The sequence below is a fragment of the Dermacentor silvarum genome, chromosome 9, assembly GCF_013339745.2.
Source record: "Dermacentor silvarum isolate Dsil-2018 chromosome 9, BIME_Dsil_1.4, whole genome shotgun sequence".
In the NCBI taxonomy this organism is placed as follows: Eukaryota; Metazoa; Arthropoda; class Arachnida; order Ixodida; family Ixodidae; genus Dermacentor; species Dermacentor silvarum.
In genome coordinates, this window is record NC_051162.1 from 155454376 (window position 1) to 155526464 (window position 72089).

At 47.7% G+C, this 72089-nt stretch overlaps 1 protein-coding gene and 1 long non-coding RNA gene across 5 annotated transcripts in view; both read right to left on the reverse strand.

Annotated features, from left to right (window-relative positions):
- The window catches only part of LOC125940137 (uncharacterized), a 22399-nt gene extending 22333 nt beyond the window's left edge, over positions 1-66 (reverse strand). Inside the window, exon 1 of the long non-coding RNA XR_007463367.1 lies at positions 1-66. This exon is cut by the window's left edge and continues 15 nt beyond it. This is a non-coding gene — a long non-coding RNA (uncharacterized LOC125940137).
- An 8842-nt stretch (positions 67-8908) lies between these two features.
- LOC125940092 (uncharacterized) lies at positions 8909-38160 on the reverse strand. 4 transcript variants are annotated; one of them, XR_007463331.1, is made up of 5 exons: positions 37843-38160; positions 31269-31366; positions 27439-27558; positions 11516-11593; positions 8909-8996 (listed from the first exon to the last, which is right to left on the reverse strand). XR_007463331.1 is itself a non-coding variant. In XM_049655765.1 (3 exons), exons 1-3 carry the CDS (start codon positions 38088-38090, stop codon positions 11566-11568), a joined length of 396 nt encoding a protein of 131 aa, XP_049511722.1. In that variant the 5' UTR covers positions 38091-38160; the 3' UTR covers positions 11357-11565. The 4 variants fall into 4 exon arrangements, 2 of the variants coding, with proteins under 2 accessions (XP_049511722.1, XP_049511721.1); XR_007463332.1 differs by lacking the exons at positions 8909-8996; positions 11516-11593 and adding an exon at positions 22017-22291; XM_049655765.1 differs by lacking the exons at positions 8909-8996; positions 31269-31366 and having other exon boundaries at positions 11357-11593.
- Positions 38161-72089: the final 33929 nt, after the last annotated feature.

Sequence of the window (72089 nt, forward strand, 5' to 3'; positions counted from 1 at the left end):
GCTGTGGTTTTGCCAGCACCTCCAGCTCGAGTTCCTCGGTGAACGTCACGAAGCAGGGCCAAGCTGGAAAGGACGCAGTGTAGATGGAATTTGATATCACCAGATAAAAAGACAGGTAAATATCTCATACACTGTATTCTTATGTGCAGTGTTAGTGCAAGAGCTTAACGGCGCAGCATGATATGGCGGTCCGGTCGAAAAATTTCATGTGAAGCAAGAAAACCTCATTCTCAATGGAGGGTGAGCGCTCAGTTTAAGCCCACCGCGTGCACTGGTCTGATGTGCACGTAGTGGCAAACAAAGCATTATCCGCGATAGCAATAGGCCCACCACTCAATACATTCTACGAGCCCGTCCGCTTTCGCCGTTCCTCATACTGCCATACGTAGAAAGAAAACATCAAGCATAGGACGAAAATGCCTACGTCTATACTAAAAGGGGGTTAGCAAGCAGCATATCGTTGCGGCTACTGTGTCGGATACTGCAAAGAAACTCAGTTCACTTGCTCATAATACGGTCCCACTATAACTGACATATCTCCAGCTGTCGCTTGCACAGCTGCGCCTGCCGCGACGCCTGTTCCACTACAGCCGAAACTAAACAAAGTCGAGTGCGCCATAAAATAACTTAAACAGTAATGCTGGTTTGATGCACTTCTGTGACGGCAGTGGCTGTGGAAACGTTAAGATAGTATAACACAAACAGCTCTTATGTATGCTCATCTTATGGGCAATGTTGTGGCCTTTTAGCAGTGACAATGCTCCACAACTGATTCCATATTTAGGTACATTGATGGAGCACAAGACGTTGTCTTTAAGAAGACCCAATGAAGCACAGTGCATTAAGTACAAAGGGATACAGCTTTAAGTAAACAGTGTCAGTGTAGCTAGGAAAGTACAGCTTCAATGCATGGGAAAGCCTACACAAAAATTATGAGGTTTGCCTTTGTTAATGATGCTTTTAAAAATTCGGATAATTTCCTTCCAAGCTTAATCTCTGCAATTGGAGTGTATTACAACAGGATCGCTTTGCGCTATGCACTCCTTATACTGCTGGCTGAGTACATCAGTACATACTAGCCTGAAAAACATCCCACGTGCAAATTTTGCGCAGCATTATTTTGTTAAATACAAAGCGGATTGCAAAAGCAATATGTTGCATATGCTTATACTTATTACAAACATTCTGGAGCTCCACGCCCTGCATAAAGCGTGAAAAAATGGTATATATACTTGGCTCTTCCTGGTGAGATTTCTCTTCCAAGTCACTGAGACTTGGTACTCATGTGCGTTCGATGTAGTATTTTTCGAAGGATATAAACATGAAGGTGTATATAGACCGAATCGTAAGGGTGGTGGAGTGTCATTATATATCAAAGAAGATGTCTTATATGAGGTGCTTCCCGAATTTTGTTCCGTTTGCGCACATTATGAGTCTATTGCTGTTAAATGTGTAACATCTCTGATCGTCTCAGTTTATCGCCCCCCATCAGGGGATACGCAAGAATTTTTTGGATTTATAACTACGGTTTTTGAATATGCGTCCTTAAGGAGTTTGCCTATTGTTCTTGTTGGTGATTTTAATATTGATCTGCTATTGCTCAGCCCACAAAGTCGACAATTTCTAGATGTAATCGAGTCATTCTCATGCACAAACTTAATAGGACTGCCCACTAGAATAACAACAGCAACTGAAATACTGCTAGACTTATGCATAACTAACCATGATAAAAGTGACGTCAACGCTGGTGTGCTAACAACTGATCTGAGCGATCACTTATCAGTATTTAGTTTTTTCCCTGCAGCAAAGAAAGAAAAAAATGGTAACGATGCTACTGTTGCATATCGCTCCTTCAATGCCAATACCTTGTCTATATTTCATGCTAGTGTTGAGAGTATTGACTGGAGGGACGTGTACAGTGAGCAAAACCCTAGTTTATCATATGAACTGTTCCTGCAACATGTAAAGAGTTCCTATGATGCTGCCTTCCCACTCCAATACTATAAGAAGCACAGCAAGTCTAGGAAACCATGGATTAACAGAGATTTTACAAGAGAATTAGAGAAAGAGATAAACTATACCATAACTTCATTAGACATATCTCTACTACATGAATACAAAAAGGTTCGCAACAAATTAAACTCGGATTTGAAGAGAGCCCGTATTCAGTATTATCAGGCTAGATTTGCTGAGGTCTGCTGTAATCCCAGGAAAGCCTGGAAGTCGGCACGTCTACTCATAGGTAAATCAAAAGGTAGCCTTCCTACAACACTAACCATTGACGGCGTTGAGTTCACTGAAGCCAGTCTAGCGTATAAATTCAATGATCATTTCCTTACTTCAGGTGCAGCAGGTCAGACAGGTGACACAACAAACGACTGTGAACAATATATTTCTTCTCTCTGCGCAAAATCTATTTTTTGACTCCATGTAGTAAACAAGAAATAGTCAAATACCTGAAATCGTTAAATAAAAATACTGCTGCTGGTTATGATAACATTAAGGCTGATCCAATTAAACATATTGCCGAATTACTATGTGGCCCACTGCAGCATATCTGCAATCAAGCTTTCGCCACGGGCACCTTTCCTGAAGGCATGAAGATAGCTAAAGTATTAGTCATCCACAAAGGTGGCTCTCACAATGACTTAACTACCGGCCTATATCTGTGCTACCTCTGTTCTCGAAAGTCTTAAAATATGCCCTAAAATCACGATTAATGAAGTTCCTTGGCGACCACCAAATGCTTGCCCGGCAACAATTTGGCTTCCGTGAAAAGAAATCAACCGAAATGGCACTCCTGGATATTAAAGAAAAGTTAGTTACTAATATTGATAATAAGCAATACATTCTTGGAATATTTCTAGACATTAAAAAGGCGTTTGATATCATTAAGCATCCCATTTTGTTTCGTAAGCTCCCTCTCTACAGTGTTAGAGGTTTGGTATTAAATCTGATACGCAGTTATCTATTCGACAGGGTGCAGTTTACTAGTGTAAATGGTTACCGTTCCCAATCACAACGGATAAGATATGGCGTACGGCAAGGCTCCATCCTTGGACCATTATTCTTTATTCTTTATATAAACGATATTGTCAATATACCGCGAACTCCTGACATAATTCTCTATGCAGACGACACTAGCGTCTTTTTCACAGGCAAACACTTACTTGAACTTGAAATAGCCGCTAATAGTTGGTTAACAGAACTATCACACTGGTTGAATTTAAATCAGCTTCAACTAAATGTAGGAAAAACTAAGTATATTGTCTTTAAAAGCCGTAATAAACCTGATGACTATAGTACTTGTATTAGCTTTAAAGGCTCTTCTATCGAACGGGTTCCTACTTATAAATTCCTAGGTGTTGTTTTCGAATGAGAACTTGAGCTGGACACCTCATGTAAACAAGCTCCATGCAAATATGTGCAAGTCAATTTCAATATTATATAACATCAGAAGCTTGGTACCGAAATGGTTAAAACTTCAATTATAGTATGCCCTTGTTCATTCATATCTACACTACTGCCTACAAATCTGGGGTACAACTACTAAGACAAATTTAGATAGCTTGACAATCCTACAAAAAAAGAGCTGTTCGTTGCATAGAGAACCTTAAATGATTTGACCACACAGCGCCATTTTTTTCCAAACTAAACATACTCAAAGTAGATCAGTTATTCCAATTAAGGCTTGCTATGTATACACATAAGGAAATTTTGCATGACCCAAATACCCTGTCCACATCTTCGCCATCTGACAACTCACAATATCACCTTAGGCATAAACGACTTAGAACACCTATGTTTAGAACCAATTATGGTACTCGGACACTCGCCTACCTAGTACCTCATTTCCTAAATAATAATCGAGAAATCGCTAATATGATTCAGGAATGCAGGTCAGCTTACAGTCTCAAGAAAAAGGTTAGAAATTATCTTTTGCTTAGCTCTTAAAACTTCTGTACGGTGCTTAGCTCTCCTATTTAGTCTCGATAGTTCTTTCTCATTTTCTTGTATCTCCTCTTTATTTTTTTTCTCGTATTTGTTGTATAATGTTTTGTAACACTGATTAGTATTATTTGTTTGTTTAAATATTTCCTTGTTCTCTCGCATTAACCGATGCAATACTATGTATACAGTGTAAGATTCTTGATCTTTTTGCGTTTGATTGCCGGCCACATACACTTTGTACATTTTTTTTCTACATTGTTGCACTATCCTTCATAAGGTCCCACCCGCTGAGTAATGTATGGGTAGGGGGGCCTCTGTCAGGCAGTTGCATCTGCCTTTATCCCCTTCATCCCAGACAATGAATTGTCTAAATAAAGCATTACCAAAAAAAATGTGGTTGATCCCTCTTATATAGGAATCGGTATAGAACACGAAAGTGAAACGTGTCTTCACAGAAGTAGTGTAATGTTTATTGCACATTGATCTATTGGTGTTTTGTGGCTAAAGCGCCCTTAGGCTTGATGCACCCACGCTGACGCTGGTGGCACGTCTCCTCCATCACGACTACCAACGAAAACTGCACTACGCTGCAAAGCACAACGCGAAAGACGAAGCACGTAGACACACTAATACAACGCGCAAGACAAAGCACGTAGGAGCTTATAATTGCAGCATCAAACATTTTCAGAGCTAATTGCGGAGGCCACGCTCCGCCGTGTGAATACATAGAATGGAAAAGGTAATAAATGCAGTACTTCTCTTTTCTGCTCTCCACAAAAAAGGAAGCAGGTGCGTTTGTGGCGCAATGGGTTAAACGCTCGGCGAATCGTCGCGGAAGAGGTCGTGGGTTCGATCAATTTTGATCAGAATACACAATTAAAATGTGGTAACGCTTCTCAATGTAAAAAGTAGGAGCTTTCACATAGAATGGAAAAGGTAATAATCTCACAAAAAGGAAGCAGGTCAAAATCAATGCAGAATACACAATTTATTTGTTTTCACTCAGCTGATCCAGACTCAGTTTTTATACATTTCTTGGATGTTGCCCGAAAAGTTAATTTGGTTCTTTATAACACACTCGTCTTCAAATAGAAATTCGTTCTTTAGAAGCGCACGTAATTTCAGGATTTAGAGATGCTGCAACTGACAGACCGTACATTGACCATTAGGATAAAAATTATTGCTGCATAAAATGGGATGAAGCTAACTTTAAACTCGCTGCATTGCAGTAACCCTGATAGGAAATTATCTACCAGGCACACCAGAAGTAATACGCAGGAAACACTGGCAGGAATTCCCAATTATGTTTAATGAGAATGTGGCGATTCTGCTCGCAAGAGAACCGGGCGACACCAAAAACCCCGCGAGAACCAAAGCAAGCTGAGATAAAAAAACAGTGATGTTTAAACGTCAGCTTTTGCATAAAAACTTTTCGCCGTCTGTCATTGCTCGAGACCACCCGAACTGCCGTTATATCGCCTTACCATTTGCTGTAGTTTTTCTTTCCGTCTTATTTACCGTAATTTTGTTTATTTTCTGCTCCTGTGCCTTGTAAAGTTCCATGTAGGCCACCTGACAAATGCCCTGCATTTGGCCTGTATAAAATAAATAAAATAAAGTGATACATGACTTGATTCTCCTGCTAACGTCCCTCCGTGAACCGCAAGAGCTATGTGCGCTACAGGCGTCAGGGCGTGCGCGGAGCAGACGACAAAACGGATAGGCAAGCAGGCGCTGCGAGAGAGTCCCCGCGCCTTTGCTCCTTAGGTTTGTTGGGCCCGCCTCTCCGCTGCAGATTTTTTCATCATTCGTAGCGCCGTCTGGCGAACACGCTGTGAAGCAGGAACCGGCGTTTCAGAATGTCCCTTCCAGACGAGCGGAGTCGGCGTTCCTGTCTTATCTTACTCCGTGCGCAAGGTGTTAGTGAAGGAAAAAAAAAACCACCCCCGACTGCTCAGGCCCTCCGCGTGGCGCAAGGTTTTAGTGAACAAAAATTGAATTTCTCGCAGTGAAATCCCAGCAATGCATTTCTGTTTAAAAGCGAAGCCGACATTGTAAGCTTCGTCTTTGTAAGCTAAGCTGGCGTTCCCATGTTCTGTGTTGACTTCTGAAAGAAAAATGCGATGCGAACGGGGCCCGATAACGCTATCGCGTTCCACTCTTTTTTTTCAATTTATAGGCACAAAATCCTCGTATGCCGCCCCTGAAAGGCGAGGCGCGTTCGATTCGTAGCGAGCAGCTTGTGCTGCTTTTTCCAGTAGCCCACGAAGACTTTCCCGATGCTGGAATGCCTTTCGGCGACACCATTCTCATTTCCCCCTGCATTCTCTATGGGCTGCGACTTGAAATCGCCGCCTACACGGCATTTTAAAGCTTTTCAGAGGGCCAGAAATTTTGGCGCATCCACTTATGTCACGTCTGTGTTATGACCCGCGTATCATTATAACAACGTCCGGGAATTTCGCTAAATCATGCTAACGCATTCGGTGCTTTGCCCTTCAGGCAAAACTGCAAAACTTTAAAAGCAATTTATAGCTAGGTCGCACATAATTATCAAGTTCTGGCAGACCTCTGCGACTACTTTTTTTCACAGTTGTCAGATGCTCTTTGTCCACCCACTGGTCAGCGGTATCCTGCACGCTATATATATATACCGAAATCCGGCCGAGTGACGAACCGCAGGCGATCGGCATATATTTTGCCTGCCAGCGTATCGATCACGTTACTCGCGATTGTAATAACCGCACTGTATCCTCGCTTCGACGACCGCCATTCGCCAGCTATTATCACCCCGAACAGAGCCAGCGTCGTTACCAGCCTCCATTTACAGCCAGTTACAGCCGCAGCGCTGTCGCTTTTCCCGTAATGGCGCCAAGCCGACCGCAGCCGTTGAGCAGTGCTAGGATTACCGGCAGTGTTTTAGTGTGAATAATCAACACCAGGTCGTTACTAGGACATCCTCACGCATCAGATGCGAGGAGATGCTACGTATTTTTTTTATTATTATTATTGAACGGCCGAGGCAGTTCTATAGTGTAAAGGTGACCAAAAGCGGCTCGGACTGCTAATAGCCTTTTTTTTTTGGAAACTGGTGGTTGATCGATTCGCCATGTACTGGGCGTATTTACTTTCTGCTAATGCACACATTCCTATTATTGGCGCCTACAAAAAGGAACACACCTCTCTTCTGCGGTGAGCTGTATACAGAGGTTGCCGCACTATTGCCGTCCTTTTCTGCACGTTGTCAAGCGAGCCAAGAAAAAGCTGTCAAAAACCCAACGCGACTTCCAGTTTTAAACGCATTAGAATATCGATGACATAGAAACTGATATAGAAACACGGATGTATACGTTCACTAGTACGTATGCGCTGGGCACACTAACGCAGCTAATTAAAGCAAGCAAATGATAAATATAATGGTAACAAAGAAGGCTTTGTTTAAATGAAACATTTCACAAAGAATGATGTGCCTGTATGTTGTTTTAGCAGTGCACCCTACCTGGTGACATCCGCCGTCTCTTGAAAACTTACAGCGACATTTTTGACCTTGACGGCCACCCTTTAGCCCAGATATCGGTGATCACCCATCGTATTTACACCGGAGACGCCAATCCGATACGCCGCCGGCCTTGCCGTGCTTCACATGCTGAACGATAAGTGATACAACGAGAAGTCGATAAGATCTTGACTGAAGGCGTTATCGAGTCCATGGGCGCCCCCTGTTATCCTTGTCAAGAAGGACGGCAGTTGGCGCCTTTGTGTCGATTACCGACACCTCAACAATATCAGGTGCGAGGCTGTCTACACCTTGCCGCATATTGCCGCATATATATGCATCAATATGCATATTGATGCATATTGAGACTATTGGCAAATCTCGGTAGATGTATAGGTTCTCGTATGAGGTCGAGGTGGATAAACTAGGTCACCATGAGCGTTAAGCGTAACGGGAATGCATACGCCGCACCTTTGCAAAGCGGCTTTCTCGAAAGTGGCGCGTCAGTTTTGCATAACACGTGCTCCCAGAATTCCTGCTTACAAAGCGAATTAGTGAATTTTAATAAATTGCTTGCTTGATTGGTGGAATAACACTTACTTTACGAGCCATTAGCGTTGCCTACTAGATATAGAAGAAATCATGTTGAAACACGTATCAATCACGTCGATTTTGCATGTCTCTGAAACCTACCCCGCAATTGGGATCAGTCCGCGGGTTTTTCCAGGTGTCAAAAAAGTCGCAGTTTTGCCAGAAAGTCAAAGCATCAATTGCGATATCCAATTAGTAGAGAGCTATACAGAGTAAGGATAGTTTTATAAGCAATATGAACTTGGACACATTCGCTCACTAACTGAATTAACAAGCATGACCTCAGCGCGCACAAGCAAACATGAATAGATCCTACTCGATGACCGCAGACTACCGTTGTCAAAACGCTGGCGTGAGCATGCGCAGCAGCAGCACCGAGCGAATGTTCGTGCGGTCTTTCGCTTCAACGGAAACTTAGCGGCGAACGCACAGCGCATACAAAGCCATGAGCAGTCTGCAGATCGCTTTCAAGATACAGTGCGGGCGACCGCCGTAGCCGGGCAAAGTACCAGTACGCAGTTGCGGGCAGAGTAGAAGCCGCCCCCCCCCCCCCCTCTCCATGCTTCTTTCCCGCTTTCCTCCGTTCAGCGTGCGCGACTGAGTCGCCAGTTCCCATTGCGCCGTTGGTGCCGCAGCACAATGGCGCCCATTGTTGCTCGTACCATCCCAATTGCATGTTTGCCTCCATAGTAACGTTTTCAAGCACTTAAATTTTAGCCAAAGCCGTACTTCGCCATATCTGACTTCACATGCTTCTCAGCTATAATGTACCCCCATATGTATTACACGAGACTAATTTTATTCTCCACACAGAAGGAGGGCCTCGCCGTTTGTAAGCTCAACACAAAGGTCAAAGGAACCAACCTTTCCGAGAATGTCGACTGCCCACCGAAGTCGCCGTCACCATCATTAAAGCGTACCAGCATCTGCACGTTGTAGAGGGGCCGACACAAAAGTCCTGTGGAGATCATCATCAGGACCAACCATCAATTCCATCAATTCCATCAACCATCAACCATCAATTCCATCAGGACCAACCGCACTGGATAGCCAGAAACAAATGTCGGATATAGCAAGTCCACAGAGCAACTGCTACTACAAATACAAAACGATGTCAGCGCACAAAAATCCAACAAGTTACTCTACATGAGTTTCACGCGCTGCTGTGCCAGGATGCATCACAAGTATGCTTCGGCAGCATGCAACGACACGCAATGGAACGAGGACGCCCATAACGGCTGCTTTTTCTGCTCAAACAAGACAATGGCCCGACATTCGCCGTGTAGCAATGCGGGAGTTTACGTGGTGTTGCCGTCAAGCCTATCGTATTTCGGTGGGACCGACTGACCCCATGTCGACACACCATAGGTTGCTCTCCGGATCATGCTGCCCGAAGATAGTGCAGTTTAAAATGCAGCCGATCTCGAGGCTAGTGTAGTTTAATAAAGTGAGCCGATCCCAAAGAGCACTCGATAAGTGCTGCTTTTCGATTGGCCTCCACCTCTACATCAGGCAGGCAGGTACACGTATCACGTTACACTGAGAGAACTGAGTGACATCTCGCTGCGCGGCACTCTGCAAATTTCTGAATAACGGCGCAAAAGCATTTCTAGTTTTCTGCAGAACATAAATTATTCATAGTTATAATTTTCAACGAATCTATGAATATCGCTATAGGTTTGATGTTATAGTTCAGCGGAAATCCGCTAGGTGGAGATAAGTAATTAAGGGAAAACTGAGACATCCACCTAAATGTAGCAATTTGCTACCATGGAAACCCAACCGGGTTCTTCGAAAGAAAGCCTCGCAGTTGGAAGAAAAATTTGTCCCGGACGAGGACGATTTTTTCTTCAACTGCGAGGCTTTCTTTCGAGGAACCCGGTTGGGTTTTCATTGTAGCAAATTGCTACATTTGGGTGGATGTCTCAGTTTCCCCTTAATTATCGCTATAGGTACACGTGATTCAGAGTGTTGTAGTTTGCTTAAGTACACTCCGAAAACATTGCAGCGCCTTGTACGCCTAATTGCGCCTTGTAGGCGTAGTTAACGTTTATAATGTATATTTTTTTAGAATAAAGAGCTTCCCCCGCACTAGCACTGATTGCCGGCGAAGTGTGCTACGTGACTTCGTGTTTGCGCAAGATGGCGAATTTCACATTTGATGGCAGGAAGGAATGCGTGTATGATAAGCAGCTGCACGGTTTAGGGTTTGTTTCTTGCGATGGTGAAAGGTCATAAATAATGTACTGCACATACTTCCGTGTGCGGCGGCTGTAACCCGCGTTAAAACTCCAAACAGTAAGTTTGCAATAATGCCAGGCCGCTTATTAGCGCCCTATTTGGCCCGTACTGAGCACAGATTTGTACACACAGGTGGACGATGGGCCTCACGAGATTAAATATTTTGCAATAAACAGTATTTCAATGCGTTCCGTAGACGTGCAGTTAATGGGAATCAAAAATATCCGGTAATCGCCTCCACGGTACTTGCGCTCTTACATGGCTTGCACTGCAGAGGGTACGGCGGGGAGGGGTCGTGCCCCCCCCCCCCCCCCCCCCGCTAAACTCCCTGAACCATCATGCTGCCATATCAGCACTCGACAGTCGAATTTCCACGTCATATAATTCTCTCGCATTACAAAGGGACTATTATTGAGATCAAAGCGAAGCATCACGCAGGAGGAAAGAAGGTAAAAACAGTTATTGTAATTTCGCTAGGTGCTAGGCTGAATTCAAAATCAAGCAACAAATCAAACCTAGTCTTTGCGGCCATCGATCTCAAATTGAGAGATCTCCCTTGCGATAAATCTCATTTCATGGTGGGTACCGTAACTGGCATTTTACCTGATTAAGGAAAAGATATGAATGGAAAGTAAGCAAACTCCAATTATTACAGCGCAACGGCTCAAGCATGCAAGCAGTACTCGCTAAGAGCCTTCCATATGGCATTCCCTGCGCAACGTATCCTCGTCAATCATTAGGACTGCCGCCAGTAGCCAATGCATTCATGCATGACCTACGACATCCCCGACAATTAATTGTGTGGGTGCACTAATACCAATGCCTTGCGTCAAGTCCTGGCACTCCTCACTCTGTGCACCACGTATTCATGTAGGCCCACAGTGATGTCACGCAGCGCGCAGTTGAAACGACCCAGGCATACGTACGGACCCCTGCCCGCCACAAGAGTCGGATGATTGACAAAATGCTTCAACGTGTACAGGACAATCATGCACTGAGCTCTAAGGTATTAGAAGAAACCTCACTATAGCACCATCGGTCGCAGTAGCAAGAAAGGCAGCATTGCTGCAGATAACAGATAGCACACTACACGTGCAAACCATGCAGAAACTGCGAGACCAGGCACTTATGTAAACAGAAATGGTGCTCACCAGCATGCAACGCAATGCTGCGACAATTCAGCACAATCGTACCCATGAGAACGAGAAATTCACTTCTCACGGTGACGTAGCATACCTCTTGGAGATCAGCACAGAAGCTTCAGCTCCCGCTCACTCTCGAGGTCCTCAGAAAACGTCACGAGGCGGGCTCAAGCTGGAAATGAAGCAGCAGATTGAATTCGAACTGACCAGACAACATAGGGGATGTACACTTCACAAACTGTACTTTCATCGCGCAATGTCATTTAATGTGATGTCGCAATGACATCTCATGTCACACAATTTCCATGTCATTTCAGCTGCTTCACAATTGTGATTAATTACTAAACCAGAATTCATAAGAGTCGGCGCAACTTGTGCAAGGATTTGAAAATTTTGCTACTGACACAGATTGCTGCTGCATTCTAAGGACAGTGATACAAGGCTTAGGCAACCAGACAATAAACAGCATGTTCGGACACAAATCGTGAAAAGCGCATTAAACGATTGAGATTGCAAAAGCACACGTTGTAAGGCGTTCGAGCAGACACAGTATGGGGAAGGGCACAACGTCCGCTGTTAAACATGCACTAACACACAGGTGTTTTAGCGAAGATGTGGGGTAGTGGTTGTGGTGCATATTGCCGGGTGCATATGTTGCCCCCCCCCCTCCCCCCTGCTTACCACGCCTAAAAAGTATTTCGGTGCCCATTTAACGAACCTTATTCGATACAAGATATTGTTCCGACAGAGCACTGAATCGTAGCGATCTTATTGCACAAATATATGGCACACCAGATTTGCATACTTGTACAAGCTTTAGTGCACAACTCTACAAAAGCTGGTGCCAATTCGCCTGGTTAACAAGCGCACCATTTACCAATCTTACTAATGACAGAAAATTGCGTACACCAAAAAAATTACTTTACTGCTTGATAAAGAAAGTCACGGAGTACTAATATATCGTTCAGAGCAGGGCGTCACAATGCTACGGTCAATTAGCGATGCACATTGTACATGTGCCACCATTATTGCTCAAATTAATTCTCTGCCTTTTGTCGATTTCTCCAAATAGTCGCGTAAAATTGTGAGCTCGGGTATCTAGATTGTTACAGCAAATAAAAGGGAGTAGTCTTGACATCAAAAAAAATCATCGCACATGCTGAAAGAAGGTAAAAAAACATGGCAATTTCGCTAGATGCGAAGCAGAGTAGCGACAGTGAATACGAATGACAAGTATTGCAAGTAGCAATTATATGGACACTCCAAGCGAATTGCTGCCGTCGCGGTCGCCGTCGTCATGAGGTTATGTATAAGGTCCAACGGCGATAAAATCGTCACCGCGCGCCGTACGCTGTGTGCGTATATATGGAAGCGTGCGAAGGTGAGCCGGCACCCGCAGCTTAATCTCGCGCACGCGAGATCTGTTCTGCTCTTGCGGCTGCTGATGATGGAGCTGCCGCGCAGGCACCGTATCCTGAAAGCGATCTACTATGTGGCCGAAGGGTGTGCCGGCGAGGGCCTCATCTTCAAAGCGATCTGCGATGGGTACAAAGTGCCTCCGCCGAGTGCCGGTAGCTTCGTATGCGCTGTGCTTTCGACGTTCGCGTTGAAGCGAGACGAAAGACAGCGCGAAGGACAATTTGCCCGCTGCTGCTGGCGCGCTTTCTCACTCCAGCGTTTTGAGGAGTTTCCGCGGTCATCGAGCGAGATGTGTCCATGTTTACCTTTGCGCGCGTGACACCGTGCTTGTTATTTAGTTATAGCTAACCTTTTTCAACTTCATAATCAAGAATTACTGTCGATTTCTCACCTATTAAGTCATGTCGCGCGCCACGTAACGCTCCACAGCGAGTATTCGGATTCAACATATAAAAGGTCCTGCAACATATCGGCTATCTGACAAAACACCTAAATGACACAAGTGCCGAGCTCTCAGTCAAGCTTGCACTGTACGGCTGCTGTCACGCCACCACACTGCAAACAGCGGAGAACATATCGAGGAACACGGTAGAACGGTGCTTCTGCACAAGCTGTGCCGTCTAACCGCAATCGAAAAAAAAACTGCTCATCCGCTCTTTCAGTGGGGATGGCTTCACACAGAAGGGCCTTGCAGTTTGCAAGCTCACCACAAATGTCAAAGGAACCAACCTTTCCCAGAATGTCCACGGCCCACCGGAGTCGCCTTCACGGCGATCACAGCTGACGGCTGCCTGCACGTTGTAGAGTGGCACCACAAAGGTCCTGTGGAGATAAATTCCATTAAAACCAAACACACTGGACCGCCAGAAACGAATGTCGGATACTGCAATGAAACTGTTCACTTGCTCATAATACGGTCCCACTATAACTGACATCTGTTGAGCTGTCGCTTGCACATAACGCACTCTACACTTTTTCGGCTTTTCCAAAGCTGCACCTGCCACGACGCCTGTTCCAGTGACAGTGACACAGAACGACAAAAATGACAACCTTGTGCTTATTAACCCACGTTTGTATTGTAGAAAACAGTAATGCTGGATTGGTGCACTTCTGTGATGGCACCGACACAGTGGTTGTGCAAACGTGCAGATAGTATAACACCTACAATAACAGAACGAATGCCGGGCACATGTATGCTCACTACATTGTCCAGCCTGCGTCATTTGGTGAGACCGTCAACTTGCTGTGCGTTTCACTCGTTTCAGCCAGTTGTCAAGAGGCGTAGTAAAGGTTATGTAGAAATGTTTTTTTCATTACACACCCGCAAGCTCTCATACGCACACTTTGATACACACCTACAAGCTGTTAAGTATGTTCATCTTCGAAGTATGGGCAATGTTGTGGCCCTTCAGCAGTGACAATGCTCCACAACTGATTCCATATTTAGGTACATTAATGGAGAACTTTAAGAAGACACAATGATGTGTTTACGAAGCACAGTGCATTTAGTACAAAGGGATACAGCTTTAAGTAAACAGTGTCAGTTGTTTAGTGTAGCTAGGAAAGTACAGCTTCCATGCATAAGAAAGCCTACACAAAGATTATGAGCTTTGCTTTTGTTAATTTCTTTCATAACTAAATACCAAGCTTATTCTATCCGCAATTAGAGTGTATTACAACAGGATCGCTTTGAGCTGTGCACTCTTTATACTGCTGGCTGAGCACATCAGTACATACTAGCCTGAAAAACATCCCACGAGCAAATTTTGCGCAACATTTTGTTGAATACAAAGCGGATTGCAAAAGCAATGTGTTGTATATGCTGATACTTATTACAAACATTCTAAAGCTCCATTCCCTGCACAAAGAGTGACAAAAATTCTACATATGCTGGGCTCTTCCTGGCGTATGTATGTTACCGAAACAAATATAAAATGTGGTAACACTTCTCATTTAGTAAAGGACTAAAAAAGTAGGTTATTCTATAAACACTGAGTGAATAGAATGGAAAAGGTTATAATCTCCAGAAAAGAGGAAGCAGGTCAAAATCAATTATCAGAATACACAATAATTTATTTGTTTTCACTCAGCTGACCCAAACTCGGTTTTTGTACTTTTCTTGGATGTTGCACGCAAAATAAATTGATACTTTATAACACTCGCCTTCAAATATAGAAATTCGCTTTTTAGAAGCTGCGCACGTCATTTCAGGATTTTAGAAACGCTGCAACAGACAGACCGCAGATTCACCATTAGGATATAAATTATTGCTGCATAAAATGGGATGAAGCTAATTTCAATAAACTCACTGCATTGTAGTAACCCAGAGAGGGAAATTATCTACCAGGCACACATCAGCTTGTTCCGTAGGATAGACTAATGTCATTTCATCGAATACCTGGAATACACAGATACACGCTAAGTCATGCCTGTGGCCGCTCCCAAGTCGGCAAAAGAAACAGGAGGGCTTTCACGAACGTCAAATGGAGGACTCAGGCAACCCGTTAGAGAATGAGCGAGGGCAGCTGGTTTATGAGCCTGGAAAAAGTCCACAGGTCCAAGCAAGCTTATTGCCCGCTGCTGAATGTTTGCGCACGATGGGCGAATGAAATACTTTTTCAAAGCATACGCACAAGTTCAAAAGTTGGTTCAGATCGTTATGAGAGTAAAGTTGGCTTAGGCACACACAACCCGGAGGCAGAAAAGGGTAAAGGCGAAATTCTGGAAAAGGCTATCCAGTAGCTGCTGCTGCTGCAGGAGAAAGCCGATTGTTTTAGTGCGAGCAAGTGAATCAGCAACCTGGCACACGTGGCAGGGGCGATCGGATATCTAAATAGATGAGATGACAATGAATTATCCCGTCTAAGCATAGAATGATTATAGCTAGAAGCACAAAATGACAATGCATGTTTTCTACGAAAAGACGGAGGCAATATAGCACATCCCAATCCTGTCTCGATATCCGTGCCTGAATTAGCGACAAAGCGCACAACCCTCAGAAGTCTAAGAGGCTTTGACTTTTGTTTGCCTCATAGGAGAACAGATTTAACGAAATAATTCAACGAACCTCTCCCGAGAACGCTGTTGCGAGTACTGCGAGTAACATGTGTTTTAATATGTACAAAAGCAAGTTAATTTAAACATATGATATGCATAAAACATATACATTATATCTGACATTACAATAACTAACTAAATATAATATACCGCGATTACGTCACTTACTACACACTGTCTAGCGCGCGGAGGGAGTAGGGCCTCTGGGTTTCTCCTTTTTCTTGATACGAACCACAAATTACGGCGGGCTTGAACTCCTTCCTTATTAAAATACCGCGATTACGTTACTTACTCTACACTTTCTCTAGAAAGCTTGGAGGAAGTAGGGCCTCTCCTCGGCTTTTTCCTGCCTCCATGCTACAAACAAACCTTTTTAAACGAAGTCAAAAGGTCCCCCAAATTATCTGCTATATGTGATCTTCATATTAATTATAAATGCATATTTTATTCCCGCATCTTCAGCACACTACAGGATAGAATAAACATCTATAATCGGGCGCCCCCTAAAGCTCCACTTGCGCTTAACAATCAAGGCTTCATAACGCGAAATGTAATAAATTATGTAATATACTACGATGTGAATAACTTTTTAGAATGGTGGGAACGGTCAGGTCATTATTCAAGTATTCTAAATGTGTTCAATAACCTATTCCTATTCCAGTATTCTATTCGAAATATTCTATTCCATCTTCAATGACACTATTAGCAAAAACCACAGTTCTTTGGTTTTACGCATCAATAGCCTTCGAGGGCTACTTTGCCATATTACGATAATTTGTGCTTCAAATATCCCTGGTAAAACTTCCAGGGGTTTGTCATTTTGTCTAAACAACAAAGTGTCCAAATTGAATTTGAAGATTCGCTTTGTACAGCATATTTGACATTTCGGAGCCTACCATCCGTGAACACGAATAGTGGTGGTGCGATGCATATTGTAAGAAACTATCTGCTACTGCGTCTGCTACAGCGTCTGCTACAGCGTCTGCTACAGCGTCTGCTACAGCGTCTGCTACAGTGGATTTCTTGCATGAAATATCTCTGTACTGCCGAATTATAGTCAAGCTACCTTCACATAGCCTTCACGTCATGATGTGTCGGGGATAGACAAAAAATATGCGACAATTCAACGGTAAGGATAGAGTACGAGACCTTTCACACTATATTCGGCTTCGCATGAGAATGCTTCCTGCTGCATACAAGCATCCGGAAAGACTTCGGTTCTGTGTCATTTTAACGACCCCATGTCGCAGAAAATCCGGCGCCAGCGCCGGCGTCGGTGTGGATGTCGGCATGCGTGGCTGCGAAAATCATCCCCAATCACCGCGACCCTCGACCGCGCAGGCTTTCACCGTGGCTCAAGGTAGTGAACAAAAATTGAATTTCTCAGTGAAATGCGTCAGAAAAATGGTTAAAGTACGACATAACTACAACCTACAGACATGGCGGCGTCGGTTTGTATTCTGAATATACGAGAAAACCACTCGAGGAAACAAGCACAAACCCCTTTTCCAGAATTTCTACCATACCAAAAGCGGCGCGCACGGATAGGTTAGTTGCGAAATTCATATCCAGATGGCGCTCGCACCCTCGGCAGGTCAAATTGGGACTTCGCCTGCCTAATGCGTTTCGGACACGCGCGCGTGTCGGGGCAATAGCAAATAATTAATAAAATAATGAAAAGGTGCTAGGGCCTTCACGTTTTAATATAAGACGACTTATATTGCCCCTAGAAAAACATAATAGCCTTCAATATTAGACTTCAGATGCTTATCAGCTATAATGTACGCCCACATATATTACACCAGACTAATTTCACTCTCCACACAGAAGGAGGGCCTCGGCGTTTGTAAGCTCAACACAAAGTTCAAAGGAACCAACCTTTCCGAGAATGTCGACTGCCCACCGGAGTCGCCGTCACATCATTACAGCGTACCAGCGTCTGCACGTTGTAGAGGGGCCCACAAAAGTCCTGTGGAGATAAATTCCATCAGGACCAAACGCACTGGGTAGCTAGAAACAAATGTCAGATACTGCAACGAAACTCAGTTAACTGACATCTCTCGAGCTGTCGCTTGCACATCACTTTTTCGGGTTTTCCAAAGCTGCGCGACGACTCCTGTTCAAAATAGCATGTCTCATTTCATTATGATATCCCAGTGATACAGAACACGCGAAATGACAACCTTGTGCATATAGTTTGTTTTGTAGACAACTAATCCTGGCTTCATGCACGTCCGTGACGGCATAGACACAGTGGTTGTACAAATGCACAGATAGTACGACACAAACAGTAAAAGAAGGAACTTCGTGGAAATGTGTGCTCAGTTAACGTCCAGTCTACGTGCTCTGGCGGAACACCCACTTGCCGAGCGTGTCGCTCAGCACATCCACTGCACTGCCGAGTGCCAGTGTGGTGGGTGTGTATGCGTATATGAAGAATATGATTTATTTATAAGGCTCAGGCAAATGTTGGACTTGTGACAGCAAAGGTGCATTAATGGCATCGGCGATGGAGAAATGCCTAACGAGATGGCGAAAGTCTGTTACCACAAAGATTGCATACTGAACATTCACTAACCATACGTTTAATTGGCAAAGTTCAATCGACATATTTTTCACGTATGGTGTGCTGAAAATGTATCAGTAATGTGCTTCACACTTATCCAAAGGAAGTGGTAAGGCAGAATACCTTTAAAACATTCCTTGGTTTATGAAGTCGAGAGTATGACGGAAGCCCGTGTGGTCAGGATGATGCATACTTAAAAGGAGGAGCTCGAGACACCGAGCGAATCGTTAATGTATTTTTAAATATATTTTTAAAACATTTTTTGGTCGGTGTCTTTATCTCCTCCTTTTGAGTATTCCTTGGTTTATCTTGTAACATCATTAAGGCTTGCACTCGCATGTCAGGTAGAGATAAATGTTCTGTTGCTTTCATGTCAGCCCCTTTCACTGAGTAGCCCTCACATCGCGATGGCCAAAAACAACGCAATTGGCGCCAAATTGCCTCCTTCCGAAACTAGTGGCTGATCCGTGCCCAAACTATTGGGTGGCTTTGACTGCACTTTTTCACATAAGGATTCACTTTTCTTTACCCTGGATTACAGCAAAAAGGGACGACCTAACCTAACCTAACCTAACATAACCTAACTAACCTAGACTGCCAGCCGATGGCTGCGCCAACGCAGCAGCGTGGCTTTCCCTGCACGTTGTAGAGCGGACCACAAGGACACTGCGGAGTTACATTTGTTCAACAGCTTAGCCAGCCGGCAGCACACCGTTACACACGATGAAGAAAACAGTTCATTTCCCAAAAATGCAGTCACACTACCCGGCATGTCGTTGAGCTGTCATGTGCATATTATCGGGAATTTCTGTCGTGCTACAGCCGAAATTTATAATAGCAAAGTCGCATCCGAAACAAAAATACGTATGATTGGTAAGTTGAATATTCTAGATCGTTAAACCGAGATTTTCTTGAAGCCTCAAAATTTTCAAAATAGCAGCCCACAAACAAATGTCATGAACCATTTCTCAAGGAAGACCTCAAGGAGGTCTTCCTTTAGGTTTATTACACTTCCATTTAAATTTAATAAATCAAGCTTCAATTTCGCAGTTCGCTCTTCAATATACCCCGCCCCTCGCTCACTATTGTCCGGAATTGGCGCATGAGGCGCCGGATTGAAGAACAACCACCAAGAATACCAGAACATGGATGCAAACTGAGAATGTCACGTGACCGCCAGGGGCCATAGTGCAAAAACGCCCACGTACAAAACGCTTTCCATAAGAAAACTCTACGGTCAACTTGGCAGATGTCATGTAAGGACGATGCAGATGCTAATCTGCAGATGCTAATCAGAGTGATTAGCATCTTCAGATTGGCTAGGAGGGACCCAGTATGCCAATATAACACCAGCAAGCCCTATAAAAAATTCTAAGAGCACTAATACCAATTAATTGTGCCATTAGTCCCAATATAGTAATCCTATTGTTTTTATAGGCAACTTATTGTCGCTCGACAGGTTCTATTTTCAACTCTGGGTACAACTATTTGTCGCTTACGGAATAAACATGGTTGTATTAGTACCAGTAGGGCGTAATACACTTTCACGCATAGCACGAGTAGTATGTGTACATTTCTACCAATAAAGGCGTAATAAGGCAGCTATTCCCTTCCGATTCCTTCTTGTAAGAGTGGTCCTAAATGCAGAAAGTCATTTCACGAAAGTCTCTTCTCCCGGCCAAACAAGCGTATCGCTCGTCCGCCTGCATATCTGTCGCTTACAGGGCAAACATTTGTATCAATACCAGTAAAGTCCCACACATGACAGCTCTTTGTTGCCTATAGCACTAATTGTTTGCATCAATTTCTACCAATAAAGGTCCTGTGAGGGAGCTATTGACTGCCGATTTGTTCTGTTGTAGGAATGGTCCTAAATAATGGTGCAGGCAACTATTCACGAATCTCTCTTCTGCGCGCCGAACAAGAGTATTAGTCGCCCGTCTGCATTTCGGTGGAATTATTTGCGTACAGTAATAAATATTCAGAGCCCTTCCACTACAATGAAGGCGGAAGCCAGCGAAGCTGTGACTATGGTGGGTCTTTTATAGCGAGTATTGCTGTAGTGTCATAATTGACTATATTAAGAGTCTTCGGCATGTTTGTCAAAGAGCAAGGACACCGGCGTCTTTGTTTTCGCCCGGCGCGATGGCCAAGTAGTGCGTTTGCTGCGCTAAGTCCGCCCCAGTCGTCATAGACTATAGCATATGAGCCACAGCGTTCATATGCCGCGGCACACTGCATGGCATCGTCAGGATCCTGACATCAGGATCCTGCAAGATGTGGTTAAACAAGCGTCTGTCCCATAGCGAGGCCAAAGAGCAACTGCTACAAGTACAAAACGAAGTCAGCACACAAGAATCCACAAGTTACTCGACGTAAGTTCCACGTGCTGCTGAGCCAGGATGCATCACAAACATGCTTCGTCGGCAGCATGCAACGACACGCAATAGAACGAAGTAACAAGGGCGCCCATAACTGCTGCTTTTTCTGCTCAAACACGGCATTGGCCCGGCATTCGCCGTGTGGCATTGCGGGAGTTACGCGGTGTTGCCGTCAAGCATATTGTATTTCGACGGGAACGACTGATGTTATGTCGACACACCATAGGTTGCTCTCCGGTTCATGCTGCCCGTATATAGTGCAGTTTAAAATGCATCCGATCTCGAGGATAATGCAGTTTATTAAACTGCACTATCCAATGCCAAGCCGATCCCAAAGAGCACTGGATATGTGCTGCGTTTCGATGGGCCTCTTTGACACCTCTACATAAGGAAGGCAGGTACATGTGCACGTTGCACTGAGCAGAGCAGAGATGATTCATAGTTATAATTCTCGACTAAGCTATGAATATATCGCTATAGGTACACGTGAACTAGAGTGTTGTAGTTTGCTTAAGTAGACTCCAAAAACTCTTAATTTGCAGCGCCTTGTAGGCGTAATTAACGCCTATAATGTATTTTCTGGAATAGTGAGGTTCCACCGCACTAGCACCGATTGCCGGCGTGACTTCTCGTTCGTGCAAGATCGCGAATTCACATTTGATGGCGGGAAGGAATGCGTGTATGATAAGCAGCTGCACGCCTTAGTGTTTGTTTCTTGCGATGGTGAAAGCTCTCGAATAATGTACTGCACATACTTCCGTGGGCGGCGGCTGTAACCCGCGTTAAAGCTCCAATCCGTAAACTTGCAATGATGTCAGGCCGCTTATAGCTCTCTATTTGGCCCATACTGAGCAGATAGCGGCACAGATTTGTACACACAGGTGGACGATGGGCCTCACGAGATTAAATATTTTGCAATAAACAGTATTTCAATGCGTTCCGTAGACGTGCAGTTAATGGCAATCGAAAATATCCGGTAATCGCCTCCACGGTACTTGCGCTCTTACCATGGCTTGCACTGCAGAGGGTACGGCGGGGACAAAATGCTTCAACGAGTACAGCATTTTGTGTAAAGCATTTTGTCAAATGATTGACAAAATGCTTCAACGTGTACAGGACAATCATGCACTGAACTCTAAGGTATTAGAAGAAACCTCGCTATACCACCATCGGTCGCAGTAGCAAGAAATGCAGCATTGCTGCAGATAACAGATAGCACACTACACGTCCAAACCATGCAGCAACTGCGAGACCAGGTACTTATGTAAACAGAAATGGTTCTCACCAGCATGCAACGCAATGCTGTGACAATTCAGCACAATCGTACCCATGAGAACGAGAAATTCACTTCTCACGGTGACGTAGCATACCTCTCGAGATCAGCACAGAAGCTTCAGCTCCCCCTCGCTCTCGATGTCCCCTGAAAGCGTCACGAGGCGGGCTCAAGCTGGAAATGAAGCAGCAGATTGAATTCGAACTGACCAGACAACATAGGGATGTACACTTCACAAAATGTACTTTCATCGCGCAATGCAAGAACTCTTTATCGGTGAATGAAATTGAAGTCATGCAAAGTGAAATTCAAGTCATGCAAATTTAGATTCGCAATGTCTTTCGTCCAGAACCAAAAAAATTACTCGACTGAAAGGACAGTTCAGCCATCTACTGAACTGTTTGCATTTCCCTCAATTCCATGCGTTTTAAATATGCTCTCATTAATGACCTTTGTGGTATTTACTCATCATGCTCCCATATCAGCACTCGACAGTATCATTTCCGTCATTTCTTCTGCTTCACGATTGGGATAAATTACTGAACTAGAATTCATAAGAGTCAGCGCAACTTGTTCAAGGATTTGAAAATATTGCTACTGACACAGACTGCTGCTTTCAAAGGACAGAGGAAATATAAGGCTCAGGCAACCAACCAGTCAGTCGGTAAACAGCATGTTCGGACACAAATCGTGAAAAGCGTATTAAACGATTGAGGTTGGAGAGGCACACGTTGGAAGGCGTTCGAGCAGACACCGTATGGGTAAGGGCACAATCTCCACAGCTAAACATACAACAACACACAGGTCTTTTCGCGAAGGTGTGGGGTAGTGGTGTGGTGCATATTGCCGGGAATGTTTTTAAAATTGTTATTGCTGACTATCTCACACCAAACATTCATACTGGGACTGCTGGAGAAATGCCCAAGTTACTATAAATTAAGCTTCACCCATTCATTGTATTCAAGGTAGTTCAATGAAATCGCGTAGAGTTTTTTCGTGGCCCAATTGACCAGCGCGCCAGACCAGTGACCATGCGGGCTCGGTCGTGTGGTTTAAGAACGATGGACCCCCCTTCGCAGCTGTTGCTGCAATGCTCGGCACCTTCCATGGGATTCGACCCATACGCCAGCGCACCACTGCGTAAACGCAAGCAACGTGAAAGTCCAAAGCTTGCACTCAGCCGCGCAAGGCTTAAGACACCGCGAAGCTGGCCGATTTGGTGGCGTTTTCTTTACCCCGTTTCCGTCACAGCCCGATCGGCAGAAGATGTCGACGAGCTGTCGATGCTCACCTGCAGCTCGCTCTACAAGCGCTTTTGCCCGAAGGCCATGACCCCCTCAATCCTAGGCTTCCACGCCGGGAACGCGTGGCACTCCGCCATCTACGCTACGGCACGGCAGTCCGCTTGCGTTCAAAGCCCAATACATTGACAAGTCGCTTGACCCCACCTGTGGAACTTGCACCACGGGTGCGCCAGCCACAGCACACAATTTGCTATGGACATGTTCTGGCGTATCTATCCTCACTGCGAAGAATCTGCCTTGCTGGGCTGCAGAGCTCAGTCGTCACGCTCAATGACTGGATCCTTCCAAGAGGGACCCCTCAACACCACAAAGCTATATATGACATCTTTATCATCTTATAAGAAGCAAAACCATTGACCTAATCGGGAAAGACCACTGGAGTTGCCTTTTCGTACATGTACAATTTTCTATTTTTTATTATGATTTAATAAACGTCTTCGTCATATAATTCTCTCGCATTACAAAGGGACTATTATTGATATCAAAGCGAAGCATCACGCAGGCGGAAAGAAGGTACAAACAGTTTTTAATTTCGCTAGGTGCTAGGCTGAATTCAAAATCAAGCAACAAATCAAACCTAGTCTTTGCGGCCATTTCTCTCTCTTGGCTTGGTGGCAGTATTATCGCCAGGATCTTGTCGCCGCTGCCTCTTGCCCTTTCCCTGGCCGCGTATTCTGGATCTGCTCGTCGCTGCCGTTACCGCTCTCGTACAACGGCAAGCCTCGCATGGCTGCATCTTATCGAGCGCCGCCGCGCACCGGTAGCCGTTGCTCGCTGTCGGCGCATGCGCATGCGCAGACCAGGCGCAGGTTGCGCCTGGTCTTCTAGCAGCTGCGGCGTCGCTGGCTGCCATGGCTACGGCGCGGCTAGCGTCCTGTGAAACACCATACTTTTTACGGCTAGCTTAAGCAGCTTCGCTGTCAAAACGACGCTTCCCAGCAAGCGCCACTAGAGCTTGCACCGTACTTTTCGGTGGAAGGGCGCCTTTCAGATTTATGTCCTTTCACTCAGACCATGCCTGTCCAACCGCTAGCATCCTGTGAAACACCATACTTTTTTACGGCTAGCTTAAGCAGCTTCGCTGTCAAAACGATGCTTCCCAGCAAGCGCCACTAGAGCTTGCACCGTACTTTGGTTTTGTGCGTAATCGGTGGAAGGGCGCCTTTCCGATTTATAAATGTCCTTTCACTCAGACCATGCCTGTCCAACTTCTGAGTCTTGCGGTAACCGGTGCAGCCCATTTTATTGCGATAGCAATTATATGGACACTTCAACCGGATTTCTTCCGTCGGCGTCGCCGTCGCCGTGAGGTTCCGTATAGATTTCAATGGCGATAAAATCATCGCCGCGCGCCGTATGCGCGCTCGAAAGCGCGCGGGGGACCCGCGCTATCACGGAGGGCGAATTCCCCCGCGCGCTATCACGGACAGCGAACGCACGGCGGAAAACAAACGCGACTATCGCACGAAAGGCCGTGGGGGTATGGGAGGGAGGGAGGGAGGCGCGGCGACACTGTGCTCCGGCACCAAAGGCGTATCTTGCAACCAAGGCAGCGCGGGAGGGAGCGGGGGGGGGGGGGGGCAGCTTCTACTCTGCCAACAACCGTGCTCGTACGTTAGCTGCGCCGATCGCCCGCAACGTCTCTTATCTCCACACGGCTCTGACCTTTGTATGCGCTGTGCATTCGCCGCTCAGTTTCCTTTGAAGCGATAGACCGCGCGAACCTGCGCTTGCTGCCAGCGTTTTGACAGTCGTTGTCTGCGGTCATTCAGTGTGCTTCAGTCTGTGGTCATTCATGCCTGCTTGTGCGCGCTGACACCACGCTTGTTAATTCAGTTATTAATAGTCGAGCCTATCTCACATGCTCATTTTCCAACGCGCGCTACACATGCAATGCTGCCCGGATCGGCAGTGCAGCGCTACAGGTGTGTATATATCCCTTCGCACCCGCACGCGCTGCCCACGGAATGCGCTTCTCATCAACACCACCGTTTCACACGCGGCTTCTCGTGGTCATCGAGTCTCTCTTCATGTCTGTCTACTTACGCCGCAGCACACCTGCTTACTTAATCAGCTCATGTTTACTACAATTCATATTGCTACCAAAGCCGCTCACCTTACTTCGTATGACATTGCTGTGTTGCTATCGCATTCATTGCTTCGCCCTTAGGGCGAAACTGACATATTTTATTGCGTTCGCTGTACTGCTGTTCATTTTGAGCCAAGGGCTTGTGAAGCGAGTTTCACACAACTTCCATAACTGCGAAGTCTGCGATCACGACAAGTATACGCGTCTACTGGCATTTTGCTTACGTTCGCGTGAATCATGTGCGCAGATATTTTACAGACAAAGACACGCAGGAGCACGCAAACGCGTACTTCGGTAGCATCAGCAAAATTTTAGCGCGGCCGTAATCTCGCGCTGCGGAGGAGCTGGCCCAACCCGAGCAAGCCAGAGTCATTGAATACAGGAAGGACAAAATTTGTTCAAGCCATTAAAACAGCGGTAGTTCGTGATTTTTTAATTACGCAAAATGTCATGAACATTGCTACCATTTCGGACACCACTCCTGAAGTTAATATTGATTGTGACATTCCCACACAACTAGACAATAGTATGACGGCACGCTTGTGTCATGTTCAGTTAGATGGCGGGGGTATGACGAAGCCGCTGGAAACCTATGACCTGCATTTACAACAGCATACCCGGTTGCCCGCTGCATCTAAGTCTGGAATATTCGGCTCAAGCTTTCACCGAAGCAAAGTCTCCAGTCTATATAGTTTCATCTGGGGCGTATTCTGTAAGAGTCCACCTAGTTTACTGTCCATTTCGGCTGTCCGATGGGGAGCGAGAAGGAGACTGGCTGGCTCCTTCCCGCTCGTGCAGCTGGACGCAATCGCGACAGCCGAAATGGACAGTCCACTAGGTGGACTCTTACAGAATAACACCCCCCCCCCCCCCCCCACCTGCTTACCACGCCGAACAAGTGTTTCAGTGCTGATTTAAGGAACCTTATTCGATACTACGATATTGTTCCGACAAATTACTGAATCATAGCGATCTTGTTGCACAAATATATGGTACACCATATTTGCATACTTGTGTAAGCTTTAGTGCGCAACTCTACAAAAGCTGGTGCCGAATTTACCTGGTTAACACGCGCACCGTCTTATCACAGAAAATTGTGTACACCACACAAATTACTTTACCGCTTCAAAAAGAAAGCCATCGAGTACTAATATATCGTTCAGAGCAGAGCGTCACAATGTTACGGTCAATTAGCGATGCACATAGTCCATGTGCCAGCATTATTGCTCAAATTAGTTGCCTACTTTTTATCGATTCACCCAAATAGTCGCATAAAATTGTGAGCTCATTTATCCAGACACCAAAGAAAATCATCTCGCAGGCGGAAAGAAGCTAAAAAAAACAGATGGTAATTTCGCTAGATGCGAAGCAGAGTGGCGACAGTGAATACGAATCAGAAGTATGCAACATCCCCCAAATTATTACCGCACAACTATCAAGCATGGAAGCAGTACTGGCAGAGAGTCATGCATATGGCATTCGCTCTGCAGCGTGTCCTTGCCAGTCTTTCTCGGGAATGTGGCAAGTATCCAATGCGATCCTTGGTGATCAGCGCTGGCACCCCACGTTCTTCAACGCCCATAGTGATGCCACACACCATGCTCTCGTGAAAGAAATCAGGCGCATGCCCATGGTCCCCTGCCTGCCAAAAGATCCCCATGATGGACAAACGTTTGCAACGTGCACAGCACCTCTTTAAGGCCAGGACCTTTAAGGTATACGATTAAACCTCGTTACACCAATACTGAAGGGAGAGCCTACGGTCGCAGAGTCGAGAAATGCAGCACAGCCGCAGAAAAAAAAAAAAAGGACGCTACATGTCCGCACCATCCAGCATCTGCGAGACCAGGCACAACATGGGTTCACAGAAACTGTGCCGACCAGCATGCAACTCAAGGCCCCGACAAATGGGAACGGCACAATCGTACCTGTAAGACCGAGGAAATCGTTCCTCACGGCGACGTGGCATGCATCTCGAGCGACAGGGTGCAGCAGTGGAAACCCACGTGCTGTCGTTGTCCTCTTCAACGTCAGGAGGCGGGCTCAAGCTGGAAAAGAATCCGTGTAGGGGTTTATTTAAACCTCAGCAAGACAACGTAGGGATGCACATTTCTTACTTTCATTGCGCAATGCAAGGACCTTTTATCAGCGCACAGGCGCAGTACATTCATCGCACTCGATTCATTTCAGGTATTGTGCCACGGCACACGTGCGTACGAAAAATGCTTTCATTCGTGACCTTCGTGGTATTTGTGCATCACGTCGCCATATCAGCCGACGACAGTCGGCTGATATAGCGACGATAGTCGGCTGGTTTCAAAGCAGTCTTTTCTGCTTCACAATTGTGATAGTTTACTCAACCAGACCTCCAAGGAGTCCGCGGCACTTCCTGAAGGATTTGAAATTATGGGTACTGACAGAGGGATTGCTACTGCTTGCTAAACATATACATATAAGGCTCGGACAACCAGTCCAATCACGGCATGTTCTCACACACATCGTGTAAACTCATTACACGATTAAAATTAGAGAGGTACACATTGGCAGGTGTTAGAGCGGATACATTATGTGGAAGGGCAGAAGAACGAAAACCACGATGTTAGCAATTACCAACATACTAACTCAGGTACTTTAACAAAGGCGTAGGGTCGTGGTGTGCCACATATTGTCGGCAATCTTGGTAAATGTATTACTGCCACACATCTCGCACGCCAAACATTCACACTGCAACTGCAGGATAAGTACCCACGTTATTAGACATACGCTTCATGTAATGGCGTGCTGCAGGGGCATCACAAATTCTTCTGATGATTGATGCACAGGAAGAGAAAAGGCGGAAGGAAGACCTTTCACTGCAAACAAAAAGAACCCATCGTTCTCGCAACTGCAGAAAATTTATTTGGCATAGAAGCCTTCGTTTATACAGAAAATCTGGTCCCCAAATCACGAAATAAAATATAAAAGAGCCACAATTCATCGCTAATAAACCATCTGTAGTTCTGTGAACTTGTTACCACTAAAGTAAAATAAAAAAAGAACATTTACAAGGCTATACATCTCAGGGGTTATCAACACAACGTAAGACGAAAAGGTTGCTCTTAACTACACACTAAGAGCAACTTTAAAATAATTTTCCCAGCTTAATGCATCGCCCAATTACACATTGGTCACCGTACTGGTGAACGTGGGACCTTCATGGTTTGTTGAGTAACTAGATAAGCATTGTTAAACGTTTTATTGCGATTGCAATTATATGGACACTCCAAGCGAATTTCTACCGTCGCCGTCGTCGTCATCGTGAGGTTCCGGAAGTCCAACAGGCGATAAAACAGTCACCGCGCGCCGTACGCTGTGCGTGCGTATGGAAGCGGGCGAAGGTGAGCCGGCAACCGCAGCTTAATCGCGCGCACGCGAGAAAGGAAGGCGGCCGGAAGCGCCCGGTCTTCGTTCGCTCGCGGGGCGCGGAGAGGAGGCGACGGAGACTGTGGCAGTGTGTGTGTGTGTGGGGGGGGGGGGAGGGGGGGAGGGGGGCTCATTCTCTTGCGGCTGCTGCTGACGGAGCTGCGGCGCAGGCATCGTTATCTTGAAAGCGATCTGCTATGTGGCCGAAGTGTGTGCCCGCGGGGGCCTCATCTTCAATGCGATCTACCATGGGTACGAAGTGCCCGCGCCGAGTGCCGGTAGCTTCGTATGCGCTGTGCTTTCGACGTTCGAGTTGAAGCGAGACGAAAGATAGCGCCAAGGACAATTTGCCCGCTGCTGCTGGCGCGCTTTCTCACTCCAGCGTTTTGACGAGTTTCCGCGGACATCGCGCAAGATGTGTCCATGTTTACCTCTGCGCGCGTGACACCGTGCTTGTTATTTAGTTAGAGAATATTTACAACTTTATACGGCTGATAAAATTACTATCCTTGCTTTTTAAGCTGTCCACCAATTTATAGCAATTGATGCTTCGCCTTTCGGGCAAAACTGCGACTTTTCAAACATGACAGTACACGCACTACTAGCAGTGTTGGCCGAGGTATTCTTAACAGACCGCCAATGTGCCTTCAACTTACATTGAAGTTTCATTCCTTCTGATTATTGTACACTTTTGCAGCTTCGCAATGGATTACAATAAACAAAGCACGTTACAATTCGCACAAATCTATTCGCATGTTAATGCCGCAAGCACTTAATAGATCCCTGAAACAGATTTCGTCTTCGTATCAAAGGCCGAACAAATAATTGCTGCAAATAACTACAGTCTGCGTCACATTTTCTAGAGCGCGGAAACTCCGCGCTCCGAAGGCAGCCAGCGACGTCTAACGCTAGCTACTGGGACCGACGTCTAACGGTAGGTGCTGGGTACACTTGGGTCCAGCAAATACCGTTAGACGTCGCTGGCTATAGCTCCGGAGCGACCGGGCAACTATCGTTCCCACGCTGTAGACAAGGGTGACGCCGACTGTAAACCGTATCACCCTGCAACACTTTTCAGCCCAAGTAATAGCTTATGCACATATGAGATAATGGGCATTTTTATCCAAGCGATAATGGTTCACTCCGCACACACTGCTGTATCCTAACAATTTGAACACAGCTGCACAGCGGGAACGCAAATGTGTGTGAGCACGACGCTAAGACAGTCAGCGGAACGTTGAACGCTGCTGACGTTTTTCAATGAAGCCTACTCGGTGGAGGGTCAGCTTGCATCTACTTGATTTTCCAACGCGCAGTAATACATGGCGAGTCGGTCGAAAAAATGCATGCGAGGCCAGAAAACCCATTGCCCAATACAGATCGAGAATGTGCAGCGTTAACCCCTTACGTGCGCGACAGATAACTGCCATTCCGAGTACAATGACAAACCACTCATTGTCAGGGATAGCATTCTGCTGTAATACACCCTAATTGCAGATAGAATACTTAAACTGCTTGTAGGTGTGTATGAAAATGTGTGTATGAGAGCGCTTGCTGGTGTGTAATGAAAATACACTCCTGCACACGCACAGGCACACGCACAGGCACACGCACAGGCACCGACTGTAAAGAATGCACTGCCGTAGATATAAACATGCTGAGGTGAAGCTACCGTGCAGCCCACTTGGGGAGTGGAACGATTTGTTGCCGGCCATAATAGGTGATTAAAACTGACGCAAGCCACTTGGTATAACATTTGCAAGTGCGGGCTGTATGCGAGTAAATACTTCAACTTGTGAACTTCTGTCCATTGCGCCCCAGATCAATGCAAAATACCGCAACTATTCGAACTATTCGCTTCTAATACTTTGCACACTAACTACAATTCATTTGAAATTCCCTTTGAGCGAAAATATTTATTCACACAAGTTTATTGATAAATTAACTGCAATTCGGGTGTATTATAGCAGCATTGTAGACAATTTCTAGCTTAAGCATTTCAATAAATGACCTGCAATTGCTGCTCAGCCTTGCACTATATTCCACTTAAACGTTTCCAACAATCACCACCATTTTAATGGCAAACCTCTACTAAGCAATGTCACCCTTTTCTACCGTCTCATTTTTAATGTTGGCGAAAAATGTCCGAGGCCAAAATTAAACAGACAAAAAAGTGGCTTGAACACGTTCGAAAAGCTACACTTTCTCTTACACGCTTTCTACCATGCCCGTCCTATGTTTCATATTTTCAGTACGGATCAGTAATTTTTTAATATGAAAAAAAGCTAAATAAAAAGCTCGATCACATAACAAAATTTGTATGCAGGCCACAGAAAGGCTTGGTTCGAATGCTTACCACTACGTTTAACCATCTCGTTTGCCGAGAACATCACCTCGCCGAGGGGGCGTGGTCCGAACTTTTTCCACACCTTGTCAAGAGGCCGTACAAAGATCCTGCACAAATGTATAGCCGTGAATTATAGCATGCCGACAAGCCGAGCCATGTACAGTGTGTCGGTTATTACCATAGCTTATAAACAGTTTGACTGTGAGGCACCCAATTTGTATAGTCAATTCTTTAGTAATACAGTAGACAGTTTGCACTACAGTTGAAAGACTCGCAGCTCTGTTAAGGTTAATATAGTACAAGTACTCAATATTGAATAGAATAGCTGTGTTGAATGATTTCGAACCTAAAATGAATTTCGCACAAGCCCATATAGCTAACCTCTTTCTAGTTCATCTAGATATATTGATTTCTCATGGCACGCAACACTGCGCAGTAAGCGGCAAGCTTCATCAATTTGTCAGCTACTGCAACCTCTCGACTTATGGCGAAGTACCTAGGGCACCAGTACCGAGCTCGCCGCCACGCTCGTACCGCACCAGCAGTGGAGAGGTGCGCTGGGGAAGGAGGCTGACCAATCAGAGGCCGCGCTGGGCGCGAGGAGGAAAGGCATTCTGTGCGCTCCAAATGACGTCGAAGGCTATCGTCTTTCGACGTCATTTGCAGCGAAGCAAGCAGATATGCGGCCAATTTCGTTTTTTTTTTCTTCTCTGTAGTCGCCAATGGACCTCTTTGATTAGATGATGATGTGTGGTGTTTTATGGCGCAAGGGCCAGGTATGGCCAAAGAGCGCCATGACAAATGGTAATGCTATCGATGAATTGGGGATGGCGTGGAAACTAAATTCCTCATAGTAGATGTGACATGGCTGTAGAAGGGCCTAAAAACTGTCGCTGTAAATGGAGTAAAACATGTAAGTGGTAAAATAATGACACTAACTAGTTAGTGATGTGGGCTATGGCAAATGGCAATCTTTGATTAGATATTTGTTTTTATATTTGTTTGATTCCTTTGCGACCATTTGCCACTTTTGAGATCTGTCTATCTATCTAGCCGCCTACGTCTTTGTGCCCTCATGGTCGTTTCGTTCACTTGGTAGGTACCAAAATCGGTATAGTATGACAAGAGTTTGACGAGCATAAATGATAGGTCATGACATGAATGTCATGACACTCATGTTCATGTAGGTCATGAAACAACCGTTTATGTCTTGGTGCTCTCATGGGTCAATAAAACCCAAAGTGGCAAGGAATCGAGAATTAATTATGGTAATGGGTGCAAGTATGGTTAGTATAGTAACGATAATGATAGCAGGATACAATAATGATCAATAATGACCATGACTCGGCAAAAAAGTGACTGACAGCGCAAAAATATTCACTCAAAAACAACTTGAATGGGTTCGGACGTGGGCACTAAGTGAAGGAAACACTAAAGGATGATGCTAGAAGTCAGTCATGAGCATGACTCACTGAAAAAAGATTACCACTGAAAAACCACTGGAATGGGTTCGGACGTGGGTACTAAGTGAAGGAAACACTAAAGCGAACTCGCATCCTTACATCTTTTCTTGGGTGTAAGGATAAAGTTACCGACTACCTTTAGACCCTTACTCAGTTTCAAATTATTTTGCAGTGTACCACGTCACCGTCCACCAACCCCCGCCCTGCCACTCACTTCCATCGCGCTGAGTTACGTTCAACGGAGCGCGTGTCAATTTTCACCGATTGCGCAGGTTGAGGTCTTTGTCTATCATTATTAGAAGAGTTAAGTGTCAAAGGCGTCCCGTAGTGCTGCTGCAAATGAGTTCATGGGAAAACGAAATTCTGTAGACACAGCCTCAATATCTATTGAATTTCAGCTTTTTACGAACAAGGATTGTTGGCAAGATAGGCATAATCGGGGAAATTTTTTTGTTTTAGAAAGACTGAAAATGCTGCCTTTTGTTTACATATCCGATGCAGAAATACGGGAATAATGCTGCAGCATAATTGAAGACCGACAACTTGTCCTGTGATCGACCACATAAAAAGATTATTCCAGCATCTTTTCAATACTAATTTTCGATACAAAAAAAGAGGACTTGCAGCCTAAAGTATTTTTTTACTGCTTATACGTGTATGATGCGGGTTTTTTGTTCTTTTCAGCGACAATGCTTGCGTGGTTGACGAAGAGTAGGCGTACGCACTTGTCAGCAATCAAATGAGCTAATCGCCTGCCGTTGCAGTTGTGCAGGCTATCTGGGCAACTAAGAACGGGCGAATCTTCCAGACAAGGGTGTCAAAATGAGGTTGAACACTTCCTCAATGTTTGTCCTGGACATGCACAACTGTTCTACTTAGACTATCAATTTGGCATAGGAATACCACAAATTGGGGGTTTCGTTAGTGAGGACCACTTCTATCTTGGCGTTACACAACAAACTAAACAAATATTTTTCTTTGTTCGTAGTCAAGAGAAATGTGACACAGGCGTCACACCAATGCTCACACATAATCTTCACTGGTTGGCCACCAACCAATGTCAAGCCGGGGCTTGCAAAGCGGCATACAGCCGCACACCGTTGACGCGTAGCCGGATTCAAGGTCCTTTTTTCTTTTTTTTTCTTTTTTTTTCTCCAATATTGCTCGTAAAACTCGTAATTTTAATAGATGTCGATGTTGTGTCTACAGAATTTTAAGCGTTTTCTGCAACCTCTACAAAGATCAAATCATTAGCAAAATCACTGCGCAACGTCTATGGGATTACTGTTGCAACAATGATGCTTTAAAGACAAGAACCTCATCCAGCGCAATCAGCGATAAATGACGCGTTCCGTTGAACGCGCCTTAGACACGTTGGGTGTGAATGGCCGGGCAGGGGTTGGTATAAACAGCGTTACCGGTGAGCGGAGGTCGGCAGTGACAAAAAATATATATATATATATATATATATATATATATATATATATATATATATATATATATAAACTCCCTTTGCGAAGCTCGTAAAGGGGGAACGCGCGCGGAATGTCCAGTCCGGTCGTGGGATAAGAAAAGGAATGGAGGGCTAACACGAATGCGTTCTAGAGAGACGCTGTCATGAGAGAACGTGGTAGATTTTAGGGCCAACGCAAACAAGCATATAGACAAAATAACATTGGGCTAACGTGAAGACGTCTTAGACTTATCAACGGTAAATATGACGCCTTGCACAGACATGCACAAGAAAAGGAATAGCAAAACTAACACCAACGCGTTGTAGACAGACGCTGTTATGCGAAAACGTCATAGCTATGACGCCCAAGATAGACGTGCATCGAGAAAATGAATATTTGTCAGAGTCCGTGAACAAGTTAGGGATGAATCGAACACGTCATATACATGCGCTTCTATACGTGATCGATATGATGCCCAACGCAGACACAGATCAAGAAAAGATTTGGCTGTTTCGCCAGAAGGGTGGAGCATTGACAGCGATAGCGTGGTTTTAGCGTTGCACTCCGAACTCCTGCAACGGTGTTCTGACTATACGTGATTGCGACAAGTTGGCACGATCCAGCACGCAACGTAACTGTACTATTAGGCACAAGGACGGAATACTGTCGTGATTAAAACGCCGCCAGTGGCGTTGCAGGCGTCGCATCTCGACATGCTTCACGAGACCAACGAGAAACCGACCGCGTTTATCAGTACACAGCAAATGATAGAAAACGTACATTTTTAGAACAGCGTTTGTCACGTTACGTGCGTTGTTGAATACAAGCGTCTTTCCGAGACGTTACGGTGTGCGTCCCATCAAGACAGTTTAACGTACAGGAATGCAAACGTAAGAAAGACGTTGGAAGGAGGACGCCGTCTGGTGCCTCGGGTCAAACATATCAATGTAAACACAAGCCGTTAGCTTCCATCCTGTCGTTTCTATGGGTGTGTTCCAATTCTGGCCAGCATCAGAGACAGTCTACGTAGATAGCTAAGTAGACACAGCCGAGACAGCTTCGAGGCCAAGTAACGGAACACGTTTCGAGTCGTCTGGAAGACGTACGGAAGACGCTGCTGTGACCTGATGCCACCTCGCTGCGACTAAAAGAAAAGTCAGGAAAAGCTCACATTGTTTTTGTGGTTTACGTCCTTGCGCCTGTGAACCTACGAAAAACACAATGTGGCTTACATTAATTGCATAAGGAAACGTCTACGCTTTCTTGTGCGCAGACGACGTTCCCGTTAAGCGTCCTGCTCAGCCGCCATCTCGTTTGGTCGGGATAGAAGCCTGCATCGTTTGATTTCAACGCTGTCTTTGGTGCCACCTTTTTTTAGGGGCGAAGCTCCTTATAGCGGCACCCGTTCGTCCCCGTCGTCGTCGTAGTAGTAGTAGTGTGTAAACAGTCTGAGAAAAATGAGAAAAAAAATTCCGAAGTTGTGTCCGTAGCGCAGAATCGAACCAGGGCCCCCTCGCTTCCGAGCGTGCGGCGTTAGCCCACTACGCCACGAAGCGGACATGGACACACGCACCACGATGGCAATAAGTACCCAACATTAACGAAAGGCCGCGTTTCTAGCGCGTTTCTAACGCGTTTGTGCTAGCGCGTTACGGCCCGTGTAAGAAGCTGGTGTAAGACGCTGTGGCCTCTCCGCCTTACCTTCAACGCGTTTCGAACGCGCTGCCCAAAGCGGTGGCAAGTCAAGTTCAAGTCGAGGAGCGTTTATGAATACGGGGGGGGGGGGGGTATACTCTCTCAGCAGTCATGTGATGGCGTCGGCAAACGCGGTGCACGTTCCGGCATGTGTAAATGGCTGCGTAAGACGCTGTGGCCGCTCCCCCTTACTAGAGAGTACTGCACGTTTCTAACGCGTTTGTGCTAGCGTCCCCTTAAGCGGGAGATCCGATGATTCCCTCCGGAGCTTCGCCCACTCATCATCATTCACCCCGTGGATATGCGGTGATTTTTTTTACTATATATGAAACTTTCAGGCAAGTTTCATGACCAGATAAAAACTATTGAAGGAATCAGCTAAAAGTCTCGAAGAGACGCGCACCATAACATCACGCCGCAAAGGTATTTGCGCTTCGGCAAGCCTACAAGCTGTCTTAGCTTGAGGCGACAAGCGTTATTCTAAAACTAAGTATCCGTTCAGTTATAGTAACCCTTGAGATCAACACATACACACAGCAGAAACGCTGGTGGGCTATACCAGCACCGGAAGGCAGAATGCTGGCCCGGCTCTATCACCGAGCCGATTGAGCAGGCATGGACACTGCTGCGTCCACTTCGCTTCGTTTGTGCAGCCAAACGCACTCGGCTTCTATGAAGATCCTCTAGCAATAGGCGCGCGAGCGGCGCATGCGTATTCGATAGCAAGACAGCAGGACGAGGCCGATGCGAACGGCACCGCCAACAGTGACAGCCCGAACACGACTCAAGCCACCGCATAATTGCTATCGCAATAAAAATAATTACTATCGCAATAAAAAAACGTATATTCGGCAGGGTCTGCGAACGAATTAAGTTGCGGCTAAACTCGAACGCGTTCTATAGTCAGACGCTGCTATGAGGAAACGTAGTCGATACGGCATTACGCACGCATGCGTCTAGAAAATAATAATGCAGAGTCCGCGAACAAGTTAAGGCTAACTCGAGCTATAGCTCTTAATAGGCAGACATCAAACGTGGTTGATAAGACGGCTGCGCGCCGACATGCATTAAAAATTGGAATATTTGGCAGAGTACACGAATTGAGGGCTACCTCAAACACGTTGTAGACACACATGCACCAAGAAAATTATTTGACCAATTCCGCGAACACTTTAGTGCTATGGCGGTTAGGTAGACGATGGCTATCACAAAATGTGGTCGGTATATGACGCTAAACGCAGACTTGCACAAAAAAAAAAGCAATTGATAGAGTTCCCTAACAGCTTAAACAATCTAGAACTAAGAAGAACATCCTTTATTTACTATTTCGCCACTGCTACTTAGTCACGATTTGTAGGAACATATAGGTCCAGAAATAAAATGTAAGGCAGGGTCCGCGAACGAGTTAGGGCTAACGCAAGCACGTTCTTGACTGACGTGGCAATTACAAAACGTCGTCGATATCGCACTTAAAACGGGCGTGCATAAAATATTTTAGAGCCCGCGAACAAGTTAAAACAAGCTAGGTCTAAACCATTCTTTTGTTTACGCTGTCGCCACTTCAGCACGATTTCGAGATGTAGGCCTAAGCGTGGCCTAGGCTAGGCCTACAAGTCGCCTACAGACCTACAAGCCTACACTAGTGGTGCGAAATGGAGCTCTCGAGCTGTATTGTTATAAAAGTGAGAGAGGTGCTTTACTTCCAGTTCGGCATTTCACTTAGTCACGTTCATAACGCAATTTAATCGTGGCTGCGTAAGAACGCGAGAGCACTAGCAATCGCCAGGTCTAAGGTCTCAACTGGGAAAAGGCTTAGCGCTTCATGCTCGCACAAGACCTACTTACAAGAGACGAAATGAAGGACGCCCTTCTAGCGTCCCTTACGTAAACGGTTGGCGTTGGCGACGCTGGGGTGACATCGTGTATAAAGTGCCTATCAAATGAGAGGACTTCGAATGCCTGGCGACTCACGCATTGCCGAGGAGTCTTGCTGTCGACGTGGCGAGACCCGCTGGTACGGAAGTGCTCGATGCGGTCGGCTGCAACAACCAGGTAGCCCAAGGAAATCCTCCTTCTCGTGACGGTAGCAGAGCCGAGGGGCCGGTTATCATACTCGCCGACGCCTCGACCAGGGTCGTGGGGTGCGCGATACCTCTCACAGGGCTGCGCAGCTCTCGAAGCCTGCAGCTGGCTGGAATGGGGCGACCTTGCGTTCGCATCGTTCTAAGTAGACTTCTTGCGCGCGCTGGCTCATGGGAGCTGCGGCTGTGGCAGACGCTGATTGGCCGTTCTTTCACTTTGTTTGTTTGTTATTGCTTCGCTGTGCCCTGATTGGCTCGCGAGGCGCGAGCGGAAGATTCCCGCTGTCGTCGTCGTCATCTTTCCCCGTAGTTACGGCCGCGAAAATCAAAACGTAATGGGTCATGCGTTTTGATCGAGTGACCGTGCCTAAAGCTGACTCGGTCGACGTAGCACGAGAAACTTAATTCGCAGCACTGCGAGCCATATAAGGCAAATATTTACGTGACAAAATAATTAATAGCGAATTCCAATGGCAGATTCGGAGCACTTCCAGGAGATGCATTTTCTGCTCTTTTTGGAGCAACAATGTTCCAATGGCAGATCGGGAGCACCGAATGAATGCTCCAATGACAGATTGAGAGCACTCGCTGAGGCGAGATCGCTCCATGGAGCAGCCAAAAAATGCTCTACCAAAATCGGCTGAGTGGACCGGAACTCTCGGCTGACGAATTTCCTGTTTCTACCCAGTCTCTATTCACGCCTGGACGCTGGTATCGACGGACGCAATAGACGCGGCTATTGAAACGCGCGATGAAACGCACAAGAGGACGCCTTGTGCGTTTCATGAGGCTCCCATAGTGCGTCGTAGTTTCAATGATCCCTCTACATGCTATCTTCGAGAGCGTCTCCTTTTCTTCACAGACGCCGATAGCCACATGTGCTGAACAGCAACGCGAATGTCCGCAGTTTGTAAAAAAACACCGCATATCCACGGGATGAATGATGATGAGTGGGCGAAGTTCCGGAGGGAATCATCGGTAAACAGTGAATCTTCCGTGTAATTCGCCCAGTCTCGCCGCACTAAATCGAACAATTGACTTCCACCAATGACACGCGCCATATGTTACGTCATTCCTATTTTATAACAGCGCCCTTCATTATAATTGCACCATCTCCCGCTTAAGGGGACGCTAGCACAAACGCGTTAGAAACGTGCAGTACTCTCTAGTAAGGGGGAGAGGCCACAGCGTCTTACGCAGCCGTTTACACATGCCGGAACGTGCACCGCGTTTGCCGACGCCATCACATGACTGCTGAGATAGTATAACCCCCGTATTCATAAACGCTCCTCGACTTGAACTTGACTTGCCACCGCCTTCAACGCGTTTCGAACGCGCTGCCCAAGGCGGTGGCAAGTCAAGTCGAGGAGCGTTTATGAATACGGGGGTAAGGCGGAGAGGCCACAGCGTCTTACACCAGCTTCTTACACGGGCCGTAACGCGCTAGCACAAACGCGTTAGAAACGCGCAGTCTTTCCTTAATGTTGGGTGTTTATTGTCATCGTGGTGCGTGTGTCCATGTGCGCTTCGTGGCGTAGTGGTTAGCGCCGCGCGTTCGGAAGCGAGTGGTCCCTGGTTCGATTCCTCGCTACGGACCCAACTTTCGGAATTTTTTTAGGGGCGAAGCTCCTTAGGGTGTGGGTCTGTTAGAGCACTGCACGGGCTCGGGCTTACCCGAAAGCCCGGGCCCGGCCCGGGCCGGGCCGGGCCGGGTAGATCAGTTTGTTCACGGGCTCGGGCCGGGCTCGGGCACGGCGTGTGCTTTTTGACCCGGGCCGGGCTCAGGTTTTTTTTGACGCGGCCCCGGGCCGGGCTCGGGCTTTCTGCGAGTTATTCTCGGGCTTCTACACTCTGAAAAACATGTATTTTTCGGTCTCTGGCCGGGTTCGGGCCGGTTTCGAGCCGGGCTCGAGCCGGGCTCGGGCTTAAAGTAAAGGGGTGGCGGGCCGGGCCGGGCGGGTAACGTAGATTATTTCCGGGCCCGGGCCGGGCCCGGGTCTCGCCATAAAAGTTTTGATCGGGCTCGGGCGGGCCGCCCAATGTAAAAACGGGCCCGGGTCGGGCCCGGGCCGCAAAAATCAGCCCGTGCAGTGCTCTAGGGTCTGTCCCTCCTCTGTAGTATGTAGTAGTAGTCGTCGTCGTAGTAGGTAGCCACGTCTAGATTTACAAAAAAAAAAAAAAATCCGAGAGTTAAGTCTGTAGCGCGGAATCGAACCAGGGACCCCTCGCTTCCGAACGCGCGGCGCTAACCACCACTCCACGAAGCGCACATGGACACACGCACCACGATGACAATAAATACCCAACATTAACGAAAGACAGCGCGTTTCTAACGCGTTTGTGCTAGCGCGTTACGGCCCGTGTAAGAAGCTGGTGTAAGACGCTGTGGCCTCTCCGCGTTACCCCCGTATTCATAAACGCTCCTCGACTTGAACTTGACTTGCCACCGCCTTAGGCAGCGCGTTCGAAACTCTCTCATAAAGCTGTCATAATGAAGGAACAACGCAAGCCGTCCATCGTCTAAGAACAAATTAAAGTTGATTTTGTATATATACACGCAGTGTTTCTCACGTCTTTACATGATGATCGACTGGGCGAATTACACGGAAGATTCACGGTTTACCGATGATTCGCTCCGGAGCTTCGCCCAATCATCATCATTCACCCCGTGGATATGCTGTGATTTTTTTTTTTTTTTTTTTTTGTAGCGTTAGCTACACTGGCCTAGCCAAGCCCGTTTTACACTTCTAGTACACTGTACCCGTTTCGCGCGGCACATCAAGAGCCGTGCTGCGCATGCGCAAGGATCAGTGATGTCACACGGCTTGCGCACCGGAGCCGGCACCTCTCGCGCACTCCGCCGCCGCGGCGCGCGGCTCACCGCCGCCGTAAGGTCCCTGTATTTTACAGGGACCTTACGCCGCCGGTCTGCGCATTCCAGAGGAGTGACGTCGTAGCCGTGGTAGACGCACTGGCGCCGGAGCGCGCTCGCTGTGCAGTCGCCGTCTGACACTGCGCTGGAGCCGCTGCGCTTCTGACTGGCGTTTGCCAGTGTGGTATAGCCATGGAGAAGGAGAGCGCAAATGATTATGCCAGTCGTGTTGACGCTACCAGAAGCTCGGGAGTCTGCATCTATGTCAGGAATGGGATTGCTGCCAGTGAACTGGTAAACGTAGCGGTGCCTAAGGGTGAAGCCTGTGCCGTTGAGCTTGACGAAAGTGGTGTGATAATCGAAGCCGTGTATGTGCCACCGAACAATCCCGTTAAAGACACTATAGACGTAGTAGCTACGTGTATACCTAATCGGGCGACAAGTGAACTGTGTGGTGGCTGGTGACTTCAATCGTGCTCCAGACTCTCTTTGTGTTCCTTTGAAGGACAAGTTTAACCTCGACTTAGCCAGTCTTCCAACGGCACAGACGACCCAATGGGGAAGCACCATTGATCTTGTCTATCAGAGACAGACAGACAACTCCAAATACTGTGTTGGGGCCATAGAGACGGCAGCGTGTTACTTCACTGATCACCGAGCCGTCTTTGTGGCAATAGAGAAGCAACGTGACGTTGAGCAAAAATAAATATACATGTGCCACATAATACGTATACCGCGTGTGTGTCATTGGAGCAGCAGTAAGCATGACAATCAAGCTAATCCTTGACAATCTAGACAACCAGGAAAGCTAAGAATAATCAGCTGAACCTTTGCTAACGCTACGTATATCCTGGCATAGCCGAGCTAAGCCACTGCAACTTTTTTTTTCTCATAAAAGTAGACGTGGCTACCTACTACGACGACGACGACTACTAAGACGACGACTACTACTACTACATACTAGAGAGGAGGGACAGACCCACACCCTAAGGAGCTTCGCCCCTAAAAATTGGCCTAGCTTGCAGTAGTGGCGCAAGGCTAACGACACAGCGGAGCTGATCGGTTCCTAGCTGACCCTGGCTATATACGAAGTGATGCTAAGTTATACGACGTAATGCCAAGTGATGCTAAGTTATACGAAGTGTATAAGCATTAGACAGTTTTAGCAGGGAGTTGCTTACGCTCCGCTCTGCTAACATTTCCCGCACACCACTGGCTGCATGAACTGCGTTGATTTCGCTTAAGCGCGTCTTTCAGAGACGCCGGTCACGCGCGCTCAGCGTGGCTGTAAAAAAAAATGTGGTTGATCCCTCTTATATAGGAATCGGTATAGAACACGAAAGTGAAACGTGTCTTCACAGAAGTAGTGTAATGTTTATTGCACATTGATATATAATGTCTATTGGTGTTTTGTGGCTAAAGCGCCCTTAGGCGTTGATGCACCCACGCTGACGCCTGGTGGCACGTCTCCTCCATCACGACTACCAACGTCGATGACCATGAGCAACCGTCGTGCATATGGAAGCTGCACTACGCTGCACACGCTAGCACAACGCGAAAGACGAAGCACGTAACTGACACACTAATACAACGCGCAAGACAAAGCACGTAACTGAATCGTCACCGAGTCAAATCAGCGCGTACAGCGCGTCGTAATTGCAGCCTCCGCGATCAACTTCAGAAACATTTTCAGAGCTAATTGCGGAGGCCACGCTCCGCTGTGCTGAGTACGGTGAACGCCACCTAGGTGCCGTTGGTAGTGCTTCTTGATGCCAGCGTCCCTTCGAATGCTGGCATCGAGGCGTCGTAGTGCTGAGACCACCGAAGCGTTCACTGTCGGTGCGCGTTAGTGTCATAATGCAGTACTTCTCTTTTCTGCTCGTAGGCGGCGGCACCGCCCCGAGCAAGAGCGCGGGTACACGGAGGAGTGTTAGATATATAAGGCGCGTCTGTGTAGCTCTCTGCAAATGCGTTTGTGGCGCAATGGGTTAAACGCTCGGCGATCTATCGTCGCGGACCGAGAGGTTGTGGGTTCGATTTCCAAATTTTGCATGTTTGTGGAACTTTTTCTTCTGGTTTCTTTCTTTGTATTATGTTCGTGTATGTTCGTGTGACGTATTTCCGTGACGGAAATACGTCAGTGAAGTCTTGGTGGACCCCGGCATAAAACACTTTCGTGTTAAAATGACAGAGCAACCAGCAGACGCACCTTAACGCTCCGCTCACACGGCTTCATAGCAGAGCGTGGGCAGCGTTCTTCGTTCCGCTGCCGATGTGAGCGTTGTGCGAACGCGCATTGACGTTCCCGCTAGCGTTCCGCTGAGCGGCTGTGCGCAAATCGTTGGGATACAACTATACTCCATCTCACAAGCTGTTGTCGGCACTGTGGAAGCTACACGAATTCTTAGCCAACAGGAAGGCCGAATGCCCCTCGAGATGTGCTCATCCGCGCCGCGTCGTCTGCTCAACGTCTGCTTGCCATTCTGTTACATGCTCCGCAGTTGGTGGATTGACGTAAAAAATGTTTTCACGGCTTAACCACAAGCTGCGTTTACATGCATGCGACAGCAAACCTTCGCTTTACCTGTACGCTTTCCCTGCGGTTACCTTGCAGCCTTCTTAGCAAGTAATCAGGACGAACGTCCTCATAAATGCTCACCTGCGGCACAGCGTCTGCTCGGCGTCCATACTTGGTGGAAAAATAATTAGAGGAGGAGCAAGACTGGGTTGATAGCCACACGACACAACTGTGGCAAAAGAGAAAAGAGGCAGAAACCCAGCTCGCCCAATAAGGGGGCAACCCTAACCTGAGAAGGAGAATAGAACAAGGAAATTGAGAGCCATACCCAAACATTAAACAGACAACACTGGAACATCTGCGATAGACTAGACGGGCAACTCAGTTCCGTCACCACCTGGAAACTATTGAGACACCACCTGGACTCGGACAACACCAAAGGCTGAGACTACGAGAAAAATGCAAAGACTAACACACAACTTCCAGGGGTCGGAGGATGATATGATCAACCAGATAAAAGAGAGGTACACAGGGGAAACAAGCACCGAAACATTTCCCGACTATAGCGGCGAAAACAACGATGAGCTATACCAATCAATAACCACAAGGGAGGTCCAAGTTGCCTTAAACAAGCTCAGAGAAAAAACCGCGGCTGGCCCAGATGGGGTCAACAACAAGATGCTTAGGAACGTCGATGGCAACTCCCTCCAGCAACAAACTGCATTCATGCAAAAGTGTTGGGAGCGGGGGGAGATACCCGGAGAGTGGAAGAGAGCAAACCCAGTCCTCATCCCTAAACCAGGGAAATAACTCAAACTAGAGAACCTTAGGCCAATATCGTTGACCTCCTGTGTAAGCAAGCTCATGGAGCACGTCATACAGAACAGGCTCAACGGACACTTGGAAAGTAAGGAACTCTACCCAGACAGCATGGTTGGATCAAGCAACAACTATTCACAAACGACGTCATGCTACAACTCAAAGAACAAGTATTAGAAAGGGAAACTAGCGGGACTGGACGTCAGCAAAACGTTTGACAACGTCAAATCCCAAGCGATTCTGTCACACCTCAATCACCTAAATGTAGGAAGCAAGATATACAACTATATCAAAAACTTGCTCGTGGACCGAATGGGTAACATAGAAATCGGGGGCACAATCAGAGAAAACAGTAAGCTAGGCAACAAGGGAACGCCGCAGGGATCGGTGTTATCCCCTACCTATTCCCTATGCTATCCCCTACGTCACAAAGACTCAGAAAGCTAGAGGGCCTCTGCCTCTCTGCGCTGACGACCTCAGCCTTTGGGTCGACAGAGGGGAGAGCGATGGCCAAAGAAGGACACCCTACAAAGGGCAATTTGGGAAACGGAAAGCTATCTCAGACCCGTAGGGCTAAAATGGGCACCTGAAAATCGCACATGCTAATCATGAGCAAGCAGCAGGTCAATATCCAGCTCCTGGTGAACAACACCTCGGTCCCAAGGGTGTATAAGATCAGGATACTGGGTATGTCGATACAAGAAAATGAGAGAAACCCAGAAACAATAAACAGACTAGAAGTCACGACCAACGAAACTTGCAGGCTTCTCAAAAAGATAGCAAACAAAAACGCGGGGATGAAGGAGGCGAACCTACTTAGGCTTGTTCACTCTTTCATCATTAGCCGAATAACCTACGCTATCCCATACTTAAAGACAACTAAAGCAGAGAGGAACAAGGTAGACATCCTCATCAAGAAAGGTGTCAAAACCGCCCTAGGCTTACCAGCGTGCACATCAACCTAGACGATACTCAACCTAAGAGTGTCCAACACCCTTGAGGAAATGTGCGAGGCCAAACACAAGGCACAATAAAAAGGGGGAGCTGCGTCTCACCCCGATCCCCCATACTCTCTGACGGGTGCAAATAAAGTGTCTCTCTCTTAGGGGCAGGTACAGCTTGCAGAAGACGGGTGCGCAAGACTAACGTAGAAATTACCATTTCTTGAAGCATGCATTTTACTCGAATACCTATCTATTTATGATGAATATGACATTAGCCCGGACTGGTAACTCGTCTTGGTAAGGTGCTTATCCAATTACCACCCTTCTAATAAAAAATATCATTTTGAAGAGCTCCCTAGAAATGTGAACAGCGTGTTTTATCGTGGCCCTAGAGTGTGGGCCTGTTGCAGTGAATGTCATCAGTTCGCAAATGTGACGAGTTCATGATTTCGTCATAGGTCAGCAATTATGAAGTCAATCGTTTGTTTATAAGGTATAGTGCTATTTGATCATGGCATTTTTGCACTGTAATAAACAACAGGAAAGAGGGAAAAGAATGCTGGCTCTCCCGTAATCGAGAGTAGAAGTAAGCATGAAATGGCTACCGGCCAAGCAGATGGGTGCCACCACGTAGGCCTAAAAGCTTACTGGCCGAAATGAACCTGTTTCGAACTGAACCTCGTTGCAAGTCTTGTCTCGGCCAAAGTACCATCGGGTGGCCTGCTCACGCAGCATGGCACCAACTCTCCAAAGAGGCGGCGCAAACCCGCGCCGCGGAGCTCACAGACCGCTGGCCTTGAAAAGAGCACAGGCCACCCTATCTCAGTGCCAAGAGATGAAAATCAAGTGTGCAATGGATTGTATCTGCCTTTCGAACGTCACTATTGGAAATGACAAATAAAAGTTCAGCGTACAAGAAGTCACAGCCTGAGTCATATTGTGAACAAACATTAGGACGAAATCGGAAGCAAGAAATCCAGAGCCCTTCCAATACTATGACGATGGAAGCCAGCGAAGATGTGACTATGGTGGGTCTGCTGTAGTGAATATCGCTATAGTGAATTTATATATTATCCTTATTGACTATATTGAGCGTGTTCGATATTTTCATCACAGAGCAAGGACACCGGCGTCTTGTTTTCTCCCGGTGCGATTGCCAAGCAGTGCGTTTGCTGCGCCAAGTCCGCCCCATCGTCATAGACTAGCGTATGAGCCACAGCGTTCATAGCCGCAGCACACTGCACGGCAGCGTCAGGATCCTGTAGGATCTCTCCCGCTCCTGCTCTCGGCAGCTCATACCCGCATATCCAACGCGGGTAAGAGCCACACGTGATTTCTTTCTTACCTTTCTTTTCTCTTTCTTGCTCTGACTTTATTTCTTACCTTCCTTCCTTCCTTCCTTCCTTCCTTCCTTCCTTCCTTCCTTCCTTCCTTCCTTCCTTCTTTCTTTCTTGTCCCTGGCTCATGCCCGTGTATCCCTGGCTCATACCCGCACATCCAATGCGGGTTTGCACCACGCGTGATTTTATTTTTCGTTAGTCGTGACGTAACTGACGAGCATGTGATGTTATTGATGTCATGACTTATCAGTCATGCTAGTCATCCTTTTTGACGCCTGTCCTAAGACACAACTGGCGGGAAATCGCCACGCATATGCAGCCAAACCACCACGCATATGGAGCCGAAATGCTGATGATGATAGTTTCTTTTCTACACGCGGACACGATCCAGGGGAACTAGCCCTTAAGAGTTTCGCTGTAATATTTTTTACTAACTTGTTTGAGCAGTAACTAGCGTATATAATGCGGTCCCGTACAAGGGGTTGGGGGCCAGAGACCGCATTTTTAATGTTTTGACTCATTGCCCGGATGATATCATTTTGTTTTCGCAATGATGCCCGGATGTTATCGTTTGAGTACCTGGATAACGGCTCTGGCTTCTGGCTCAAGGTCACTTGAGCGTCGCTGACAACAGGAGCTAAAAGCATTTCCTGCTTAAAACGACCATAGTCTACTGGGGGAACCAGGAGGCTGCAATGCCGAGTGAACCTGGTTCAAGACCAACCATGTGACATTTTAGATAGCTGCTTAAGTAGCAGCACACCAAAGTGGGGTTAGTACGTAAGTATGCTAATCACATTAAAACAAAAGAACGCCAGCCGGAGTAGTCTTCTCACTTGCGACACGCTCCAGCGTGACCAGCATTGTGGCGAACCCGACAGGCAGTTAAGTCCGTAGGAGTCTTGGGCTAACGACATACCTACTCCACCCCTCCTTCAATGTAATGACCCGAGCGTCTCACAGCAACGCTCGATACAAAAAAAGAAACTCCACAGAACCATTTAGGCGCCTAAACACACTATAAAATGCAGAGGCAAGTTACAGTCACACTGCATGGTTTCCCACCATCAAAGCGATCAGACAAGCTACGGTTTTGACGAGCCGTGTATGAATGAATGAATGAATGAAAAACTTTATTTAGTGAGCTTTTCAGCGCATGCGCCGGGTGGAAGTGGTTTCCACTTCATGGAAATCCATATGCTGCTCTCGGCCTGGGCCCTGGTTACGAGGCGAAGCTGGTCTTCCAGGGCGGGGCTGGACAGCAAGATCTTCCATCGCTCTCTAAGGGGTTTCATGGCGATCATGTTGGGGTTAGGGTTGATGAGGAGTGGTGGGTGTTGTTGGCTAAACTTGCATTCTGCTATCATGTGTTGGAGTGTACCTGCTCCTGACACACGGAGCATTCTTGCCCGTACTGGCTCGGATACATGCGGTTTAGTATTCGGGAGTGGGTATACTACTCTTTCTGGATCTGCCTATATGTAGTATGCTGCTTCCTCGTTAACTTGAGCTGTGGCTGGGAGAGGCTTTGTCTCCCGTTTCTGTAATACTCCACTATGTCTTCTGCCCCGCCAGCAGCCTGTTGTAAGTCTTTGCTTTGGCCTGCCGTCTGCCGCTATGGTGTGTTGGGTTGTTCTTGGGGAGTGGTTTCCCCTTGATGGCTTCTAGCCAGTAGTCTGATAGTTGTCCTCGCTCCGTCTGTCTCGTCTCCTCCCAGCCGATCTTCTTCTGGACTCTTCTGCTGGCCGTCGTTTGACTTAGGCGATGCTTCTGGCTGGAGAGGTGGCCTTCGATCAGTTCGTCCACCGTGTTATGCAGGTCCAACCTCATGAGTTTGTACGTGGAGGCACTCATCGGAACTCCGATGACATGATTGATTGCTTTTCCTATTATCACGTCGATCTGCTTCCTTTCGACCGTGCTCAGCAGAAGATACGGTGCCACGTACGTAATTCGGGAAACCACGAAGGCCTGTACGAGCCTCAGGGTGTCGTTCTCTTTCATTCCTCTGCGTCTCGTCGCCACTCTGCGGAGCACGTGGAGTATTTGCTTCGTCGTGTGCTTTAGCTTTCTAACAGACGCTTCCGCCTTTGTTTGCTTTTATCGCAAGTCCTAGGATCTTGACAATGGGGCCCGGCACAATGTCTTCTCCGTCTATCACCACCCTAATGTCTTCCTTGAACCTTTTCGACGCTCGCTGCCGGACTACCCTCAGTTCCTACCTTTGTGGCGAGAATCTTAGCATAGAGAAAGAAAAAAAAGTAAAGAGTTGACACTCCCATAGACCCCGGCGGCCCAATCGACTCTAGCGCACCTGGTGATTGGTGAGAGCAACTGGCCTGCGCTTCCCGTTTCGGTTTCACTGGCGCGAATTTTGGAGTACTGTGCGCAACCGACGTTTGGCTATGGCTAAAGTTAATGATTTCAGACCACTTTTCTCCGCCCAAATAGCAATGCTATTGTTTGTCGTTTTGATTTAGCGATTCCCTATTTGTTTTAGCTCAAAACTGTGCGTGCGAATTGAGGTCATGACGTAATCTTTATTCCGACTAAGTTATAATAGAAAGATATGCAGGTAATCATAATTCACTACGGCTTTATTCATCGCGCTTTTCTTTTGGAGCGTTTTAGCTCAAAACTGTGCGTGCGAATTGAGGTCATGACGTAATCTTTATTCCGACTAAGTTATAATAGAAAGATATGCAGGTAATCATAATTCACTACGGCTTTATTCATCGCGCTTTTCTTTTGGAACAAGCGGTCAATCTATATATCAATCAAAGAGACAGAGTACCCGCAATGTTTTTATTCCAAGGCAAGGTAGAGGCTGAGCATATAAAAAGCACAAAATGAGAAGAACATCGCACAGAAATGCAAAGTAGACAACAAATGCATCTAGACTTACAAATAAATTCTAACAAATAGAGTGAGAACACAGACAACGCACACATCGCTAGAGTTGGCAGTAGCCGACAAGCTGGTGAAGAATGACGCACTGGGCAAGTGGTTAAGGATCTATATGGATCTATGGCAAAAACTCAACGCACAAAGTTGATAAAGAAGGAAGAAGTGACGTATACACAGCAATAAAGTCCCGAGTCACGACTCGGGTTAACAGAAGTAATGCACAGAAAAGAAAAAGCGTACAGAAACCACACGACACAATATATCAGAAAAGCAAAAATACAGTGTGTTGGCTGTTCTTAAGAGCAACTTGCCCAAAATGAGAAAAATGTGGTTGATCCCTCTTATATAGGAATCGGTATAGAACACGAAAGTGAAACGTGTCTTCACAGAAGTAGTGTAATGTTTATTGCACATTGATATATAATGTCTATTGGTGTTTTGTGGCTAAAGCGCCCTTAGGCGTTGATGCACCCACGCTGACGCCTGGTGGCACGTCTCCTCCATCACGACTACCAACGTCGATGACCATGAGCAACCGTCGTGCATATGGAAGCTGCACTACGCTGCACACGCTAGCACAACGCGAAAGACGAAGCACGTAACTGACACACTAATACAACGCGCAAGGCAAAGCACGTAACTGAATCGTCACCGAGTCAAATCAGCGCGTACAGCGCGTCGTAATTGCAGCCTCCGCGATCAACTTCAGAAACATTTTCAGAGCTAATTGCGGAGACCACGCTCCGCTGTGCTGAGTACGGTGAACGCCACCTAGGTGGCGTTGGTAGTGCTTCTTGATGCCAGCGTCCCTTCGAATGCTGGCATCGAGGCGTCGTAGTGCTGAGACCACCGAAGCGTTCACTGTCGGTGCGCGTTAGTGTCATAATGCAGTACTTCTCTTTTCTGCTCGTAGGCGGCGGCACCGCCCCAAGCAAGAGCGCGGGTACACGGAGGAGTGTTAGATATATAAGGCGCGTCTGTGTAGCTCTCTTCAAATGCGTTTGTGGCGCAATGGGTTAAACGCTCGGCGATCTATCGCCGCGGACCGAGAGGTCATGGGTTCGATTTCCAAATTTTGCATGTTTGTGGAACTTTTTCTTCTGGTTTCTTTCTTTGTATTATGTTCTATGACGTATTTCCGTGACGGAAATACGTCAGTGAAGTCTTGGTGGACCCCGGCATAAAACACTTTCGTGTTAAAAAAAGCGAACTTGATGCTTCAACGTTGCCTGTTCGTCCTCGGAAAGGTAGGGCAGCTTGCCCACAATGTGAAAGACAGAGTTTATGCTACAACACTTGCAGACCTGTTGCCTCTTCTTATGTGTCGCTCTCATCAAAAACTTAGAGCCCAAGTTACTTGCGTCTGGGCGTTGCTGTGACGCTTCCAAGTTGAAATAGATGGTAGTCATCACTTATCCAAAATTGTGGACCTTAATTGGTGCTACAAAGCGGTATCAGAGGGCTAACAGCCGAAGAAAACCACTTTCGCTCATTATTTTTCAAAAAGGCTGCACACAGTGCATTATCACTGTCATTGTTTTTCACAAAGGCTGTACACAGTGCGTTATCACTGTCATCATTTTTCACAAAGGCTGTACATATTGCGTTATCACTCTCATTTTTTTTCACAAAGGCTGTACATAGTGCATTATCACTGTCATTGTTTTTCACAAAGGCTGTACACAGTGCGTTAACACTCATTTTTTTACAAAGGCTGTACATAGTGCCTTATCACTGTCATTGTTTTTCACAAAGGCTGTACATAGTGCATTATCACGGTCATTGTTTTTCACAAAGGCTGTACAGTGCATTGTCACTGTCATCATTTTTTTACAAAGGCTGTACATAGTGCCTTATCACTGTCATTATTTTTCACAAAGGCTGTACACAGTGCGTTAACACTGTCATTATTTTTCACAAAGGCTGTACACAGTGCGCTATGACTCACAAGCTATGATAATAAAGGGGCAACGTCCGCAACCCCATCAACAGCTGCAGTTTTGGACAATCTTATGAAAAGTTTTGATGGGCGTGGTGAGGAGGTTGACGAGAAGCTAATATACGAAAGGCATGAAAATGTGAACCATGCCCACTTCATACTGTGTTCCTTACCCGCTTGAATATATTTCAACACGCGCTTTTGCTATCGTTATATTACTTGAGCTGGAGAGATAAAGTGCACATAGTGACCGACGACCCACACTAACGTGCAGAGTTCGCCCGCATATGCTACAAAAATACAGAGAGGCTACCAAGCATAATTTCTTTTTAAGGTCATACTCTTCATAGTGGGTAAACAAAAGAATGGACATAACGAAGGAGTGGTTAGTCCCCTTGAACTTGATAGAGGGCCATAATGAGGTCTGATGTAACGAAGTAATGACTATAACAAAGATATTGCAGGATTCGGTTCAACTTGAATGCTTTTGTGTAAAGCAGCCGCTAATTGCTAAGCTTTGAACTTGTCAAGCTGTATACCTGAAATTGAAGACTGGAACCTAACCCTATCTAAGTTTCGGTTCACAAAACGCACATGCCAACATAAACGAACCCGGCAAAACATTTTCAGAAACTTCTCGCGACACCCAGCAGAGCAGAAATGAAAATCGCCAACACTTGAGAGATGGTGATACAAAACATCAGACACTTTCAGGTGATGTGCAGTGGCCTCAATAATGGCAAGAAAGTGACATTCAAGTTGTTGTACGTATTCAAAAGCTGCTTCCGATGGCACAGTTAGATTTCCGAAAAGTTTGCTGGGGACGTGGTATGCTTTGAGCATTGTGAAATACTGATGGGTCCCCTTTAGTGTCTCGCTGTCGTCTATCAATATCTGTGGGCAACTGCAAGTATCACGTGCATTCCGAAGAAAGTATTTGATGAGAAAACCAGCTACATAATATGTAGTGGAGTCATCAATAATATGGGAGTGAATGTTGGTCGCAAGTTCAGAGAGATCGTCTAGAGCGGGAAAGTCGTCAGGCTGTGGCTGTGCACACTCCTCATTATCCACAAGAGACGCACTAGCGAGGGAGAATGGCGAGAGCTCCTGAAGGAGGTCACATTCATCATCCTCGACATTTCCGTATTCTGACAGTTTGAAGAGTTTTCTTATGCAGATGTGCTTCAGGCCACAAATAAATTGTGCTACATTGGGGTTGGTGTTGCAACCTTGCTTTTGCCTTATGTGGCCAAATATGTTCTCCAGAGGATCCTGTTGAAGTCTGCGTGTTAGCAGGTATTCAAAATTGTAATTTTTGGAGAGGTCGTCCCACAGTTGACAAATAGCCTGAATTGTGATTTGCCAACCACGACGGTTTGTGGTTGACGTCTGCCATCAAACGTCCATGATGCAATCCAGGGAGGCTGGCCTCGAAGGAAGTCAATCAGCTCTGAATCCTCTTTCACGATTGCATGCCGGAGCTTTCGCGAAGTTTTCTTTTTACTCGAGCTGTTCAAGGCATCGAAAATCCTGTCCATACGATCACAAAATTGTGCTGTAGTGATGGCCGAGGCAGGCAGCACTTTCGCATACACCAATGCCGTGATAGCAATCGAAACTGATGCACTGAGGACCTGCGTTGCTCTGCTGACCTTCATATTAGAAAAAGGTTTCTGATGAATGTGCCTTTCAGTCAACTTTGGAGCCAATCGCAACCGCAACTCATGTGAGGATTGGTAAAGGCTTACAATGTGGGACCAGTCAACGATGTCATCCCCAATATATAACTTGTGTGCTTGCACATTATTGCGCGTTGTTTTAATTAAATGTGGAACATCAAAGATGAAATATACCCGCTCACCATTAACTTCGAAAAAAGGCTTTGCTACAGTCACTCTTAGTTGGTTAGCGAGACTTACATTTGAACTGCCCTGGTCACAAATGACTGCGGTCGGATAATGCCAAGGGCCTTTGAAGTCGATGACGGTGCTCGGTGAGGCTGCCTCAGCAGTCTTTTGATAGTTTTCCGCTGTGCTGCTACTTTGGCTTGCAGACGTCGAATGGTTTGCTTGTATTTCTTTGATGGAGACCTTGCAGCTGGCACACAGGAAAGCACTGCAATAAACAAAAATTGATTTAAAAGCGAACAGCAACTAATCCCGTACGAGCGCTTTCTTCGCTTCTTTTTTACCCAAGGTGCCCAACTTTCTGTGGTGCAAAGTTTTCGATTCCACAAATTGAAAAAAAAAACATTAACAATGGCACCCTAATAATGAAAATCACTGAGAGCCCACCATCACATTTTATTGGTGCTAGTTTGCTCAGAATGTCCTAAACATAAAATTGCACATTGAAAACAGCTGCAATAACAGCATAATCACCATTTGCTGTAGGGCACTCAGGCGTGGAGCTGTTGGAGGACACATCTTCTGGAGAGTCTTGTGAAGCTTGTTCAGTACCTCGGACACTGCTGTCGGAACAATCTTGCGAGCAGCCTGCGGAAGTCTCTATATCAATAGTCTGTTGAAGTGAACATAAGTGTTGAAGCAAACAGTAAACTCACCAGTCACACATGTTCCCTTTGTGACAACTGAACGACTGCCCAAGGTTTCCTCCAGCAAGACGCAGTCAGCAGGAACTCCTTCACCAGCTACATGGGAGCTGCCACCTGTAGAGGTTTGGTCAACAGTCAACTCAGTTCGAAAAAAAAGACAAGTCGACACTGTACACACCCTGCTCCTCGGGGCACTTCAATGTGTGGGAGCCGCTTTTCGAAGCCTCTGCCGCAGACCCTAAAGAAATGAAACAACAACAATTTGTCAGTAAGAGGCTTAAAATAACAAAAACTGAAGCACATCCACACCTTGCAGTGCGGCTTCTGCAGTCATGTCCCAGTCACTACTTGAAGCGATGCTCAGAGAACCTGCATATATGTGTAGTTGGTACAAGTTACAAAGCTTGTAGCACAGGGAAATTTAAACAGCCCTTTCAAACGCATGAATTGGTAGGTGGAAGAAAAGAGAATGCATCAACAGAGAAACAAGCAATTTGTGGTTTGTGGAATTATCGACAGTGCCAGCTTTCTTTGATACGAGGTATATGTGTACATGTGCATGAAGGCTTCAAGTTAACGTTAAATAGCCCTTCAATGTATTTCAAAACAAGTTGCACAGGTCAATAGCATAAAAGAATGACAGGAATGTAAAGCTGTTAGGAAGGTAATAGCCCACAATTCACAAAATTTAAGACTTTCGAAGTGTTACTTCTACAGCGAGGTTTCTCCATCGGCTACAAATATCTTCCAGGTTAACTGTCACCACTGATTCAAAAGAAGTGGCTGCTATCGCAGATAATTGAGTTTCTGTCAATCACTTACATGGTGCAATTGGTTGCACACTGGGAACAGCCATTCTTGTAAGCCTTGTGTGCCCAGGGTCCATGAAACTTTCAGCAGTAAAATGGTCGCTGCAAACCCTGTACGTTGCGTACAATAGGCTGGCCGGCTTACTCAGGAGATCATCTCGTCCGGCATACTGCATCCATGCTGTCATCCTGCATCGGCAATGAACTATCAGCTGAAGGCGAAGTGCTCGAACAGTGATTTTGTTATTGTTAGCCTCACTGAGCAAGCACGAAAAGTAAGCTTGAAGAGATGCAAACCATACAAAAGCTTTAGCGCACCCGCCGTCCCGTGGTATGCGGAAGAAACTCGTCCCTGGCTTCTTGTGGGTTCTGCCATTGTTCAAGCACCACGAAACACAGCAGTATCTGCCGTAACTTGGACCGCCGGACGGCATGGCATCAGCGCGGTCTGAAAATGTCAGTAAATGCACACCAGGATTTATTCGTGGTCCGAGGCTTCGGGAAACGCGTCGTGAAGCATGCGAGGCCCAGCGACTGCTCCTCAACAGGGAGTTTTCGAGTTTTCGAATAGCGAAAGCAAAGCTTGCGGGCGTAGCGTTGCGGGCTTCACTTAAGGGGAGCCCGCGAGCGTACGACGCGTTCGCCGCTACGCCGCAAGCTTTTCGTACGCTATTCGAAAACTCCCTAATGTTTCGCACCGAGCTCAGCGCACAGCACGCGTCGCCTCGGCTTGACGCCGTGCCCCAGTTTGCTATACTAGGGCGAAATCTTGTACGCGTCCTTGTACGCGTTCCACGATGGGACGGAGGCGTTCCGTTCCATCGAGCCGAACGCGATTCTGCATACGTTGCACAATGTTCACGTCTTGCCGCCGCATACAGCCGCAAACTCTTTTTTAGCAAACCTCGCCGTCCTCACAAGCTCCAGAAAAAGATTACAACTGCGCGAATAAGACACCACGTAAGAAACACAGAAACGCCCACCCACACGAAGCGCAACGCGTGTGGGCGTGTTTATGTTTCTTACATGGCGTCTTATTCGCGCAGTTGTAACCTTTTTCTGATTCAATGACCCAACTAGCCCAACAACATGTAATTCAACAAGCTTCGCTTGAAAACGTACCTCACCTGCTGTCTCACACACGAAAACACCGAAGCAGCCGACGTTGACAAAACCTTCCCGCTGTCATGCCTATGGTCATGCCTGGGCTTGTCGCATGCTGGTATGGCGAGTACTCTCGGCGCGAAATCGTAGATGCTGCTTATGGCAGTGCGGCTGAACAAATGTGGTTGATCCCTCTTATATAGGATTCGGTATAGAACACGAAAGTGAAACGTGTCTTCACAGAAGTAGTGTAATGTTTATTGCACATTGATATATAATGTCTATTGGTGTTTTGTGGCTAAAGCGCCCTTAGGCGTTGATGCACCCACGCTGACGCCTGGTGGCACGTCTCCTCCATCACGACTACCAACGTCGATGACCATGAGCAACCGTCGTGCATATGGAAGCTGCACTACGCTGCACACGCTAGCACAACGCGAAAGACGAAGCACGTAACTGACACACTAATACAACGCGCAAGACAAAGCACGTAACTGAATCGTCACCGAGTCAAATCAGCGCGTACAGCGCGTCGTAATTGCAGCCTCCGCGATCAACTTCAGAAACATTTTCAGAGCTAATTGCGGAGGCCACGCTCCGCTGTGCTGAGTACGGTGAACGCCACCTAGGTGGCGTTGGTAGTGCTTCTTGATGCCAGCGTCCCTTCGAATGCTGGCATCGAGGCGTCGTAGTACTGAGACCACCGAAGCGTTCACTGTCGGTGCGCGTTAAGGCCGGAATACATGGAGCGAATAACCGGCGTCCGAGCGAAGAACTTCGTCGGGCGGCGAACGTCCGACGGCCGGCGTCAAGAAATTTGCCGTCCGCAGCCGATCTGCCTGTCCAAACATTTTCGTCGGGCGAACGCCGCCGCCGGAAGCGTCTAGCGCGCAGCGGTGGACGACAGCCAATCAGGAGGCACTAGTTCCGGTCGCAATGCATGCTGGTGTTTCGCGCGCGCGCGCCTTTTCGCGTCGTCTGCAATCGCGTTGGTGTTGCCGTGTCTGCATGTCTCTGCACCGATTGAGTAGTTCCTAGTATGATCTCTCAGGAATCGCGTTGTATTTGTACATCCCATATCCGCTGATCTGCGAGGAAACAGACAAGCAGTGCAAGCTCTCTACAACAACCTTCAACAGAAATCTTCTGATCTCAGAGGCCACATGCTGTCGTCATGCCTATCTCCCGACTTCCCCGATAGATGGCGTTGGCATCGGATATTTCTTTCGCTAGGCTTAGACGCGTTCGAAACGAGAAGCGATCTCGAAAACTACTCAAGGTTATCCATAATACTCTGTCGTCGAAGCGGCCTGAGACTAAGCGAAAGCCGTTTACGCAGTCATTTGCTTCCAACTAAGTGAATTCTACAAGGACAACGCCAAATTCAGTTCGAAGCGGGCGGCCGGGACCGCCGCCAACACGGCGGCCAACGCGCGGCGGCGTTCGCCGCATGTATTGCAACACAGCAAACATCCTGCGTCGTGTCGCCGCGTCGTTACTTGACGCGTGAAGTTCGTCGAGAAAGTTCGCTCCATGTATCCCGGGCTTTAGTGTCATAATGCAGTACTTCTCTTTTCTGCTCGTAGGCGGCGGCACCGCCCCGAGCAAGAGCGCGGGTACACGGAGGAGTGTTAGATATATAAGGCGCGTCTGTGTAGCTCTCTGCGAATGCGTTTGTGGCGCAATGGGTTAAACGCTCGGCGATCTATCGTCGCGGACCGAGAGGTCGTGGGTTCGATTCCCAAATTTTGCATGTTTGTGGAACTTTTTCTTCTGGTTTCTTTCTTTGTATTATGTTCTATGACGTATTTCCGTGACGGAAATACGTCAGTGAAGTCTTGGTGGACCCCGGAATAAAACACTTTCGTGTTAAAATGTGGTTGATCCCTCTTATATAGGAATCGGTATAGAACACGAAAGTGAAACGTGTCTTCACAGAAGTAGTGTAATGTTTATTGCACATTGATATATAATGTCTATTGGTGTTTTGTGGCTAAAGCGCCCTTAGGCGTTGATGCACCCACGCTGACGCCTGGTGGCACGTCTCCTCCATCACGACTACCAACGTCGATGACCATGAGCAACCGTCGTGCATATGGAAGCTGCACTACGCTGCACACGCTAGCACAACGCGAAAGACGAAGCACGTAACTGACACACTAATACAACGCGCAAGGCAAAGCACGTAACTGAATCGTCACCGAGTCAAATCAGCGCGTACAGCGCGTCGTAATTGCAGCCTCCGCGATCAACTTCAGAAACATTTTCAGAGCTAATTGCGGAGACCACGCTCCGCTGTGCTGAGTACGGTGAACGCCACCTAGGTGGCGTTGGTAGTGCTTCTTGATGCCAGCGTCCCTTCGAATGCTGGCATCGAGGCGTCGTAGTGCTGAGACCACCGAAGCGTTCACTGTCGGTGCGCGTTAGTGTCATAATGCAGTACTTCTCTTTTCTGCTCGTAGGCGGCGGCACCGCCCCAAGCAAGAGCGCGGGTACACGGAGGAGTGTTAGATATATAAGGCGCGTCTGTGTAGCTCTCTTCAAATGCGTTTGTGGCGCAATGGGTTAAACGCTCGGCGATCTGTCGCCGCGGACCGAGAGGTCATGGGTTCGATTTCCAAATTTTGCATGTTTGTGGAACTTTTTCTTCTGGTTTCTTTCTTTGTATTATGTTCTATGACGTATTTCCGTGACGGAAATACGTCAGTGAAGTCTTGGTGGACCCCGGCATAAAACACTTTCGTGTTAAAATAACTACGTAAGGTGCGTTGAATAAATTGTTTTTATGTATAAATAACATGTCAAATATAGGCGCATAATTATTATTTTGTAAAAAACATTCTGTTTAATTGATGATAACTTTTTGTTTTTCGCACTTGCGTCCTCTGGCGTTTGGTGAGAGCACTAGTTTGTTACGTGGTCGTGACGTACTTCCTGAGGCCAGATTTCGCGGAGTGTCCTCTCTTAACTTTTTTTTCTTTCTCTATGATCTTAGGCTGCATCCCTTGGCATATTAGCGCGATAGTGTTTAGGGCCCCATGTCGCAGAAAATCCGGCGTCGGCGTCGGCATTGGCGCCCGCGGCCGAGAAAACCCCAACCACGCAGGCCCTCCGAATACATTTTACCACTGAAGTTGATCACACTTTGTCTTGCATTCTTTACAATGTTATTCCTCGGAATTTTGAGAGTGACAGCCCAAAAACAATTGTCACGAAACAAAACACCAACAGCGCATGCCTTTTATGCTAAATCCTGTCAGGCTGAAATATTAAAGGTGAAAACAATAAAAGAAGGCCGCCCCACGAAAGAGACCGCGTTTCTACTAGAAAGCGCACCTTTTTGCATAGTGTTCACCGTCAGCGTTTCCCGGTAAACATTAGGGTTACATAAGCTGCAGTTGTCAGGAAGTGTGAGAAGCAGTCAAGGATCTTTGAATGCTATCGCGTTCCACTCTTGAAGGCGAAGCTTAAGCGTCCTCCAAATTTTTGTCCACCACTTCCGCCGCCGTCTGCAGCGTGTCTTGCATCCATTCGAGGGATCCAGACTTCGTCGTCCAGAGGGAGACGTCGACGGCGTAGAGCACGTGCCCCAAGCCTTCAATCGCTTCAAGCGCCTTGCGCAGGTTCAGGAGTGCCATGTTGAACAAGAGGGGTGAAAGGATAGAGCCTTTAGGGGTCTCCCTACTGCCCAACTCGATGAGCGGGGACGCTTCCTCCCCAACTCTGATTCTCGCTTTCCGATCTGTTAGAAAGCCCCGTACGTAGTTGTACGCCCGTTCTCCACAGCCAGTGCCCTGGAGGTTGGTCGGGATGCTAATGGGGTAGACGTTGTCAAACGCTACCTTGAGGTCAGGTGCAGCAGAGGCAATGACAGGAGTGGTAGGGGTGGGACGTGGGCGGACGGCAGACTGGATGTCCATGTTGGCAATTTCTTGGCGGACAACAGCTTGAATGAGCGAGATGGTCATGTTGTCGTGCGTATGGGGACAGTGAGAACTTGGAGCCATAGCCTCAAGTTCGCGGCGGATGACCTGTGTCAAGCTTGGCGTGGCAGGCGGATGTGATGCCGGAGGGTCGTTGCAGGAGGAAGTGGCAGCCGTATTGGGAAGTCGGTCGAAGCGTTGTACGATGCGTTTGCTCTTCGCTTGCTCAAAATTCCGGCATTCCTTTATGATGGATTCAACTGTTGAGCAGTTCCTGCAAAGCAGGAGGTTGAACGCATCGTCTGCGATGCCCTTCAAGATGTGTCCAACCCTATCGGCCTCTAGCATGTCCGCGTCCGCTTTACGGCAGAGAGCCACAACGTCTTGAATATACGCGACGTATGATTCGGTTGGTGTCTGGACACGAGACGCTAGCTCTTGCTTGGCCTCCATTTGACGTCCCACAGGCCTTCCGAAAAGATCGCGTAGCATTTCCTTGCAGGAGTCCCAGCTTGTAATTTCGGTTTCATGCGTCTCGAACCATACCTTCGCGGTTCCTCCCAAGTAAGAGATCAGGTTGGCCAGCAAATGTGTGGCATTCCACTTGTTGTGCTTACCGACGCGCTCATACGACGTCAGCCAGTCTTCGACGTCGACCTTGCCAGTGCCAGTGAAGATTCCCGGGTGACGTAGCTGGGTTAGTACCACTTCCGCCGGTGTCTGAGCGGCGGAGGCAGCGTCAGCGTCGGAGGCAGCATCAGTAGCCATAACAGCGGAACCGATGTGACGCCCGCTGCGAAGATCCAGGGCCGGCTTGTGGCGAGATTACCCCGCACCTCCACCAAAATGTTACGGGAAGAAAATATATGTATTTACAATATATACAGAGGGTTGTAGCTCTGTGGCCAGGGTGACACCATCTACCGAGCTCCGAGACACTTCAGCCTCTTCTTCCCCAACCAACGTCATTTTGTCCACAGCGGTACAAACTCGTACGTGACAATATGGCACGTGGCGAGTGCCTCGTAGCCTGTTTCATGACCACTATCACTTTGATCAGCATGAGCACGTCCTGCGTGCTCAGATGCTTTCGGAAACCAAACATGGTGTCTGGTATTTGGTTGGTTCCGTCCAATTGTCTTCGCAGTCTATTTAACACCATGCTTTACATCACCTTGCCCACGCATGACGAGAGTGAGATGGGTCTCAAATTGTCGATGTGCGGGGGTTTTCCCGGTTTTGGAATGAACCTGACCTCCGCCTCCTTCCAGCTGCTTGGCAGTTTGCCGCTCTCCCAGGTCTCATTCGTGTGCCTGAGGAGATCTGCTCTCGCTCTGTCGCTCAAGTTGTTCAATAGTCGGTACGTGATGGCATCTGGCCTCGTAGTGCTCGTCTGGTTGCTCTCTGCTATGGCAATTCTTAGCTCCGGGCCCGTACAGAGGTTGCCCAATTCCTCGTTGGGAAGGCCTCGGTACGGTCCAGGCCGATCCTTGCTCTCATCCGTCTTGCTGTACTTGTTCTTCAAGTCTTCCGTTAATTTCTCCACGTCCCCATTGTAATTGTTCAAGGTCCGAGGACCGAGCCATACTCCTGTTTGTCCCGCTATTGCTTGTCATCGAGTCGATGAGGTGCCTGAGGAGCTGCCACGTTTTGCGGGTGGATAGGATTCCTTGTAGGCCATCGCACAGATCGAGCCAGCTTTCTTCACATAATTCCGCCGCGTACTCTGCCACATTGTCGTTTATTTCCCGTATCTTCATGCGTAACTTCTTGTTGTATCTCTGCCTTTTCCAGCATTTGGTTAGGGTGCTTCTCGCTTCCTACAAGTGTGCCAGTCTGGCGTCTACACGGGGGGTTTGGTGAGTGGTCGCGATCTTTTGCGTGTATTTTTCTACAATGGTGAGCTGATGTTTCTCCCAGGTCTCGTACATCTGTCTTACTGTCCCTTCTTCCTCATTCGATCATTCTTCTTGCTCCTTTCTGAGCATATCCCAATTGGTAATACTCACGGTGCCCGTCTTCGCCTAGAGGTTGGGACCTCTGATTGTGATCCTGATTACGTCGCGGTGCAACCCGATTCGTTCGCACATTTTTCCATGTGGCGTCCAGAGTCCCCATCAGGAGCGAGAGGTCCGGCGTGGTGTCCCTGGTCGTGCTCGTGCCCATGAGGGTGGGAGTGTCGGGCTCGTTGAGTAGGTCCAACTTGTGCTATTCTATCAAATGTGCTAGTTCTCTCCCTCTCTTCGAACAGAACCGGTATCCCCAAGTCGTGTGAGGGGCGTTGAAATACCCCAGTTAGAACAGTGGCCACGAGCCTGCCTTGCTCACTGTGTCCTGTATCGTTCCCACCATGTCTATCCCTTTCTTGGTCGCCCTATAATGCATGTTTAGTATAAACACGGTCTCTGTGTTTCCTATGCCTCGACTGTGCATCCCACGAGGGTGTGTTCGCCTCTAACCGGTATACCGTACGATGAACGGGTACACAAGTGTGCGACACGATGGGACGCTAGCTGCCCTAAACTGACCACTCATGCAAGAAAAGCTAATTGCACATTTTACAAGAAATACCTGGACGTAGGTTCTACATGCACCAGGCTACCTCGCATACAATCATGATTTTAGTAAAACGATCGCTACTTAAAATGGCGTGTACTGTTCTACCTCAAGAACTAAGGTATCAAAATACACGTTCGCAACGTGATCATTCCCGTGTCACAAAAAAAGCAAAGAGTAAGATAAAAAAAGACCAAGCACAAAGCAGCGGTATCCATACCAGCACAGAAAATAAATCGCGCTGTGAAAGAGTAACTTTCTAAGAACAGCGCGTGTTCTTTGAAAGAGTCTACGGCCATCAGAGATGATCACAAAAGTTAATCCACATGTATTTTCCCATATGCGTGACTAAATGTTTCGAAGCAATTGTCTACGGACAGCCTGGGCTCCGCTCGAGATCGCTCAGACGGCTTGGGTTATCCGCGATGTTGACGAAATGTCTCAGACTGGCGAAAGTCCCAAAGTTCAGAGATGGGCAGGCCGTCCGGAAGTTGTCTGCTTCCAGGTCATAAAGGACAGCGCATACTTTCGTATGCGCAAGGCCTTTCGTCAACGAGTCATGGAGTGCCTTGTGCCCTTCGAACACGTAGATTGGCGCCTGGAAAGATAAATTGCCTAGCTGATTGCGCTTGAAGATTATCAAACAATTGCCGTCAGCACCTCCTATGCAAGGTGGGTCCATCACGCTTCCGCAGACATCCGACATAGACGTGGTACCGCGTCGGCCGGTGTCGGGGGAGATGGCCTTGGAAAGGTTTCTGACGACTATGTGTGTTTGGGAAAGCGAGCCCTCGGCCAGGAGAGGGGCGAGGCTGTAGCCAGTGCAGATCTTGTCTAGAGACACAGCGCTGCCACTTAGTGACCGAATTAAAGGTTTGATTGAGCCAAACCAGCCGAAGCAGGGGTTGGCGTTCCGATTTGATTGTGTCATGTCTGCTATGTGCGCTTGCAGGAAAAGCCACTCAACGCGGTCAGCCACCAGCTTCGTCAGGACACTGCTCATTGTCGCGTCCTCTGGGAGCACAACGGCGATCTTACCGCCGCCAACGACAGCGCCAGAGACGCGATACGCGCGCCGAATGGCGTCGACCAACAGAGATAGGGTGCTTTTATCCTCAGGTCGCCCGCACCCGGGCTCAGGCTCGGCCCAGTGGACGACAACGCCGTTCGCGGAGCTGTTTCGCACGATATACATGAGGCTGGAGACAAAGCGTGCCAAGGCACCGGGGTCGCGGCCCAGCCTAGAGAAATACGCGCTCTCCTCCGCATACCCGCCCACGGCCACCATTATCTTGGTGTCCTGAAAGCGAAGCTTGGACAGCTGGTTCCTCCAGTGGTAGAGGCCGACGTCGGTTTGGTCGAAATTCTCGACGCGGCTGTGGACGACACCTGAAGCGCCGACAGCCAGCGACCAGTAGATAATGGAGGTGCAGTAGTCGAGCGGCATGTCGATGAGCGTCATGTAGTTGGCGCGTACCAGACGGGAGATGTTTAAGACGCAGAAGATCTCGTGCTGAGATCGTCGCAGGCCCGTGGGTGAGTAGTTGGTTGAGACCATCGTGACGTTGGCACTCAGGCGCACCGGTCTCAAGCAGCTCGCAGGAACTCCTGTGAAAGGGTCAGGGGTGCTCACCAAAGACGGGGCCCTGCTGGGACGCAACGCTGTTGGCATGCTGCTCGTTGGATGTGCTCCGTGTGGGTTGCCGTTGTCAGTGGAAAAATATGACAGTATTAGCAGTCCGAATGGAAGGCTGAGAGTCGCAACGGCTACGCTGCATATCGCCCACATTTGCAGGAACGTTGGCCGTCCCCGCTTGCGGATCAACGCGGCTTCGTCGACGCCTGACTCTGGCCTCGGAAGCGACGACTCGGCTGGACTTTGTGGTCCACCTTGGTCGGGTACAGCACCCGCTCTCGACACTGGTGTCGCAGGACCACTGGTGGAGCCTCTAGGCGTGAAAACGATAACTTCCGGAGCACCCATGTACATCGGCACTCCCGGGAACCCGTCGTAGCGTTGTGGCTTCGGTGACGCGGCGGTTGAAGCGAGCAGGACCTTGATTTTGGGAGGGCTTTCGGCTATCTCCGGGCTCTCCGGCCTGCTTCTATCTGGTGTCAAGCGCACGCGATACTGGGGCTCCGTGGGTGTTACACCACTTCTGGAGCTTCTGCCAGAACCGTACCATTGGCTTTTCGGCGGGCTTTGTGAGCCACTGTCTCGACTCCACGGCACACAAACAAAAGGTTTGGCAGGAGGGGCTGCAGCTAGTTCCGTCAAACGCCAGGCCTTGCTAGGCGACCTCGAAGCCCATGTGTTCCAGCCGTTGCTGAACGTAGCATTTGTACGACCGTAAGGCCCATGCGATGTGATCTCGGTGGTTTCGGACCATGTCTCGGGGCTCGATTGTTCGTGCTCTTTTTTTAGCGGCTGTAGCCACTGGTGAGGTTTGTAAACGGCGAATCCACTGGCTTCTCCTTTTGATGAAGCTACTGTGACGACGGGCCGGCCTCCATGGTGTTGTCGGGGACTTCGCAGTACTACTGGCGTCAGTAATGGAGAGCTGCTCTGTGCTCTAGACGGTACGTCTGCAGGCGTCTTGTCATGTGCTGCTTTGATCTTCCACTCAGTGTCCATGGGACCTGTCGCTTTAGTCGAAGGCAAACCGTGCAGAAGAGGTTTTCAGAAACCGAGAGGTAGGTGCGGTGGTCGAGGCCAGCTTGCTTGCTTGATCCTCATCCGTGGCGCTTACCCACTACGGGGGTTGGCCAAGAAGCCGGCGGTTAAAGGTTAAAGGGAAGGGGGAGAAGGAAAAAAACTAGACGAAAAAGTGAATCAGGGTAACGTTTATGATAATTTGGAAAGAGATTTACAGATCAGAGACAGAATTAAAATAATTGTAATTGTATATAAACAGCAAAATTGCACGTGCACGCAGTGGTGGATTAACCAAGAATATATATAATATATCGAATATAGTACGAATTTCGCGCAAGCTGATTTTATCTTGCAGTGGACTGAAAACAATATACGTTAGATAAAATCCGCTAGAAAAGCTTGATTTTGTAATCGACTTGATTCAGAGTTGTTCGGAATATTAACGATGCAAACCTATTGCAACTGATACCACTAATACAAAATGCACCAAAGGGCAGCATAATAGGTGAGAAAATTAGTACACGTTTTAATTGTTAGGTCAGAATGACGTTTAAAGAAACTACCGCAGTGGGAAAGCGTGAAAGCCCTCAGTAATTTCGAAATTCGCGGCCATCTCTGCAATCAGATAGTAAATTACCTAGATGGTCGCACAGTCTTCATATCCACGAATGACAGGGAAAGGGGGAAGACACGTGTTGTCCGTGGAGTGCCACAAGGAGGAGTGCACTGCCCGACCCTTCCCAATGCTTTCCCTATTGGCCTTGCCAGAGCAATCCCTGATACAGTACACATCAGTACCTACGCTGATGACATATGCAAATAGCGTCCGCAGTCACGCGACCACAACTTCGTGCAAGCTTGCAGCGAGCTTCGTCTTCAGCGTCTCATACCTGGCAGTTCCAAGGACTGCAAGTGGTCACAGATAACTGTGTCACAGAAACGTCTGTTCACACGGAAGCATATGTGTCCATATCCAATTATTATCGACGACAATGTCATTCCATATGTCACCCACCACCGATACCTCAGCGTTGTCATTGAAAGCGGAGTTTCATGGTCGAAGCATGCCACAATGTTAAAGAAGTTAACTGCACTTGCTTAAGACTTTAGTTAATTCCCTTGTTTTTCATACACCGAATATAACCACCTGATTCGTGGCCAATCCCCCACTGTGGGTATGCGCCACAACCCCTCAGGTCAACAGCAACAACTTAAACGACCTTCGTTTTCTGGCCGGTATGGAGTGGGGCCCGTCAGAACATTCGCTAATCCGGCTGTACCAGGCTCTTTACGTCGGCTACATTCTGTACAGCATACCAGTTATACCAAATATGAGCCCGTCATGTTTCCGTACGCTGAAAGTACCCAGGCACAGATGTTGAGAACACGTCTAGGGGTTCCGCGTTACACTCCAACTAATGGTACAATTGAGGAAGCTCGCGCCACCCCTATACCTGTGTTTCTACGATGCGAACATCTCGGAGTGATCACATCTTGGATATGGCGCCGTCATCGACGCCATCACTTATCGACGCTTCCCGGCATACGGCCCGATTCCACTTTTTAGGGAGCGGTGGAATGTCAAGTATTCCGCCATATCGTCATACTTTGCCCCCTGCTGGCCTTCCAAATATGACCCATGGGTCTTGTCCAAAATACCCCTATGTCTCTCTATTCACGGTGTAACCTCCTACTGGCCTCCTACAGGGGGCCTCACACATCTGACACTGGAACATATGTCGGAAAAATATGGCTACTCGGTGAATGTATACAGATGGATCGGTCTCGTCGTATACGTCAGCTGCTGCTTTACTAGTGTCTGCACATCGAGTTATTCGGCGGCTTCGTTTGCGTGACAAGACGACATCAACTTTGACGGAACTAGCGGCAATCAGAGAGACAGTTCTCTATATTTCGCGAGAGCCTCCTCAAGTATGGACAGTCTTCAGCTACGTAAATTAGGCTCTGCAGCTACTTACAATTGCAATGAAAGAAAGCTTCTGCATAGTGTTGGCTCGTCAAGCTGCCGAGCTATACACTCTAGTGGAAGAGAAGGACCACCACATTACATTTCAATGTATTCCAACGAACAATGCATGGCAACGAACTGGCCGATGCGGAAGTCAAGAAGGCACTCGAAGAATCAGACCCACTGCTTGCAATTCCTTTTTCGAGAGCGTATGCCAACTGCCTTCTCTCAATTATCACCCGAAAAGCGACAAAAAAACAATGGGACCACCCTGAAAAACACCACAGAGGACTCCTGAACCCTAACATAAAATTTAGGCCGCCACCAAAAATTCAGCGCAGCTGTTCCAGTCTGCTGCACAGACGTAAAAAATTTATATATTTTTTACGTCTGGCTGGGGGTGGTGCTTACACGTGGCTACGTGCACATAACGCGACTCACCTTGGCTCCAGACTGTGAGCTGTGCCATATGCATGAGACTGTAGGACATGTGCTGTATGACTGCCCTCAGTACGTGGAAGAGTGACAAAAGTTGAGTGACGATCTTGCGCGCTTCGACGGACCACCGTTGTTGGAGGACCTTATTTTGGAGGGCCGTGGCCTCCAAAATTTGTAACGATAAATCTCATTTTCAGGCAATTAGGCCTTACTTTACTTTTTAAAAAGTACGGGTCTGGACTGCAGGCTTTCAGTAGACCTAATTGCTTGTCATAAGTTTTGCATCCTCCTTCTGTCGCCATCGTCACCCATCATGTCCCTATTAAGCATGAAATGCTTTTAGCTCCCGTTGTCGGCGACCTTCAAGTGACCTTGAGCCATAAGCCAGAGCCGTTATCCGGGCACTCAAACGAGAACATCCGGGCAACCAGTCAAGACTTCAGAAAGTGTGGTCTCTGGCCCCAACCCTTTGTACAAGACTGCATTACATGCGCTAGTTACTGCCCAAACAAGTTTTAAAAATATTGCTTCCGATTTCTTCCTAATGTTTTTTCATAATATCACTCAAGCTGTAACCTCTTGTACGCTGAAGTTTTATTTGTCATTTCGAATAGCGACGTTCAAAAAAGTTGCAGTGGCTTAGCTCGGCTATGCCAGGGTATACGTAGCGTTAGCAAAGGTTCAGCTGATTATTCTTAGCTTTCCTGGTTGTCTCCTACGCTCAACCGCTATTGCCAGGCAACTACTTCGGGATCCGATGAGTCAAGCTTCTCCGTTCTTCTGCGCTGTTGAGCAGCATTTGCGCTCTCCTTCTCCATGGCTATACCACACTGGCAAACGCCAGTCAGAAGCGCAGCGGCTCCAGCGCAGTGTCAGACGGCGACTGCACAGCGAGCGCGCCGGCGCCAGTGCGTCTACCACGGCTACGACGTCACTCCTCTGGAATGCGCAGACCGGCGGCGCTGGGCATCGAGGCACCCTACGCGCGGCGGCGGCGGAGTGCGCGAGAGGTGCCGGCTCCGGTGGCTCCGGTGCGCAAGCCGTGTGACATCACTGATCCTTGCGCATGCGCAGCACGGCTCTTGATGTGCCGCGCGAAACGGGCTTGGCTAGGCCAGTGTAGCTAACGCTACAAAAGGCAGATACAGGGCACCGCACGCTTGATTGTCGTCTTTTGGCGCTGAGACAGGGTTGCCTGTGTTATTTTCAACGCCAGCAGTCCGCAAGTTGGCCGCACATTTGCAGCCGACCACTTCGACGCCATGCACAGGAAGGAAAAGTAGCGACAGACGCTGAGCGCACAGCCTTGTTGGAAGAAGAAAAGCAGTTGAAGGCGGCTCACCACAGGTAGCAAAAGACCCCCATATGGTAGCTATTTCATGCTTACATCTATACTCGCGATTACGGGAAAGCCAGCAATTTTTTTTTCTTTTTATCTCTGTTTACCACTTGCCCTTCCCCCAACATAGAGTCGCTGGATAGAGGAAAGTACCTCAGGCCAACCTCTCTGCATTTCGTATCATTAAACTTTTAATGTGACAGCAATTTTATGTGCACTCCAGGCGGATTTTATTGCGATAGCAATTATATGGACACTCAAAAGCAGATTTCTGCCGTCGGCGTCGCCGTCGCCGTCGCCGTGAGGTTCCGTATGACGTCAATGGAGATGAAATCGTCGCCGCGCGCCGAACGCTGTATGTGCGAGTGAAAGGGCGCGAGGGGCGCGCGCTTTCACGGGGAGTGAACGCACGGCGAACAAACGCGCGTTCTGCACCGTGCTCGCTTAAGGGCTGCAGAAGTAGGCGTCTCTTTCCTCCTTTACAACCACCATGTATGTAGAGCAAACGCGCCTTCTTCCGACGCGCGAGAGGCCATGGGGGAGGGGGGGGGAGGGAGGGAAGGGAGGCGACGTTTAGCTGCAGCACCAAGTGCCTATTTATATCAGAGGCTCCGGCAACAGTCACCAACGCCGCACGCATTTTGAGCGAACGCGGGCAAAACGCCGACGGTGTCGACAACAGTTCTGCGTGTTGCCGGTGCTGCTGCATGTCCAAGTTTATACAGCTGATAAAGCTAATATCATTACTCCGTATAGCTCTCTACAAATTTGCTATCGCAATTGATGCTTCGCCTTTCAGGTGAAACTGCGACCACTTTTTACCGTCGCCGAAGCCGTGAGGGTCCGCATGAAGTCCAAGGGCGATTAAGTCGTCGCCGCGCGCCGTCTGCTGTTTGTGCGAGTGAAAGCGTGCGAGGGGGAGCCGGCGAGTGCGGTTCATTTTCGTGCGCGCAAAGGAGGGAAGCGGGAAGGAGGCGCGCCGTCTTCCGTCGCGCGCTGGGCTCCAGGGGGAGGGTAGAGAGGGGGCTGGCGCTTTCTTCTTCGGGCGGGCGCGTGCGTCGGCCGGGGGGGGGGGGGGGGGGTGCAACACTTTATTTGCTAGTAGATATAGCGTTTGACCGCTGGCGCCATGCTGCGCCGCTCGCGCGTACCGCGTTTCTAGGTGGTTCCGTTCACCGAGGGCGCTCGAACGCAATCATATGGTTCGCACGAATGCAACACTTCGAAGCGTGGCTGTGGCTGTATAGCTGACCGCTATGGAAATATCTTACGTATCCGTAATAAATACAATGAAAGAAAAAAAAAAGTGGCTGTATAGCTGAGCGGTTACGGCGCTCGCTCCGGGGTCATGCGTACGCGGGTTCGAAACCCACTCGGGCTAGATTTTTTTAAAGACGATAGTCTTTCTTGGGGAACTTAAACGCTGAAAATTTGGTCTGTCTGTTTGTCTGTCTGTCACCCGATTCAGCCACCCGGCCAAAGTTGGACCACTTGCTTACCGCCCACACTACTTAAACTGGTACGGCTGTTCATACTTGTGAACGTTATCGATCGCAAAGTAAATATTACGCATATCTGAGGCGCAACATCACTAGGTAAGTATTAGGAGGTGTGTTCCTTTAATAGAAAATACATAGATACGTAACTCTAAAGACCCTAGTTTCTTAAGCTGCGCTGAAAATGCCATGCTATGCGCGCCGACGAACGACGTTCCCCGACTGCGCGCCGACGAGCGCCCTCTGCCATGGAGGAAGGAAACCCTCTGCACAAGCTCATGTTTCCCGATGTATTGCCAGATGGCGTCCATGTCTCACGCAGCGCCTCCTCAATTTTATCAATGCCAGCCAGATGCGGCCGATTCAACATAAAGGAAGCGCTGTCTGAGGCAGGGCAAAACATAAATGGCCGCTTGATTAAATAATGCGATAAAATGAAATCTGTTCAAACAAACCTCCATTGCATTTATCATGCCAGGACGGAAATGGTACGAGAACAGCATCACGGGTGGCCGCGGATCAGACCAGCACTCATGTAGTACGGCCGGCAGAAGACTATCGTCTTTCGACGACATTTGCAGCGAAGCACGCAGATACGCGGCAATTTTTTCTTAATATCACGCTTTTCCCCTTTTTTTCCTTTCTGTTTGCCAGCGCGGTCGCTTGAACCCCGGTGCCACGGCGGCAGCCGTGGTGCCGGGCGCCGACGCGAAGCGGCGGTCGTTGGGGTGTTGTGGAGCGCAGCGTAGCAACACCCCAAATAAAAAAATACTGCTCCAGTCAGGTAGACTGCTCCCTCCCTTATAGTGAGATTATATTTGGATCATCAAAACAGTGATGCGTTTATAATACCACCGATCCCAACGGCAGGCTAGTCACCACCAGCCCAGCGTTTTCTCCGTCAACGCCTCCTCCGTTCCAACGGCGGCGGGTCGAAACATGGTACGCGCGAGCGGCGCAGCGAGGCGCCAGCGGTCGAGCGCTGTATCTACTAGCAATTGGAAATACGCGGCCGGGGCCGCAAGGCCCTGGGGCGAAGGCAGGGAAGGGGGGGGGGGGGGGCGAGAGAAGCGTTCTACTCTGGCCGGTCCGGGCGATGGCCCGGACCATCTTGAACGCCGCCATTTCAAGATGTCCGCCGCGCGCTGTATTTTCGCGGCTTGAAGGCCCAACCACGGGCATGCATCGGCACGATTCGGTGGGCGCCGACAAGGAAAGGGCACGCAACCACTGGACACTTGTTCTGACGCACGCCGACGCGCGCTCACAGTCTGCTGTAAACTGAGCTTGCAACAATAAGGCAGTGATCTGTATGCTTTTTAGATATAAAAAACACGTTTGAATAATGAATGTACCCCTGACGCAACAGTTCTTTTTTTTACATTTTAAATAACAATAGTGCACAAGATATCGACATCAGCGCTGGCGCTCCCTGCCCGCGTAGTCGTCTGTCTACAATATCATCGCTTTGCTAACACATGCACGACCATGCCATATCGTATCAAAACGGTGTCGTACGATTTAATTTTTAAGAGCTCATTGCACGGCCAGCTACGCAAGAATTCGGTGTGAGGTGTATCACCGAAAAATATTTATTAGAATTACAATAATGCTTGTTGGTGTATGAAATAAAGGCGAAAAAGTGGGTTCTGAGAAAATCGGCAGAAAGAGAATTGAAACACCTGTAGCGCTCACAAATAAACATCTAGAAACACTAAAATTTGCCACAATCGTAGCTTGTCTCCTCCCGATTCTTGTTTATGTCTAATCTTGCCCATGCAGCAATTTTCTAGGTTGCTTTGAAGCATCAACACCGCATCGGGAGGCTTTCACAGTGAGCGGCATTGAGTGTATTGCTAGAAAAGTTTTCACTGCCATCTTCTATAGTAACTGGTTTCAACATGCCAAGGCTGTCTTTCTCGACAACAATGAAATGACATAGCGTCATATA

What these genes read in the sequence shown, in the direction of transcription:
- LOC125940092 (XM_049655764.1), bottom strand. Translation starts at nt 38,090, where the DNA reads ATGCGAACGCAAGGTCGCCCCATTCCAGCCAGCTGCAGGCTTCGAGAG. An exon ending in GCAAGACTCCTCGGCAATGC is followed by an intron (nt 27,559 to 37,842) that starts GTGAGTCGCCAG and finishes ATTCTTTTCCAG; the next exon opens with CTTGAGCCCGCCTCCTGACG. An exon ending in CGATTTCCTCGGTCTTACAG is followed by an intron (nt 22,292 to 27,438) that starts GTACGATTGTGC and finishes CTTCATTTCCAG; the next exon opens with CTTGAGCCCGCCTCGTGACG.